General features: G+C 40.0%; 1 protein-coding gene and 1 pseudogene across 1 annotated transcript; both read left to right on the top strand.

Annotated features, from left to right (window-relative positions):
* The first annotated feature begins 19,372 nt into the window (after nt 1–19,372).
* LOC105945001 lies at nt 19,373–43,917 on the top strand (annotated as a pseudogene).
* Nucleotides 43,918–44,107: 190 nt separating this feature from the next.
* On the top strand, nt 44,108–45,052 carry LOC101601602 (vomeronasal type-1 receptor 4-like). The gene has a single exon (XM_004671537.2). The coding sequence runs from the start codon at nt 44,108–44,110 to the stop codon at nt 45,050–45,052; it is 945 nt and encodes a 314-aa protein (XP_004671594.2).
* The last annotated feature ends 27,037 nt before the right edge of the window (nt 45,053–72,089 follow it).

Genomic DNA, 72,089 nt, shown 5'->3' on the forward strand with positions numbered 1-72,089 from the left:
ACCTTTTCTTTTGCCCCCAACATGATATGATATTTTCTTCTGTATCCAATATTCAGAGTGATCAGAGGTATGTCCACTGACATGCCCTCTCTCCTTTTGAGATTCTTTCAGATCACTGTTATCCGCCCCAGGAATTCTATTTTAAAGTTTTTTTAAATTTTTTTTAAATTTATTTTTATTTGAGAGCGACAGACACAGAGAGAACGACAGATAGAGGGAGAGAGAGAGAATGGGTGTGCCAGGGCTTCCAGCCTCTGCAAACGAACTCCAGACGCGTGCGCCCCCCTTGTGCATCTGGCTAACGTGGGACCTGGGGAACCGAGCCTCGAACAGGGGTCCTTAGGCTTCACAGGCAAGCGCTTAACCGCTAAGCCATCTTTCCAGCCCAGGAATTCTATTTTGATAGAACCTAAAATCAGCAGTTCTCATCCTTATCTGGTTCTCAAACATCCTGTGGTAGGCCCTGTTGAGTTAGAATAAGTAAACAGAGTAGTAATTTAGCTGGTCATTTTTGCAATGATTATGAATGTTTCCATATATATATAATGAGCACACCAGGGCCTCTAGCCACTGCAAAGGAACTCCAGATGCATGTGCCCCCTTGTGCATCTGGCTTACATGGGTCCTGAGGTATGGAACCAGGGTGCTTAGACTTTGCAGAGAAATGCCTTAACTACTAAGCCATTTTCTCAGCCCTGGTTCCATATGTTTTCCCAATGCATCAAATATATAATTATATAACATATTTCTAGTTTATATTTTATAGTTTAATTATAGTTTAATTATGCTTAGCATATAATAATGTTTCTAAATGTAATGGCTAATAGCAGTTCCATCATTATGCCCAATAAAGAATTCAAATGTCTGTAAGAGCTAATGTTAGTACCATGCAGTCCCTGTTTCATTACTAACATCCCCTGATGTTCTTGTTTTGTAACTTATGATCTGAGCCAGTGGCTCCATGGTTTTCATCCTGTACAAACACAAAGAGAAGATCTAAGCTGCTCAGAGAGATAACATTTTTTCCCCAAATGTCCTATCAGGCTGGCTGTGTTTTCCATAATAAAAATCCCGGAGTCTATTATCTTTGGACAGCTGGAGATAGACATGACTCTGCCTATGTCAATGATACCTACAGGTTTTGGCTCTCTACAGTTAGTTGGATCTAGCAACACTCTTGAAAGTTGAATATTTTAATATATCCTATTATTTGTGTGCCTGTTTGTGTGTGTGTGTGCACGCGTGTTTATATCAGTGCAGGTGTGCGTGTGTCACAACTCAAGTGTGGTGGTGAGAGGACATCATCCGCCAGTCCTTGTCTGTCCACCTCATTTGAAACAGGATTCATCACTCTGTATTACAGCTTTGCTAGAATACGGCATAGTATTCTAACTTTGTAATAATTTTCTGAGGAGGCATTAGGATCAGATTCAGGGCCTGACACATGAGCATTATGCCACTAAAGAACATCGGTAGTTCAGTACTTCTTTATCTTCCAAGTCCCTCTGCCAACGAGGCATCAAAACTTTGCCTCCTCTAGCCATGCAGCTCCTTACCCTGATATCCTCCTATCGTGTTCTTCCCTCCCACGGTCCATCTCCCCCACCTTTCATAACCTATGTTGTCTTCTTTTTCTTTTCTTATTTTCTGTCTGCTGATTTAAGTGGTGAGTGTTGGAGTTTAAAGTTGAAATTTTAACCCGGGGGGAGGGAGGGTATTACCATGGGATACTTTTTATAATCATGGAAAATGTTAATAAAAATTGAGAAAAAAAAATTTAAAAAAAGAAACGTTAATCCATTCTGTACATGTCTCACTGGCATAGTGCTTATTCCCAGCAGGAGATTTGTTAGTCTCATGTGCTACTTGCTATACATTCTTTTCTGTTCTTCCTAAGCTGGCATGCCAGTTTTCATCCCAGTAAGGTAACACTGTACCACTCTGTATGCAGTATTGGCAAAATTCCTTTCTGACTTGACTTTAGGTTGGATGAGCCCAAAACACACACTCTTTCTCTCTCGTGTTTAAAGTCTTCTGACGATCACATTTTAGAAACAATCCCCAGATGTGCTTTAAGTTCCTTGGATACTTATTACTTGAACTTTATATCTGTAAGTTTGACAGTAAACAGATACATAAAATAATTCTTTTTTGTTGCACATGTAGTATGAGGGCATATGTGTGGTATGCATGTATATGTGCAGATGTACTCTCAGGCACACATGCCAGAGAACATTGGGTGTCCTTTCTTCATCGCTCATCCATGTAGTTCCTTGAGACAAGTCTCTCTGCCTTTCTCTCTAAAATAAAAATAAAATAAAAAAAAAAAAGTACAATGAACCAGGGACTGCACTGCTGGTGGCTAACAAGGCCAAATGCTCCCAGGTCAGCGTCTTCCCCAATGTGGCCCGCCTACATTGTGTCTGAACTTCTCCTCCTAAGTAGCCCCGCCTTTGGGATGTAGCTCCACCCCCTAGGCTTGGATTGGCTTTAGCTCGCAACCGCCCCATAACCCTGGCTCCTTGCAGACTGGGAGACTTTCTCCTCTGTCCTTCCAGCTGGGCGGGGCTTCTGCTGCAGTGCCCTGTGCGGCTCTGGCGTTCGCCCACCACCAGGCGACGCTGCGGCGCTGAGCAGCCCTGGCTCTTAGTCACCATGCCTGCAGTAAGGCTGTTAATGCATGCTAAGGCAGCATGCTAGCAGAACCATGCGCCCAGGCATTCTTTCTTTCTTTCTTTTTTTGAATTATTTATTTATTTATTTGAGAGAGGGAGATAGAGAGATAAAGAGAAAGAATGGGCGCGCCAGGGCTTCCCGCCTCTGCAAACGAACTCCAGATGCGTGCACCCCCTTGTGCATCTGGCTAACGTGGGTCCTGGGGAATCGAGGCTCGAACCAGGGTCCTTAGGCTTCACAGGCAAGTGCCTGCTAAGCCATCTCTGCAGCCCCATTCTTTCTTTTATAACAGGTGAGGCACTAGACCAAGCTAAACTTTATTATTAAAAAAAAGAATTCTTGGGCTGGAGAGATGGCTTAGCGGTTAAGTGCTTGCCAAGGTGATGCACAAGGGGGCACATGCGTCTGGAGTTCGTTTGCAGTGGCTTGGAGCCCTGGCGCGCCCATTCTCTCTCTCTCTCTCTCTCTCTCTCTCTCTCTCTCTCTCTCTCTCTGTCACACTCAAATAAATAAATAAAAATGAACAAAACTGGGCTGGAGAGATGGCTTAGCGGTTAAGCGCTTGCCTGTGAAGCCTAAGGACCCCGGTTCGAGGCACGGTTCCCCAGGTCACACGTTAGCCAGAAGTACAAGGGGGCGCACGCATCTGGAGTTCGTTTGCAGTGGCTGGAGGCCCTGGCACGCCCATTCTCTCTCTCTCCCTCTATCTGTCTTTCTCTCTATGTCTGTCGCTCTCAAATAAATAAATAAAAATTGAACAAAAAAAAATTTTAAAAAAAGAACAAAACTTAAAAAAAAAAGAATTCTTTGCAAACAGAGACACAGAAAGAATGGGCCTCCAAGCACTGCAAATGAACTCCAAATGCATATTCTCTTTTGTGCATCTGGCTTTATGTGGGCTCCTTACGCTGGCAAGCAAACGCCTTTACCAAGAGTCATCTCGCCAGCCCTTTTTGGACAGCATTACTTTTTCCTTTTTTTTTTTTGATTTTCAGGGTTGACCTGGAACTCACTATATAGTCTGGCGAGCCCTCTATCTTTGCTTCCATGTGCTAAGATTAAGGGTGTGCATACTCACACCTTGGTGTCTTTTCTCTTTTGTTTTAAAATGTTTTATTCATTTGGAAGGAGAGAGAAGGATAGAAAGAGAAAGTGAGAACAAATGAGAGAGAGAGAGAGAAATGGATGCACCACTGCCTGTTGCCATAACAAATGGACTCAAGATGCATGCACCACTGTGTGTGTGTGCCTTTACGTGGGTACTAGTGCATGAACCCAGGCTGTCAGACATTTCAAGAAGTGCCTTTAACTTCAGCCACCTCTGCAGCCCTGTGACAGGATATTTCTTTCTTTCTTTTTTCTTTTCTTTCTTTTTTTGGCTTTTCGAGATAGGGTCTCACTCTAGCCCAGGCTGACCTGGAATTCACTATGGAGTCTCAACGTGGCCTCGAACTCACGGCGATCCTCCTACCTCTGCCTCCCAAGTGCTGAGATTAAAGGCATGCACCACCACGCCCGGCAGTGACAGGATATTTCTTTATGGACGAAGATGAACTTGAATTTACACTGTGGTTCACTCTGGCTTTGATTCTTGTGGTCTCCTGTGTCAGCTTGCCATATTAAAATTTATAATGATGAAAAAAAAAGAAGGTGGCATGACTTTGGGAAGTTCTGGGAACTTTAGGAGCTGGGACCTCAGTGGAGAAGTAGATCACTGGGCATGTGACTTTGAAGGTTATACCTGATCTCATTACTTTCCTGGCTTTCTGTTTTCTGACTGCCACAAGGTAAGCATCATCCACATGTTCCTGTTGGCATTATGTTCTCCTTAAGCTCATGGAACCGAATGACCCTTTGAAGCCATAGGATAAAATAAATCCTCCCTCTGTTAAGACATAAGTCATTTATATAACATGCTTTGACACAGTGACCCAAAGCTAACGAACACGTGTACCTTGTTTACTATCATGAGTTGTGAGACTGGAAAGATGGCTGAGCAGTTAAAGGGATTCCTTAAAAGGCTGCTAGCCTGGGTTCAATTGCCAAGCCACTCACATAAGCCAGATGCAAAATGTACCAGGAATTCATTTGCAACTGCAGGAGGTCCTGGCTCATTTGCGTGCGCCCGCTCTCTCTCCCTCTCTCTCTCTCTCTCTCTCTCCCTCTCTCTCTCTCTCTCTCTGTCTCTCTGTGTCTGTCTGTCTCTCTCTCTCTCTTTCCCTCTGTGTGTGCCTTTATCCTTGCAAAAAAAAAAAAAAAAACAAAACAGTACATGCTTTAAAACCATCCACAGCAGCCTCCTTTCTTCATTGCCTGACCTTGTCCTCTGTTCCCATGCTCTTTTTCTATATTTGATAAAAGAAAGTAGTTTCCAAAGCATTTTTGCTTGTATATAAACTAAACCAACACTGGCCACCAGAGCCTATATACCACTGTATCCCAGCTTTATGCTACTGTGTCTTTCTTTTTTCATAATCCTGAAGTTGCCCCTGAAATGCTGTAGCTGCACTGGTCACAGCACCTAATGCCTTAGTTAAATCCAAAATGAAGTGGTACTAATCAATGTTTGATATGAGAGGATGGAGGTGGAACAGTTGGAGGAGAAAATAAGAGATTGAATCACTTGGGGTTTCATGGTGAGACTGATGATACTGGTCAGCAGGAGGTGGCACAGAGCTTCCCCTCTTTTATCTCCTCCCCCATGCTACAGAATTCTATAGTGTTGCATCACTCTGTGACAAGACCTGGAACTCTCCTTGGAATGTATACTCTCAGCTGCACTGGCCAGACATAAGTACGCCTCATGTAATAGTAAAGGTGTCTGTATTCTCGGGACACTTGGTGTCCACGACTGAACTCAAGCTGCTCCATGATTCTGTTGCTACCTCCTGTGTGGTCTAGAGTTTCTTTGAGTCTACTGTCTAGAGAGTAAGCATTTTTTTAACCAAGACCTGAGCAAATCAGAAACACAAGTAAGAAGGCATGAGATCTGCACCCAGAAGAGACCGTATTCCTATTCCTCTTTGTACTTAATAATGGCAGTGTAAGAGACACTCAAAATCAGACTTCCAGGAGATTATGGTGTCACCCTTGTAGAGAATAAACTTGGTCAGGGAAGAAGTCAGAGTGACAAACTGAACATTTGCCCAAAACTTTCAGTCTCTGTGTGTGGTTATGTGGCTCCAGAAATTAATCTCAGGGTACTGGAGAGAGTTACTGGGGGGTGCAGGATCCTTGAGATGGAGTACAGTGTAGCGACCTCAGAGTACAAAGGGTATAGGAAAGGAGTCCTCATCTCCAGAACAAGGGTTGAAGGATAATGGCCTGCAGTGTGCCTCACTGGTCAGCAGGGGGCGGTAAATGCCGGGGAAGGACCATAGATAGCTTGGAAGAACTCATGATTGTGGTGTGATTTCCTCAGCAACAGATTGTTGCAGTTGAATGGCTCTTGACCTGCACAATCACCGGCATGATGTAAGTCTCACATACTGTAGTTTATGAACTACAAACCACTGCCCATACTTGAGATATCCTATGATAGGCACGGACTGTTTGACTAACCTACTTCCTCATTTATAGGACTTTACAGCCACAGGACCATTCTTCTCACTTTCATGTAAGGACTCTTTGCTCTAACTTCAGCACAAGTAGTTAGGGTTCCCATATCTCACCTTGGAAAGATTGCTGAAAGGAAGGGGAAAAGAGCTCAGATAACAGGAGAAATTTTTTCTGTATAAAGATTGGGGCTGGGAGATGGTATTGTGGGCACAGCACTTGCCACAAGCATGGGAAATAAATTTGGTTCCTAAGTACCCATGTAAATGCCAAGTGGGTACTGCAGTTTGCCTGTAACCCCAGTTTTTGGGAATCAGAGACAGGATTCGCTGGAACGGATGACTAGCAAGACCAACCAAATTAATAAGCTCTGGGCTCAAGAGAGATCCTGCCTCAGTAAGTGAGGCAGAGAACAATTAGGAAGATATCTAATGAGGAAGATATCTAATGTTAACCTCTGGCCTCTCCTCTCTCTCTCTCACACACACACACACACATGACCCCTCACATGTAAACATGCATTCACACCCACACACATACAAATGCAAATAAAAAGGAGCTGATTCAATCTCTCGGTTCACTTTTCCTAGCAGGGGTGAGGCTGTTAGGGCCTCTGTTGATATGGAAGGGGAACCCACATGGAAGGTAAGTGAAAGTAGATTGGGGTATGGACACAAAGTTGAGGGAGGTTCAGGATATGAGATTGGAAGGGGAGAAATATAAAATATCTTGCCTAATGTATGGGTGACACCTATAGCAGAAAACTACCAAGAGAAGAACCTAACATTTATTATCTTTGCATTTTACATGAAATGGGATATGGGGAAGACCACTTTTATGCTTATGTTCCATGAAGAACGAGCAATAATGGTGTTGAACTAATGGTGGTAGACTGAGGAGAAAACCCAGAGGGCCCTCCTGGTCCCGTGAAATTCCTTCTTCCAAGGTACAGAGCAGGGCCCTTTCTGGATTCAGGCCCTTAGGTCACATTACCAGATGTAGTAGGTCCAAGAATTTCTGTATGAAAACTTAGATGGAAAAGGGTGGAGTTAGCAATGTTTCCAGGTTTAATGAGTATATTGTGGAGGTGAGATTCTAGTTCCTAAGAACTCTTTGGAATAAGAAGAGAAGCAGTCCACGAGATGCTTGCTGGGTATGTAAGGCATCTTGGATAGTTTCAGGTTATGTGCTGTAGATGAGCGAGACTATGTGGTGATTTTTTATGTGATTGGGTAAGTTCACTGAGAATGATCTGTTCCATGTTCAACCATTTTTCCTCAAATTTCATTGTGCCATTTTTTTCTTACTGCTGTATAGAATTCCATTGTGTAGTTATACCACATCTTAGTTATCCATTACAAATTGAGCCGCTACAAACATGGTTCAGCAAATCTCTCTGGCCTGTGGCTTGACAGTTTTAGGGTAGATGCCCAGTATGGGAATAACTGGGTTTGTTGGTATCTCTATAGTCAGCTTTTTCAGGAGTCTCCATATTGCTTTCCAAAGTGGTTGTACCATCTTACATTCCCACCAGCAGTGGATGAGTGTTCCTAGTTCTCCACATCCTTGCCAGCATTTATTTTCATTTGATTTTTTGATGTTTGCTATCCTTATTGGGGTAGGGTGGAATCTCATAGTTGTTTTAATTTGCATTTCCCTGATGATTAAGGATGATGAACATTTTCTTAAGTGTGTATTTGTCATTTGTATTTCTTCCTCTGTGAACTGCCTGTTCAGCTCTTTGCCCCATTTTGTGAGTGGGGTGTTTAACTTTTTATTGTTTATATTTTTGAGTTCTTTGTAGATTCTAGAGATTAGGCCTCTGTCAGTTGGATATCCAGAAAATATTTTCTCCCATTCTGTGGGTAAACTGTTGGCTTTGCTTATTATATGCTTGTCTGTAAAGAAACTCTTCAGCTTCATGTGATCCCATTGGTTGAGTGACTGTTTAATATTGTGAGCTACTGGGGTTTTGTTCAGGAAGTCTTTTTCCATTCCTATATCATGGAAAGTACTTCCTAAATTATCTTCCAGTAGTATTCAAGTTTCTGGTCTTATATTGAGGTCTTTGATCCATTTGGACTTGAGTGTAGCATATGGCGAAATGTGTGGGTCAAGTTTCAGTTTCCTGCATATGGCTATCCAGTTTGTCCAGCACCATTTGTTGAAGATGTTGTCTTTTTTTCTAGCCTATATTGTTAGGGCCTTTGTCAAATATCAAGTAGCTATAGTTGCTTGACCCAAAGTCCAGGTCCTTAAGTCTATTCCATTGGTCTATACTCCTATTTTTATGCCAGTACCATGCTGTTTTTATTACTATGGCTTTGTAATATAGCTTTAGATCAGGTACGGTGATGCCATCAGAGGTATTTCTTTTGCTGAGGATATGTTTGGATATGCGAGGCCTTCTGCCCTTCCATATGAAATTTGAGATCATTTTTTCTATCTCTGTGAAAAACACTGTAGAGATTTTAATTGGAATTACATTAAATCTGTCTATTGCCTTTGGTAGGATTGCCATCTTCACAGTGTTAATTCTGCCTGTCCAGGAGCATGGGAGGTCTGGGAGGTTGAAGGCAAAGGAGGGGGTGAGAAACACAAATGTAGACCCAATTAGCAATGGAACCATAAAATTCTACATCCTAAAAGACAGACCAAATGGCTAAACCTTCACCAGGCCCTTAGAGGGAACACCTGAGCCACAAGACACTGGAGAGGGTATGATGAAGATGGACCTCAATTTTCTACAGCTTCCCTCCCCCCCCACTCTTCTCTCTAACTCTTATATATTAGTTATCTTTTTCTTCCTTTTCTTAGTGGGCACTGATCTGTAACTCCCAGTACCAGCATGTGGCTATCATCCACAATGAGCTTTTGATCAGAGAGACCTACAAGGTTTCCTAAAAGAAAGATTTCTGTCAGAGTACTTGATGACACACTGAAGGTTACTGGTAAGACCCTACTGCTGAAGACACCTTATGTGGTTGACATGTAAAATGGAATGGCATGGCTGGAAGTTGGAAGAGAGTCAGTCCCCAGATAGTCAGTGTGTCTAGTGCCAGAAGGTGCTACGTGGGTGACTGGGGGAAAATGACCAATATTTGTCCAAGCAACTCATGGTCTAAACCTACTTAGCAGCAAATAACCTGGTGTGATGCCCACACAAGTGCAATAGTAGCACACAGCCATGGTGGGAAGCCAACTGCTCTTGATTTGGCTAACTGATCCCCTCAGTGGTAAGAGACCCATAGCTGGATCTGGGAAACAAGTCAGAACCATATCCAAACATAAGCCTGCTCATCAATCGTGGGATACAACAGGGTCTACGCCTATTAAATTCTCTATAAAAAAAAAAATGTAAGGGTTATCTCATTTGTCTGGTGCTAACTTACTCTGTTGGAGAATGTGCTTCTCTTTTTCAGATGGGTGTAGATCCTAAGGAGAGAGCCACCCCATCATACCTCAAAAGGGCCCCGGCTGAAACTAAACAATTGGCAAAATAAGCAAGGGTCCTGTTCTTTTGGTGAACCGGGTACCAGCACAAGGGTGAAGGAGATCAACACAGAGAAAAACAACTACCAAATCAGATATCCAGAGACCCAGAGGCCCCCAGTACCTCATCACTGAAGCAGACCAAAAATGAACCCAACATGGCTCAGGGAAATTTGGGGGTGGAAGAGGGGGCAGAAAGAATGTCAGCCACATGTTGGGTCATGATATGCAGAGACATTTCTCTTACCCATAACTGTGGGCTAACTCCACAATACACGACCCATATACCTCAACAAGGAGGGGCAGAGGGGAGGTGGTAGGTCACGGATGAGTCTAATAATGGTACCAAACTGACTGTAAGTACAAAACTAATTAATAAAAAAAAAATTAAAAAAAAAAAGAGAAGCAGGAGATACTCACTGTGGTTACTCCCGGTGCCACGTTGAGTCGGGGCCGCAGCGAAGGAGCAGCCCGGGCGTGTTTCGACAGTCCTTCTGTCCACGCCCTTGCAAGCAGGAGCGAGGCTCAGCACCCACGGCGCCGTCCTCGGCGTGCGTCCCGCGCTCCAGGGGCCTTGCCCCGCAGCGCACCGCGGCTGGCGCCCCTTCTCTCCGTGAGAAGTCCCGTCTTCCCCGGGACTGCCGCGGCCAGAGCGCCCCAGGTGGTGGAGTTCACCCAGTCCAGCTTGGCCGCCGCTGGCCAGGCGCCGGGCGCAGCGCGGCCTCCAGCCTCGCAGTCCCGCTGGCGCCCTGCGCAGGGAGGCTGGCGGTCAAGCCGGCGGCGGCGGGGCTGGGGCTCCCTGGCCGCAGGGGCCGGATCCCTCCCTGGACAGCGGGAAGAGCCGCCCATGGGGCGAGAGCAGTTGGTCCCGCCAACCTCTTCAAGGATAAGAGCGACAGCGACAGCTCGGCCGGCTGGAAGATGGTGCTTCTCACAACCCAACGTTCACCATGAAGAATTTCAAGTAAGCAGAAAAGTGCACAACACTTCTAAAGAATGGCCTGTCAATTGCTAAGAGGTGGGTGCTAAAAACACCCATTACTATTGTCCATTCAACTACAAGAAGCAATTATCTTTTAGTTGGAAAGGACAGCTTGAAATCTTTACTACCTTTCCTCAAAGCTATGGTAATTCTCCAGCCCTATGTCATTACTGAGTTCACAGATGTTTTGGCCATCTCTATCTCCTCCTCAAGGCGTCCAATTGGACCGAAACATTGATAACACCGTGCTTCTTGGAACAAGTGAGAAGGATTTGCCAACCACTCTCTGGAGCTGGTCACACAGCATATGATGGGAACTATGTACAACCAAAATTCAAGTGTCTTATACTTCAGTAAGGTTTCTAAGAATTTAGTGGTGATAAAATATTAAACCTGCTACCTTCTATGATAAAGAAAGAAGCAAAATGCCTATTGGAACTATTTACATTTTCTATAGAAGACAATCCTGAGTTGGTGTGTTCCTCTGGATAATGTACCAAACGATTCACAATGCTGACAGTTTTAAGTGGGGCCCAGAGTAGGAGAAGGTGCTTCCTGAAGTCTGGTCTGTCTTCTTTGCAGGAAGCTTTGCCACTTGGGCATATAATCCAGCAGACCCAGTGATATTTGAGGTGTTAATGGCACTTAGGATGTGTTTAGAGTCTTTGAAAATCTCCCATAGGTCAATAACTGTAGAGACCTTTGGAATTTTGGAAGAAGCTATTGCCTTCAACTGCAGTCAACATCAAACCCTTTGAGAGATAGCTCTTGGCATCCTATTGCACCTTAGTGAAAACTGAACACTTGACAATGGCCCACCAACCTACTGTGTGAACTGAGGTGCTCATGATGTGCTGAGTGTTCCTGACACATCTCGTCATAACGTTGAATGTGCACAGGAGCAGTCTATTGTCAAGTGGAAGTGGTATGCATAGGATTGAGCTTGAGTAGATCCCAAGTAAATTGCATGAAGATATTGCCCAAATGCCTGTGCCCTCTACTACTTTTACCAGGCCTTCTATCTCAACATGGCATCAAAGGGTGTGTCCTATGATCAACTAACTGAAGAGAAGACTAGAACCTGGCTTACAGATGGACCTGCATGATGCATTACAGCCCATTTCTGTGACAAACATGAAAGATAGTGGTGAAGTAAATCTTCACAATAAGCAGAACTGTGGCACTGTAGATGGATGTCCAGTTTGATTACAAGCAAAAATGGCTGGATGTGGGTTATATATGGATTGGTGGGCTATGTCCAATACTATCTGGATAGTCCTAGGTGTGGAAGGAGCACAACTGAAAAATTAAGATGCACATTTAAGGTGAGTGTATGTGGATGCATTTCTTGAAATGGACAAAGAATGTACCGATACTTGTGTTCTATGTAAATACACATCAAAAGGTGACCTCAACAGAGTGGTTTTAATAATCAATAAAATGACCCATTTGAGGGTAGCTTCAACCTCTTTCTCAGTACATGGTGGCCATTGTCCAATGAGTCCTTTAACAAAGTGGCCACGAAGGTAGGGATAGACATTATGCATTGGTTGAACAACAGGGACTTCCAGTAGCCAAGCTGACTTACTAAACTGTTGCTGTGGGGCAAATCTGCCAAAAGCAGAGACAAACACTGAGTATCCAATATGGCACAATTACCTGGGGTGGCCTGCTCGCAATCTTGTAGCAGTTTGGTTATATTGGAGTGCTACTGTCATAGAAAACGTAGTATTTTACCATTATTAGAATATATTCATTTATCCAAAAAAAAAGAAGGAAAGCAGAAAAAATAAAAGGAAAGGCAGGGGTCAGAGAAAATTTTGCTTCTGAGGCCCTTCTAATGTCTTCATTTCATTCACCATGCCAAGACCTCATTCTGTGGAATGTCATTCTCTGAACTTCAACAGGGCATTTACCTCTTGCCTGCAGGCCACATCTTACGTAGTGCATTGCAGTCAACTCTGCAAGCTTCCTTTCTGGGTTGGCATTTCACAGTGATTACAGCTTGGTGCCTTGTGACACCATTGCCCTAGGGAGTCCAAGGATGCGTGTGTCTGACCTGGGCTCTGGAGAGGCAGTGCAGGATGAGTTGTGTCCCTTTGGCTTCTACAACTCTTCTTTCTAGGTTTTCTGCAGCTTTGGCTTCTTAACATTTATGTGAGAGTGACAGACAGAGAGAGAAAGAGGCAGGTAGAGAACAGGCATGGCAGGGCCTCCAGCCTTTGCAAATGAACTCCAGACATATGCACACCCTTGTGCATCTGGCTTGCGTGGGTACTGGAGAATCGAGCTTCGAACCAAGGTCCTTAGGCTTCACAGGCAAGTGCTTAACTACTAAGCCATCTCTCCAGCCCATAAACATGGAATTTTAAAGGCAAAATACAAAAGAGTTAACGCTGAACAAATTAATTTATATGAAATGCAAAAGCAAGGGGGATGTATGATGTGACACAGGGATGGTGATATGAGCATCACAAGGAGGCATTTACAAGGCTGACAGTATTCTGATTTTTGGTATAGTAGCTGCATGCATACTTGTGTTCCATTGTTGAAGTTTTCTTGAGTAGAGTGCACATGACCTGCGTACAAAATTTTTTTTAAATTTTTATTAGCATTTTCCATGATACAAAACTTTTTAAGATACATAAGAAACAATTAAAAACTAAATTGTAAGAAAACTATCAGCTCATAAATTTGCAGGAAAATGGATGGATCTGAAAAGAATGACATTAAGGGAAGTGACAAACTCAAAAAGAGAGTGGCAAGTTTTTATGTTCTATTGCAGCAAAGAGATGCCATATTTGGTCATGGTAATATCATAGTATAGTATTGTGATATCACAGTGAATTATTGCTGTATGTATTTCACACTGGAAAAAAATATGATGCCACAGTAATGTATTGTGGCTTTGCAATCACTCAGTGGAACTTCATCATATTATAGTGTAGCATAGTTATGTCATAGTAGGGCATTGTGATGTCACTGTGTGGTATTTTGATGCCATCGTAGACCACTGTGATGGCACTGTGAATATTTGGATTTTTTTTTTTTTTTTGGTTTTTCGAGGTAGGGTCTCACTGTAGCCCAGGCTGACCTGGAATTCACTATGGAGTCTCAGGGTGGCCTCGAACTCATGGCAATCCTCCTACCTCTGCCTCCCGAGTGCTGAGATTAAAGGCGTGCGCCACCACGCCTGGCTGATTGAATATTTGGATCTAACAGTATAGAATTTTTACATCACAGTGTGCAATCATGATGTCACAGTAGGGTACTGTATTAATCAGGTTGGCATTGCTGGCAGAAAATACACAGCGAAGAGCAGCTTGTGAATAAAAGGGTTTATTTGGCTTACAGACTCAAGAGGATGCTCGATTATGGTAGGGAAAATGACTGCATGAGCAGAGGGTGGACATCACCCCCTGGCCAACATCAGAAAGACAACAGCAACAGGAGAGTGTGCCAAACACTGGCAAGGGGAAACTGGCTATAAGCCCCGTAGGCCAGCCCTACACTGCCTCCAGGAAGGTTTAATTCCCAAATTGCCATCAGCTGGGGATCTAGAATTCAGAGCACCTAAGTTTATAGGGGACACCAGAATCAAACCACCACAGGTACTATGATGTTATAGTGTGACATTGTGATGTAACAGTCATTGTACTGTCACAATATGGTCTTAAAATAGAGCAGTGGGACAATGTGATGTCACAGTGAAGCAATATGATGACACTATGAGGAATATGATGATACAATAAGGTCTTAGGATGTCACAACATGGCATTATGACATCACAGTGAGGTATTATAATATCATAGTTGGACAGTGGCAAAGAGTGATGCCTCAATATGGCATTGTGATGTCCCATTGTGGCAATGCGATGTTATAGTGAGGTACTCTATAATGACAGTGTGTCTTGTGAAAAGTAGAGCATTATGCTGGCATAGTGGACATTATGATATTGCTGCCGGAGCCTGCCGGCTGAAAGGGTTTGTGCCTGATGGGGAATGAGGATTAAGGAAAGACAGAAGAAAGACTGAAAGCAAGGACTCCAGTCCAGAGCTGAAGCAAGGACTCAAGCCAGGACTGAAGCCACGGTTTATTTCACAGCATTTCTTTTTATATCTTTTTACAAACAATTTTTTCATGGACAAAGATTTTATGAGCTTCACATAAGTTTCTATCAAAAAAAAAAAAACCCTTCCTGTTACAGAGTTTGTGTACTTCAATCACTTCTCAGTACAAAAGACTATTAAGGACAGCCAAATGGCTTCCACACTGAATATACATAATCTTGCTTACATGTAGGTGCTAATGTCTTGCTGCCAAACGGCTTCCTGACACTGAATATACATAATCTTGCTTAAATGTAGGTGCTATAGTTTTGCTAAAGCCTTGCTATAGTTTTGCTAAAGTGTTGCTGCCCAAAGCCCAGAGCCATGGATACAAGTCCAGCCAAAATGGCTCCCGACATATTACAGTGGGAACAGTATGGTGATACAATCGGGTGTTTTGAAGTTCGTGTAGAATTCTTGTGGCACCATGTGAAATGATGATGTCACACCAAGGTACTGTGATATTACAATATGGCAATGTGATATCATAGTGGGGTATTTTGATGTCACAAATGGGAATGATGATGTCAGAGGGAGCCATTGAGATGTAATAGTGGGCCATTGTGATATCACTGTCAACACTGTGATGCGATGGTGGAGCTTTGTGATTTCAAAGTGTGGCACTGGGATATCATGGGGAAATGTAATGTCAAAATATAGTATTGTGATGTGATAGTAGTGAATTATGAACTCACAGTGGGACATGGTGGTGTCACAGCATAACAATGTGAGGTCATATTGGGGCATCACTAGGTTATTGTGGGCCATTATGATGCACCAGTAGGACATGATTTAACCAACGTACAGTTGTACATTGCACCACTATTATAACCAGTTACAATAGTGTAGCATTGAAATGTGACAGTAGGCAGTTGCAATGCCACAGTAGGGACAGAATATTTGATGTCATAGTGTGTGATATGTGATATTACAATTTTATTACAATGTGATATTACAATTTTGGCATTGAAATGTTACAATGGGCCATGTGATATCATAGTTGTATATTGTAATGTCACAATGGACATTGTGAGAAATTAAATTTATAAAATATTAAAAGCTGTATGATGGGCCAATAGAATGGAATCACTGATTCTTTCTGTCTCTCTTCCATTGCTCCTTCTCTATTGCTCTCTTTCATTCTCTCTTTTTCTTTTCTCTTTTTGACATAGGGTTTCATGTGGACCCATGTGCGCTCTCCTTAGATACTGAGTGTGATCTCAAAGCTTTAAACTCTCATGCTTGAAAGAAATATGAATATGCCTGGTAGCTTGAATACCAGGTAGTATATTAATCAGATTCAGGCTATGTCCACATTAACAGGAAACATCCAAATGAGATAAAGTTTAATGGTCAGCAATGCGGGCATTGTTTGATGGAACTCTGGAGAGACTAAGTATCACAGTTTTCCTGATAAACAGTATCCATGAGTGCTGCCCCATATTGTGTGGGCAAAGTAGTGTATCTGAAACATCAATGATGACACTGAGCCTAGCATCAGGGGCTTTTCAGGGTATCTGCTCTTAACTTCTTCTTCCTTTGGCTAATTTTAACCCTACCATTGTTCTTATGGTTACAGTTTCCTGCAGCAGAGTCCAGGAGCTCATACCCCTAAATCTATCCCTTAACAAATATTCAAATACTATCCAGAGCCAAAAGTTCCTTACCATTTTTTGCTCAGATAATCTACTACTTATTGATGTATTACTGTTTTTTTGTTGTTCAATAAAAATGCCACTGAGTATCAGAGCAGTAGTGACAGCAGATGTAGCAGGTTTACTGATGGTTTAAACTCAACTCCTCTTTAGTTTCTATTTTCCTTAGGATGCTGCTAGAGGCAGCTAGCCCCCTCCAGAGCTTATACCATGAGTTAGCTCTCGTACTTCTCTGGCTCTGCTCTTAGAAGCAGTTTTGTCACTTCTGGATAGGAAAGCTCCAGAGGTAGTCTTCCATAAATTCAGGGCTCTGCCTCCCAAATAGGGTACAAACCTAAGTGACTGATCCCCGAGGCAGGTTAGGTCTTCCTGAAGCCATATCTCTTCAGAGTTTGGTGTATCATTACACTAAGGAACTAAGGTTATATAAACATGGGTGAGAGCTGATTGGTGCATGGAAACAAGATGCCTGCAAATAAGATACATGCAAATAAAGTGAAATTATGGGGAGCAGTCAAAAAAGCCAGTGAACCCACCAAATTTTAAAAATTCATAGCAAGGACTCCATTTAGGAGAAATGGTCATGGCAACCGCCAAGTAGCTGGATGAAACTGAAAAGAGTTCATAGCAGTGGGATGCACCAGAAATTCCCTTTTCACTGCATTTCCCAGGAAAGGTACTTTTATCCCAGACTGTACAAGCAACCAATGACCAGTAGTGACCCTCGAGTGTCACAATGGGTGAAAGAACAGTCATGCAGTTTGCACTGAAGGTTTTTCTTTTGAACACAGCCAGCTGGGAGAACCCTTCATTTCAGCCACACTGAATATACATAATCTTGCTTACATGTAGGTGCTGACACCATGTTCTTCCTTTTATTCATATTTCATTAGTTATCTTTCTTGGACACTGCACTGATTCTATTCTCTTGCCACACACTGTAAGTTGAGTCTGGATAAAGACATGACAACTAAAAATTTACTTGAATCTGCATAGAACAACTCAGGGAAGCCTGGAACCCCATGAGACACACAACCTTCTTTACACCTATATGAAAAATCAGACTTCAGTCTTTCCTGCACCTTCCACAGAAGACCCTGTCATATTTCAGGGATCACAGAAAAGGAAGGTCCTCTACCAAACACTTTGTTTCTCTGAAGACAACAACTCATAATTGATTGGTAATTAGCAAGTCGAAAAAAGTTTAAGCAAAGTTCTTGACTCCCAAAGCCATTGCTTTCATTGCTACTGAAGGAGAAACGCAAATTCCAATCTGAAGGGAGGTGAGATCATAATCACAAATCTTCATCTCAGGTTTAAGCCACCTCCCTTTTCCACAGCGCTGGCTGTCATGATGTCAGGATCTTCACACTCAGCCCAAGTTCTGCACAGAGAAGGAGCCAGGTAAATAGTTTGTATTTCAGTCTGAGAGGCAGGTAAAGCAAGAAATCAAAGGGCAAGTAAGTTCTCATGTCTGGAAAAGCTTTTCTGGGGTAGAAACAGATCTGCTCCACAGGCAGGTACAGAAAAGGAAGAATTTTGTGGCTAAGAGCTGTGCTAGTAAAAAAACAAAAAGAAAGATAGAAAAATAAAACAAATGTCTCTGATTTTATTGACTGTTGGTGAATATGCAGAGTGATATTGGAATCAGATTTTAAAGTTGTTTAGGGATTGGAGGAGTGAAGTCGGTGAAATATTCATATTACTTTTTATTAGTAACAGACTAATTTTTCAGCATTATTATTGGACTTGTGTTTAGAATGATTTCACAGGTATAATAAGCATTCAAACTGAACTACACGAGTCATCAAATCCTGACACAAAACTAGGATTTGAATCTGTGGAATAAAGGTGTTGTTCTGCCACACAGCATTTAGAACCCACTTGAGACTGTAGCTGTGTCTGGGGTGAAAAGAGTACCAGGAAGGACAGTGGTGAGCACACTTTTTCCTTTGAACTTGCATAAGAATCATATCCTCTGCACTTTATTTACATGTGTTTTACATCTAAGGGTCTTTCATAAATCTCCCTTCACTTCCAAAAGTTTCATTTTACCTATGTGTTAGTAACCTATAAACATTTATCTTGAAATCAGTAAAATCTTGATTTCTATTTTATGCTAATCCATAGTAGCATTTCATGTTTCATAGCTCAGGAAGAAAGCTATATTTTCCAATAATTCATTTCATAGTTACTACTATGTTTTTTTTGTTCTGTGAAGGATAATAAATGAATATTTCTGATGCCACAATTAGTATATTTTTCTTTCTTGCACATATTATATCTAGGTTGGCCCAGGGTAACAATAGCTTTCAGAAGCACATTTTTGTCTTTTACACAAATTTAGTTCTGAGTGATTTCTGGGAGGTGATTGTTGAAACATCTACACCAACCATTGAGAGTTTTGACCAGTTTTAACTTGTTTTGTACCTCAAATGAAAAGGAAGTATATGGGAAGAACTATTTCACATTTGGCTATTTCCCATTTAATATATTTGTGAATGTATTATTTGTTTTCATTAGCATTGCTGTATATGACCCTATTGTGTGGATAACAAACAATTAATTGGTGGTGTTACTCCATTGTGTGAACAGCAAACAGTTAACTAGTTGGTAGTGTTAACAGTTATGGAAACACATTGCCACAGTACTATTAACTATTACTGACACATAAATGCTGGGATTTGTCTTTGGTGAGATAAATAGAAAATTGTCATGAGAGTGGGATGATGGTCATGTAGGTTTAGATATGTTTCTCTAATGTAAGTTTTAACCAAACAGTTTTCCTTAATGTTTGTAGCTGGACGAACACTGGACTATTCATGAGATTTCTCATGAAGATAATACCTTGCTCAAATATATTTCTTTGTGCTTTCCCACTATCTAACCATTTACTATAATGAATGCACATTAAACCCATGGATTTGATTCCTACACACTTGGCTATAGCAAACTTCTTCATCATCCTCTTTAATGGAGTGCCCCACACAATGGCAGCTTTAGGGTTGAAAAAATTTTTTAATGATTTCAGCTGCAGACTATGTTTGTATGTTTACAGAGTGGGCAGGAGCATGTCCATTGGCTCCATCTGCCTCTTGAGTGTCTTCCAGGCCATCACCATTAGCCCTAGGAACTGCTTTTTGAAGAACAGAAAAGTCAAAGACCTCAAACACATTGGCTTCTCCCTTTTCCTCTCCTGGATTCAGTATGTGGTAGTAAGTTTAATTTTTCCTATATATATGTATTCCAAAAGGAATATCAAAAACATAACAAAGACAAGTGATGTTGAATACTGCTCTAGTGTAGGGTGGGATGAAATCACTGAATCACTATACATAGCATTATTTGTATTTCCTGAAGTTTTATTTTCTGTGATCATCATCTGGTCCAGTGGCTTCATGGTTGCTATTCTGTATAGACACAAAAAGCTGGTTCAATATATCCACAGCACTAAAGTTGCCTCCAGAGTCTCCCGAGTCCAAAGCCACCAAAAGCATCCTCAAACTGGTGTCCACCTTTGTAGCTTTTTATACCCTTTCCTCAATCTTACATGGTTGCATTGCTCTTTTGAATAATCCCACTTGGTGGCTGATAAAGCTCACTGCCCTCATTTCAATGTCATTTCCCATGTTCTGCCCCTTTGTTATGAGTTGTGACTTCAACATACCTACGTTCTGCTTTATCTGGATAAAAAATAATCAAAATCTTGGGCTGGAGAGATGGCTTAGCGGTTAAGTGCTTGCCTGTGAAGCCTGAGGACCATGGTTCAAGGCTCAATTCCCCAGGTCCCACGTTAGCCAGATGCACAAGGGGGCACATGCGTCTGGAGTTCATTTGCAGTGGCTGGAGGCCCTGGCGTGCCCATTCTCTATCTATCTATCTGCTTCTTTCTCTCTCTCTCTGTTACTCTCAAATAAATAAATAACAAAAAAAATTTTAAAAATAATCAAAATCTTGCATTATTGTAAGTATGTAAATTGTATGTTTTTGCACAGTATCTGATTTGTTTAATCAGATTTGTTTGACTTCAAAATATCAATTCACAATTTTATAATGGTAGTCATTTGTCTTTGTAAGGTAAACCCTAATAGGTACTTCAGTTTTCATCTCATTTAATATGACATCAATATGAACATAGCAGAGTTGGACAGTACAAGTAGTAACCTAGGTAAATATGAAACTATTATGAGACCTTGTCTTATAAAAATAAGCTGGGAAAGTGAGAGGGGAGGGTACCAAGTATCAACTTCATGCATCCACACACATGTGGACACCTGTGCCTATATGTTCTCTCAACACATGCACATACGTGTACATAAATATGCATATACCCACCTACATACATAAAAGGCATTGGTGATTTTTTTAGACTTAAAATTGTTTATTGAAACATTTTATAAATATTCAATTATAACATGATTCTCTGTATTATGTAAAATTTCATGATCATATAAAAACATGAAATTCATCAATATGTATATAATTTTTTTCTTCATTTTAATTTTAGATTGTTCACTGTTAATGAAATGGTAAAATATTTTTAATATTTGTTTTCATTTCCTTTGATTGTGCTGAACATTTATCATTTTTTTCAATTTTTTAAGTTTTTTTTATTAACAACTTCCATGATTATAAAAAATACCCCATGGTGATACCCTCCCTCCCCAGACTTACCCCATTGAAACTCTACTCTCCATCACACCCCCTCCCCATCTCAATCAGTCTCTCTTTTAGTTTTGATTTCCTGATCTTTTCCTCCTCTTATAATGGTCTTATGTGGGTAGTATCAGGCACTGTGAAGCCATGGATATTCAGGTCATTTTGTTCTGGAAGGAGCATGTTGTATGGAGTCCTGCCTTTACTTTGGCTCTTACATTCTTTATGCCACCTCTTCCACAATAGACCCTGAGCCTTGAAAGGTGAGATAGAGATATTGCAGTACTGAGCACTCCTGTCACTTCTTTCCAGCACCATGATACCTTCTGAGTCATCCCAAGGTCACTGCCATCTGAAAAAACAAGATTCTCTACCAAAAGTGAGAGTAGCATTAATATAAGGGTGTGAACATTAACAGAAGTACTTACTGGGCAGTTTGATAAGCAGAGTATATACATTTGGCCAGACAACAGCAGACATTACACTCCTAGGGCTCATAAGTAGCCCTGTTTTAAGTTTTCAGTATGAGGGATGAATTCCCTTCCCATGGAGCAGGCCTCCAGTCCAATTAGAGGGCAGTTGATTTCCCTCTTAATAGATGTGCCACTGTTGCACCCGATGGCTCATTTGGCCTGGCTGGCCAATTATAAGGTTTGCAGTGTCCACCGATGAGTATCTTCAATGGTGATTTCTCTTTCTCCCATTGAACTGCATGCAGAATGGCTTCTTCCAGCTTTCTGTCAGCTGGTCTACATGGAGGAGGTTATTAGCTGAGTTCCAGCAAGATTTCTCAGTGGCCTTGCAGCCCAAGTATATGGAGTCTGCAGCAATAGGGTCTTACCATTTATTCCTAGTGGGAAACTAAGGGCCTCAGCAATGGCCTATAACATTTTTGGGGCATCAGGGATCTCCCTGGCCAACAACTAACTGGAAGATATCCCATCCCTGGCACTGAAAATTTTCTAGCAACAATCTATGGCTCCTGAGTGTTCCATTGTCCAAAAAAGTAGGATTACATATGTTTTATTACATCCTCTTAGATTTTGATTAGCTGTCCCTCCACCTGTCCTTTACTCAATCTCTTTCCCAGACCTCATTTTGGGCCTTTTCACTCCCATTAATCTATTCTTCTACTAGTTACATATATGCAATCCAATCCTATTAAGTATCCCCCTTGATTCCTTTCTCTTCCCTTTCTATCGCTTTTCTAGCTTACTGGCCTCTGCTACTGAGTTTTTTCCTTCTCACACAGAAGACCAGTCATCTGTAGCTAGGATCCACATATGAGGGAGAACATGTGGTGCTTGGCTTTCTGGGCCTGGGTTACCTCACTTAGTATAATCCTTTCCAGATCCATCCATTTTCCTACAAATTTCATACCTTCATTTTTCTTTACCACTGAGCAGAACTCCATTGTATAAATGTGCCATATCTTCATTATCCACTCATCAGTTGAGGGACATCTAGGCTGGTTCCATTTCCCAGCTATTGTGAGTTAAGCAGCAATAAACATGATAGAGCATGTACGTCTAAGGAAATGAGATGAGTCCTTAGGATATATGCCTAGGAGTGCCATAGGTGGGTCATATGGTAGATCAATCTTTAGCTGTCTTAGGAACCTCCACAGTGATTTCCACAATGGCTGGACCAGATTGCATTCCCACCAACAGTGTAGAAGGGTTCTTCTTTTTCCACATCCTCACCAGCATTTATGGTCATTTGTTTTCATGATGGTAGCCAGTCTGACAGGAGTGAGATGGAATCTCAACGTAGTTTTAATCTGCATTTCCCAGATGACTAGTGATGTAGAACATTTTTTTAGATGCTTATATGACATTCATATTTCTTCTTTTGAGAACTCTCTATTTAGTTCCATAGCCCATTTTTTAGTTGGCTTGTTTTATTTCTTATTATTTAGTTTTTGGAGTACATTGTATATCCTAGATATTATCCTATATCAGATATATAGCTGGCAAAGATTGTTTCCCATTCTCTAGGATATCGCTTTGCTTTATTCACAGTGTCCTTTGCTATATAAAATCTTTGTAATTTCAAGAGGTGCTAGGAGTCAATATTTGGTGAATGCTGTTGGAATTTTGATGGGGATTGCATTAAATGTGTAGATTGCTTTTGGTAAGATTGCCATTTTCACAATATTGATTCTTCCAATCCAGGAACAAGGGATGTTTTTCCATTGCGTAGCGTCCTCTGCAATTTCTCACTTGAGTGTATTATAATTTTCATTGTAGAGATCCTTTACTTCCTTGGTTAGGTTTATTCCAAGGTACTTTATTTTCTTTGATGCAATTGTGAATAGGAGTGATTCTCTGATTTTGTCCTCTCTGTGTTTGTTGTTAGCTTTTAGGAATGTTACTGATTTCTGTGTATTTATTTTGTATCCTGCTACATGGCTGTAGGTTTTGATCAGCTCTAACAGTTTGCTGGTAGATTCTCTAGGGTCCTTTATATATAGAATCATGTCATCTGCAAATAATGATAACTTGATCTCTTCCTTTCCAATTTGTACCCCTTTTATGTATGTCTCTTGCCTTATTGATATGGCTAAAACTTCCAGTACTATATATTAAATAAAAGTGGGGACAGTGGAAACCCTTGTATTGTTCCTGATTTTAGTGGAAAAGCTTCCAGTTTTTCCCCATTTAGTAATATGTTGGCTGTAGGTTTGTCATAAATAGCCTTTATTATACTGACATATGATCCTTCTATTCCTAGTCTCTGTAGGACTTTTATCATGAAGGGATGTTGGACTTTGTCAAATGCTTTTTCTGCGTCCAATGAAATGATCATATGTTTTTTGTCCTCCAGTCCATTTATATAAAGTATTACATTTATTGATTTGCATTTGTTGAACCATCCCTGCATCTCTGGTATAAAGCCTACCTGTTCTGGGTGAATGATCTTTCTGATAATCTTGTGTTCTGTTTGCTAATATTTTGTTGAAAATTTTTGCATCTATGTTCATGAGGGAGATTGGTCTGTAATTTTCTTTTTTTGTTCTATCTTTGCCTAGTTTTGGTATCAGGGTGATGCTGGCTTCATAGAAGGAGTTTGGTAGAATTCCTTTTCTTTTTATTTCCTGGAAAAGCTTAAGAAGCAATGGTGTTAGCTCTTCCTTAAAGGTCTGGTAAAATTCAGCAGTGAATCTATCTGGGCCTGGGTTTTTTGTAGTTGGGAGATAATTGATAACTGTTCAGATCTCCATGTTTGTTATAGGTCTATTTAAGTGATTAATCTCATTTTGATTTAATTTAGGTAGGTCATATAAATCAAGGAAATCATCCATTTATTTCATATTTTCATACTTTGTGGAGTATATGCTTTTATAGTATGTCCCTATGACTTTTTGAATTTCTCTGGAATTTATTATGATGTTACCTTTTTCATCTCTGATTTTATTAATTTGTGTCTCTTCTCGCTTTCTTTTGGTCAGATTTGCTAAGGGTTTATCATCTTGTTTATCCTTTCAAAGAACCAACTCTTTGTTTCATTAATTCTTTGGATTGTGTTTTTTGTTTCTATTTCATTAATTTCTTCCCATCTACTGATTTTTAATTTGCCTTGTTCTTCTTTTTCCAAGGCTTTAAGATGAAGCATTAGGTCATTTACTTGCGACCTTTCTAGTTTCTTAATATAGGCACTTAAGGCTATAAATTTACCTCTTAAAACTGCCTTCATTGTGTCCCAGAGGTTTTGGTATATTGTGTTCTCATAATCATTTGACTCTATAAATTTTTTGATTTCCTTCTTGATTTATTCATTGACCCATTCATCATTTAGTAGTGTATTGTTTAGTTTCCATGCTTTTGTGGCTTCCTGTATCTGCATTGGCCCCTCTTTCCCAATTTGGGGGATGTTTTCTTCTATGATTTGGTTGAAGATGCCTACTATGCCTTTGGAGTGAAATTCTTCTCCTTCTACTATGCCCTGAATTCTTATATTTGATCTTTTCATAGTGTCCCAAATATCCTGAAATTCCCACTCATACTTTTCTATAAGTTTGTCCTTCTCTTTGTTGGACTGTATTAGATCTGCCACCTGGTTTTCTAGCTTAGAATTCTGTCCTCTCCATCCATTCTACTGGTGAGATTTTCTACAGAGTTTTTTATTTCATTAACTGTGTTCTTCATTGCTAGTAATTTTGACTGGTTTTTCTTTATTATTTCTATTTCCTTATTTATGTCTTGTATTGACTTCTTTATTTAATGAAATTGGTGTCCTGCATCCTCTTGATTCCTTTGAGGTCCTGTTTGACTCCTTTGATTTGTTCTCTGACTTCTTTGAACATATTTACAGTCATTCTTTTGAAATCTTTCTCAGGAATTTTCTAACTCATTCTCACTGGAGGTCATTTCTGATGCATTAATACTGTTAGGTCGATTTATATTGTCTTGTTTTTTAGTGTTTCTTGTGTTATAATGTATATATTTTTGCATCTTGGATTAAGTTAATGCTTGGATTTTCTAGCTAGCTAGGTATTCTTAGCTGGATCAATTGATTTGATGTTATTTATCTTCAGGATAGGAGCTTAAGGTGTTAGGTGTGGCTCTTAAGGCTCTCAGAGTATCTACAAAAGTGTTCCTAGTGGTTGAGTTTCCCCTGAGTATTCAAGTAGGCTGAGTGGAATAATATACAGGTAGATTCTAAAATTGAATTAAACACTGTACACATTCAATCAAAATCAGCACCAAATATTTATGCAATAGTAGTTATTATAACAACCAGATCCTCTACCAACAAAGAGGTTAAGATTTCTGGTCTGTTGAGGGATCCAAGTCAGCTTGTGACCAAGTGAGACCCTTCCCTGGTGTAATCAATCTTTGGTCTCAGTCAAGTTGCTGGCTGGGTCGTTGGGCTGCTGTCCTGATTTCTGGAGCTAGGCACTGGCTTTTCCTGCAGTGCAAACCGAGGCTGGCAACTGTGATCCTGCAGATCGGTGCCCCCACTGCTGGAATTGCTACTGCTGCTGAAGCTGCCGCTGCTTGATCTGTTGCTGCTGCTGCTAAAGCTGCCGTTGCTGGGTTTGTCACCACTGTTTCTGAAGCTGCTGCTGCTGCTGCTGCTGCTGTAGCTGCCACTGCTGGTTCTGCCAGTGCTACCTCTGAAGCTGCTGCTGCTGGATCTGCTGCTGCTGCTTCTGAAGGTGCTGCTACTGGATCTGCCACTTCTGGGGCCGCTATTGCCAGTGCCAGAGCTGCTGATGTTGCTGCCAGACCCTGCTCCTGCTTGGGTCCTGCTGTTGGCTCAAGTTTGCATGGCCGCTCCGGGACCATTGCCCTGTTCGTTGGAGCTGGGCTCAGGCAGTGGGGGAGGGGAGGGAGCCACAGCTGCTCTAGTTCTCTCGCTGTTCCTCTTGGTCTGCTGCTCTGTTGTTCACTGCTGCTCTCCCTTCACGTTTCTTGAGTTGTGGAGAGTGCCGGTGTGAGTGGAAGCTCCCTTCACCTGACCTTTCCTGTGGCTCCAGCCGAGCCTGGTGGCTTTCTGGTGCGCTGCCACCACCGTAGTCAGCGGACCTGCCTAGGCCACCTTTGCCAGCCTGTGTGGGCTCTGGATCTCTTCTACTTCTCCCCTGCCATTTCAATTTCCTATACACCTCACTTTTTAGTAAAAGTGTGTATTTTGCTCAGTTTTTTTGGTCTTTCCCCCACCTAGGCTGCTTGGGCATGGTACCTACGCCACCATCTTAACTGGAAGTCTACAGCTCTGTTTTTTGACTTTTGTGTTTTTTACATTGTGGTCTACCCATCTCAGGACAAAAGTCTTATTTTATTAAGGAGGAAGAAAGTATTTGTCCTTGTAGTATCTTAAGTTAGCATTGTGTTTTAGGTTTTCACTGATTGGAGTATGATGGGGTTATAACCACAAATGGGCAGATTTTGGAGGTTCAAATACAATAAGGTTACTGGGAACTGGGAGTTAGAGAACTGGGAGCTAAGGCCTACTTACTCCACTTGTGTATACCATCTGATGCTGGGAAACAGGAGTTGGGGAACCTTTGAGCCAGGAAGCCAGTGAATGAGAAGCAAAAGGCCTGTTTCTGCTTCACACATGCACCAGTCAGCACAGGGGAATGAGTAGTTGGGGAATGAGGAACAAAGAATCAGAGGCCAGGAGCAAAAGGCTTACTCCTGCAACAAGCATGCAGTGTCCAGGCAGTCTCACACCAGAAGTAGGAATAATGAGGGACAAGCAACTGGGTTATATATATTTTATGTTAAAAATAATGAGTAATCATTTAGTAAATTACTGCAGAAACATAAATTTTAGTATTCAAAAGATCAATCATTTGGCACTTGAAAAATTGGATTGTTTCTATTGTCTATTGTCTTGTTAGTGTTTTAAGCCAAAGCTTGTGCACATGAGACCACCATAAATTTTGAGCTTTCTGCAAATCTTCCACAACTTCATCAGTTCAATAGAAGAATGTGCATTGAACAATCTCATAAATATGTTCTTATAGTTACAATTTATTAGAGGGAAAGAATAAGGCTAAAATACCCAGTGGAAAAAGATCCTACATTGACTATCCCTAATTACTATGGATACTGCTACCCATAAGGAACAGCATTTGTAAAGTTCTACCTTATGCAGGGCACACCTTCTCTGAAGGTATCTGTCTAACTTACTCTTTGACACACCCATGACTGCACTCCATCTTCATTTCCAGATTGGAGTTCTGGATGTCTGTCATATCTCCACATTAGCTATCATGAGCTCAGCTGATGCTCCCTCTCTCCAGATAATCTTTTCCTGTTGCTATGGAAGGTCTTTACAGGGATTTTGCTGGCTTACAGAGAAACAAAGAAAATTTCAGTTGAGGAAATGAGTTATACAGCATCACATTCAATTTACCTGAAGTTAAAGTGTTTTAGTATTTTCAACAGCATATTATTTATTTAGGATAAAATAACTTGCTTTATTAACTTATGATATACTTATATTGACAGCACATGCAATACAATTAAAACACAAACATCCACTAAGTAGGTTTGCCTTGGGATGATGAATGGGTTACTACAAAAGTTTGTTTATTGATACTTTGAAGGACATGAGGTAATCAACATATACTGTGCAAAATCCATACAATTTATATACTTACAATAATATGGGATGTTTTTATTTCTCATCCAGAAAAAAAGTAGAACCTGGGTATTGTTGAGCCACAATTCATAACAAAAAGGTCAACAGTGGAAAAAGATACAGAAATGAGTTCAGTGATCTTCACGAGCCATGAACTGCAGTTATTTAAAAGAGCTATGCAACTGTGTAAGATGGATGAGAGTATAAAAAACTAAAAATGTCAACACTAGTGTAATAATTCTCCATTTGTCTCTGGATGCAGGGAAGGTTCTGAAATAAACTTTATAGCTATGGATATATTGAACCTGCTGCTTGTTTATATAAAGAATGAGAGCCATGGAACCACTAGATTAGATGATAAGCCCAGAAAATAAAACTTCAGTGTATACCAACTGTGCCACATACAATAAGTCATTAATTTCATTACAACCTATGGTCGAACAGTATTCAAAATCTCTTTTCCTTGTCATGTTTTTGATATTCCATGTGGTATGCAAATAGATAGGGATAATGAAATTTACCAGGACATATAGGAACCAGCAGAGGGGAATGGAGAAGCCAACATATGTGATAGTCTTGACTTTAAGATCCTTCCAACTGGAGTTTTTGAGGCTAGCTTGGTGATGGCTTGGAAGACACTCAGGCAGGTGGAGATAAATTACACTCCTCTTCCCACTTTGTATATATGTATATAAAAGATTACAGCATATACCATTGAAGAAATGCTTCATGCCAAAATATTCCACTATGTGAGGCACTACATTAAAGAGAATGATCATAGAATTTGTTATATTCATTTATGTGGGAATCAAATCTGTGGGCTTTACTGTTCATTTCTTTTAGTAAAGGCATAGATAGTAGGAGAGAAGACAGAAATATCCCAGAATTCCACATTATTCTTCAAATCTTTGGAGTCCATTCTTTCATTCAGCCTGTTTTCTTTTAAGTTCAAGCAGTAATCCTTCTTGTGAACAAAGCAAGCTGTTGAGAACCATTAGAGCCACCCACTGTGAGGCACATGTGTAGTCCTAGTAGTTCCTCAGGTATCGACTAAAGAGAATGGCTTGAACTGAGGAGTTCAAGGAATACCTGTGAAATGTGGCAGGAGAAGGTCTCAAAATACCTTTTGACTTTCAGCAGGACACAGTAGATTTCCTTGAAAATTCAGCACTAGGGCTGAGGTCATGTTAGCCTTGGAGGTGAGGAAGAAGTGAGGTCAAGCACAAAGACTTACCTTAGCTTAGCATTTCCAGCATATCTGACATTTGACCCTCATATTGTTCAAAAAGCACAATTCAATCATTTCACACACCATAAGTAAAGTCACTTCTGAATTGATTCCTGCTCAAAATTTTAAAGCAGGAAAAGGGTTACAATAACAAAAATATAATCTACAATCTCAAACAAGCAAACTACTTATCAATTATTACAGAATGCATTAACATGTGGTTGAAATTCCAAATCAAAATTATCAATTTCCAAATACACACAAATATTAATGGATAAAAGAGGTCATTAGTTTTAAATTTTTGCTCATTTATTTCCGTATGTGTGTGCATGCACACACACACATACATGCACATGTGCACGTGCCAGGGTCTCTTGAAAGTACAAATAAATGCCCATCCTGCTTTTCTTTGATGGCTAGCACATTGAGTCTAAGACAGTAGGATTTTCAAGCAGCCATCCCTAACCACTGAGTCATCTAACTCGATTCATGAGTAGGCCATATGATGAGATCTATTATTCTCCTATATTAATATGTTTTATTAATTGAAGCTATCACATATATTGGTTAAGCTGTCCTCCTAGGCAGCAGTGCTACCTATGAGGGGTCAGCAGTGGAATCCCTGACACAGAGATCCAGACTCCCCAACCTACCACTGTTGAGACACACAGTAGCAGCTGTGGAGACCCATAATATATCTGTACATTCACTATATATTTTAGTAGTAGTGGCTTTTTGAGATTAATATAGTCATGCCCAGATAGTTTTCTTTTCCCATTATTTAAAAGGAAACTTCCAAGGCTTTCCTTCACCTTGCCAACACTGGACGGGGCGTTTGGTAACAGAATTTCTGCAGCACTATTGAACTACATATCATCACAGGTCTTGAGGCTATAGTGCCATTTTTCTTGTTTTTGTTTTTGTTTGGGAACAACCACCAGAATGGAAAACATGTTTATAAGTAGTCTTAATCTGGTTAGTAAGGTTCCTATTTAAAATTTTTGCACAGAGAGTTTCTGTTATGTATGAATAGATGTGGAATTCTTTTTATTGATCTATTGATATAAAGCTCTCATTTATTTTCATTTAGTACTTCTATATTGGGAATTGTATAGTTCTTATTCCAAATATTGAAAGTGTCTTGTAAAATAAGAATATAATACATCTTAGTTCAATGTAATATCCTAATAAAAAAAAATTTACTCAGTGCAAATCTGAGATCCTTGCATGGTCAGTGTGTGAAGGGCACAGTGGTCTCAAGTGAGTAGACCAGACCCATTTCTGCCCCCTCCCACTGGACATTAAGTACCAACATCCTGTTCACCTGAGTCAGAGGGTGAAAAGACCAAAGGACAAAACCTTGCTTCTTCCTCAATAAAATAGTCTGTTTAAAATGGGTGGAAAACAATGGAAAAAAGCCAACAAAAATAAGAAAACTGAGAGATCTACACATAAGATGCCTTGTCTTACTATGGGAACCTCCAATGAAATCACAGAGAAATCAACAGAAATTCATTCTTAAAGTGAAAACATGATAACCAATGAGACCCCGATTAAAAAAAAAAAATTGCCAAACTTGAAGCAAACTATCAAAGAACCAACAATCTTATCAATGAAACTGAAAAGAATCATCTCCTAGAGTGTTCAGCTTTTGAAAGTAGGTTCATCTTGATAGAAAAGAAAAATATTAGAACCTTCCAAAGAAATATGGATAAATTGAAGGTAAATCAAGAAATGGAAAATCTCAACAACCACTTGATTAAGCCTAATGAAGATGATCAAATGCAAGAATGAACCACAAGAAGCATCAAGAAAATCAGAATTTGAATTGAAAGCATACCTCAAAGAAGAGATGGACATTATACAAAACAACACACAGAAAACAATTTTGCAGATGACATGATTCTATATATAAGTGACCCAAAAGTCTACATTCCACAATTTCTGAAAGTGATAAATACCTTCAGCAAAGTGTCAGGATACAAAATCAATGCACAAAATCAGTAGCTTTCCTATATGAAAATGACAAATATGCAGAAAAAGAAGTCTGTAAGAGTGTCCCATTTTCAATAACAAGAAAAATTAAATACTTGGAATAACCCTAACAAAGGATTTGGATGAACTATATGATAAAAACATTAAAACACTCAAGAGAGAAATAGAGGAGTACTTAAGAAGATGGAAGGACCTCCCATGTTCCTGAATAGGTAGAATTAATATTGAAAATGGCAATTCTACCAAAAGCAATATACAGATTTAACACAATACCAATAAAAATACCAGCATCATTCTTCACTAATACTGAGAAAATGATCTCAAATTCATATGGAATGGCAGAAGGCTTCAGATATCCAAACATATCCTCAGCAAAAGAAACACCTCTGGTGGTATCACCATACCTGACCTAAAGCTACATTATAAAGCCATAGTGACTAAAACAGCATGGTACTGGAATATAAACAGAAATATAGAACAATGGAAAAGAATTGAAGGCCCAGACTTTAGGGCAAGCAACTACAGCTGCTTAATCTTTACCAAGTGGCCAATCATTTTAGACTGGAGAAAAGACAACATCTTCAACAAATGGTGTTAGATAAATTGGATGAACAGATGTAGAAAAATGAAATTAGACCCACTCATTTCACCATACAAAAAATGAGGTCCAAAGGGATTAAAGACCTCAATATAAGATCTGTAGCCCTTCAACTACTACATAATTTTTCTAAATTAGGAAACATGCTTCACAATATAGGACTGGGAAAAGACTTCCTGAACAAAACCCTAGTAGTCAAGGAAACTTAACAAGCACTCAACCAATGGGATCTCATGAAGTGAAAATCTTTTGCACAGACAAACATATGATAAGCTGATCCAATAGATTATCCACTGCATGGGAGAAAATGTTTGCCAGCTATGACACTGACAGAAGCCTAATATCTAGAATCTACAAAGAACAAAAAACAAAAAAACCTAAACAATAAAAAAAAAAAAACAAACCAAACAATCCACTCCATAAGTGGGGCAAAGAACTAAAGAGGGAGTTCTCCAAGGAAGAATTACAAATGGCTAACACACACTTAAGAAAATGTTCAACATCCCTAACCAATAAGGATATGCAAATTAAAACAACTATAAGATTCCCCCTTACTCCAATAAGGATAGGAAATATTAAAAAAATTCAAATGAAAACAAATGTTGATGATGCTGTGAAGAAACAGGAACCCCCATTCACTGTTGGTGGGAATGTAAACTGGTACAACCACTATGGAAATCAACTTGGAGACTCCCGAAAAGGATGAATACAGAGTTTCCAGCAGACCTTTGTATTCCCTTACTGGACATTTACCCTAAAAGCTCCACATCTCAGTTCAGAAATATTTGCTCAACAATGTTTATAGCTGCTCAATTCATAATAGCTAAAAACTGGAATAAACCCAGGCTCTCATCATTGGATGAATGGAAAACCAAGATGTGGATGTCTACTGGTTGAAATTCTACTCAGTAGTAAGAAAAAAAGACACAATGAAATTTGTAGAAAACTGGTCAAACTTCATTGGAATAGATATTTTTAAGTGAACTCACACAATCACAAAAACACAATTGTCACATGATGTCATTCATATGCAGTTCCTAACCTGGGTCAGCCCAAATTGCTGACATAACTGAATAGCATCTTGAGGCTTTGGCAACAGAGAGGGTAGGGCTTGGGGGAAGGGAGGGAAGACACAAAATCTGAACCCAAATTGAACTGGTACCATAGAATCCTATATCCTGAAAATTAATCTAATAGGTGGAACCCTCAAGCAAACAGGGAGCATCTGAATCAAAGGAACCTAGAGAGAGTGAGACAAAACCTAACCTCAAATTTCTCCTATTTCTCGTCTTCTCTGGCTTTTTCTTTTTACTTTTCCATTGGGCTGGCCTATAATTCCCTATACCAGGATGTATTCTACATCCACAATGAGCTGTTGATCATAGGGACCTACTAGATCTCCCAAAACAAACAAGACAGACTTCTGTCAGAGCACTTGATTATAAGACCCTACTGCTGAAGACACCAATTGCTGTAGGCATGGAACATGGAGAGACCTGATTGGCTTGCAGAGGAAAGCCAGTCCTCAGATAATTAGCCCATCTAGTGCTGGAATGTGCTACATGAGCTATCATGAGAATTTGGCCAACATTTGTCCAAACAATTTAAAGTCTAAGCAACTCAGAAGTAAACAACCTGATGTGATGCTCACACAAGTGCAATAGTGGCACACAGCCATGATGGGTAACCAACTGCTCATTGATTGGCTAACAGATCCACTCAGTGGTAAGGAAACTATATCTGGAACAGGGAAACAAGTCAGAATCATATCCAGATAAGGATTCTGCTTTCTATTGTCAAGTTCCCACTAAATTTACACTATAAAAGTATCTAAACCATTATAATTCTCTCTAAATTAATATGGTTATCCTATTTAACTGGTGCTGACTTCACTTTCCATTGGAGAATCTGCTTCTCTTTTTCAGATGGGAAATGGACTTGAGGAGGTAAATGACCCAGTGTACTCCACCCCAGCCCTGGCTGAAACCACCAAGGAATTGGGGAAATGAGCAAGAATGCTGCTGTCTTAGCTAAGCTGATATCAGCACAAGGATGATGGAGAAAGATACTGAGGACACTCAACACCTACCAAACCAGACATCTAGATGCTCCTAAGTTCCCATCACTGAAACAGACTTACATGCTCTCAGAATGACTCAGGGAATTTTGTGGAAGAGGGGGCAGAAACATTTTTAGAGAAACAAGCTGGGACATTTTCCACAGAGACATTGACTCTCCCCCATAACTGACTGCTGCCCCCATAATGCATGACCTGCAACCCCCCTGGGGTTGACCTGCATCCCCAATGAGACAGTCCTCTTCAGAAAAGGGGCAGGGAGGAGGTAAAGTATTGTACCAACATGTGATGTTCAGATTCAAAATATGTCCATATGTAATAATAAAAAAATGAAAAAATTGCATAAAAATAAGTAAAATTAAATGCAAGGAAAAACTTTTACTTGTTAGTAGCAATCTATATTTACAGAGGAAATAGTGTAGAATTCTCTTATATCACTTCTCCGAACACAGTCTCTCATAACAGCAAAATCAATAAGAATCATTTTGACATTTTTTATAAGTAAATTAATACTGTTATTGACAAAAAGGTTATACTTTACATTTGATTTTATCCTTTTCTATATTATGATGTATGCAAAATAAAATGCAGACATCATTACTCTATACTTCTGTGAAGGCTCCGCACCTAAGCATCTCCTGATATTCAGTTCAGTTCTATGCAAAGCCTCCCTGCACAACTTCTCAGGACATGGGCATAAGCTTTTCATACAAACTGCCTCTAGCCCAGTCCTAAGCAAAGCTCTTTCTCACCCTCACAAGCCAAACCTCACAGACCTTAGTTCTTACTGCATTTAGGTCTTTCAACACTGACCAGAATAGTCCATCAAGCTGTGCTTAAAGCACTGCAGGTCATCTCTTAGGCCAAGGTTTCAAATCTTTCCACATTCCTGTTGAAAATCAGCTCCAAAAGGCCAAAGCCAAGGTCAGGTGTCTAGCAGAAATCCCACTCCTCAGTACCACTTTACTACTGGAATCAGGTTCACATTGCTGGTAGAAATAACCCAACCAAGAGAAGCTTGTGGGAAAAAAGGATTATTTTGGCTTATAGGCTTGAGGAGAAGCTTCATGATGGCAGGGGAAAACAATGACATGAGCATAGGGTGGATATCACCCTGTGGCCAACATAAGGTGGACCATAGCAACAGAAGAGTGTGCCAAACACTGGCAAGGGGAAACTGGCTGTAATACCCATAAGCCCACCACCAACCCCACACTGCTTCCAGGATGCATTAATTCCCAAATCTCCACCAGCTGGGAACCTAGCATTGCAAGAGCACCTGTTTATGGGAGACACGTGAATCAAGCCACCACACACAGTGAAGTCATTGTCTGGATACATGATAAGCTTATTTATCTTTGATAATGTGTCCAACTGGCTTCCAACATATTGTACCACCTTTGCATACCCACCAGCTATGTATGAGCATCCTTGCTGTCCCACATCCCCTCTTGCACACAGTGTCACTCAGGTTGGGTTTTGGCCACTCTAACACTACGTGGTCATACACCATTGCTTTAATTTTCCATTATTACGAGACCTGCTGAGCTTCTTGTGCTCATTTACCTCACAGAGGCCTTCCTTGCTGAGGTGTTTCTTCAGATGAAGTGCCCATTTCCAAGTAGGTTGTCCGTTTCCTTAGTATTGATTTTTATAAGGTAATTATAAGAAATTTTGAATAAAGGCCTGGAGCAGTTACCGTTTCATTGCTGGGACAAAATACCTGACAAGAAGGAGCTCATGAAAGGAAATCATGTATATGCAGCTATTTTCAGTTTCAAGCTAAAGTTTCTATCGTGGTTGCAAGGCACTGCAGGGGCAGGAAGCCAAGAAACACGTCTTCCTATAGGTGAAAGGAAGTAGCAAGAGTGAGAAGAGCGCAGCAAGTGGGAGCGGCATCAGGCTATAATACACTAAGACCCATCCCAGTGACACAGCTGTAGCAAGACTCCATCGCCCAAACCTGGCTGGGTGATGTCTTTTGGAGAAATACATATGTACAGCTTCTGCATTTACTCTATTTCATTGTCACTATAATCTGTCTGTCTTTCTAACTAAAGCATCTTTACTTGGGATATTGTTCAGGGATAGACCACTTGCCTAGCATGGACAAGGCTCTGGGGTTCCATCCACTGTATTGTAAAGAAAATAATCCTTAATCATAAACACAAATACCTTCTGGATTCTTTGATCCCTTGTGACATGTGTTGTCCTGGACCTTTAGACAGCCTACACTCCTCCAACGTCAGCACTTTGTCTCCATTATTTCCATACTTCCCATGACTAATGTACACATTAGTCCCCCAATCACAAAAGACGTTTCTATATTTGTGAGACTTTGAGTATATGTTCCCCATATCCTTAGGTATTCTGTTATTAAGGTTAAACTTCCCAATTAATTCTTGAGCATCCTGCTGGAGAGGGAGTGGTACTGGGGGCAGATCTGAATTCCAGCCCAAATGTATGGACAGCAGTCTGAGATTTGGGGGCCTGTTAGCTGCTGGTAAATAAATGCTTGCTGCTTTTTAATGTTTACTGGCTGCTGGTGATTTTTCTCTCTTCTTTGACTTATGAATGGAAGCCAATGTCTTTCACTATTGATGGAACTTCTCCTGGGTCAGTAAACTTGAAACAAATCCCTTCCCCGATAAAAGTGCTTGGTTGCATGTTCATCCCAGCATTGTGAAGCTGTCCACTACAATATTCTTGTACAATTACATAAACTGTACTTTTATACTCTTCCATGTACTCTAAATACCCCACAGCCTTTAACCGCATATGCAGTTTACTCTGCTGCTGAATCTCTCATTCTCTGTTGCTCATTATCTCCAGACATGCACCTGAATCCCATGACCTCTAGGCTTATACACTGCCTTACCTCACTCTATCACAGCATGCTCATCCACACCCCACACACCCAATTGTCTCATCATCTCCCCAGTTAGGTAGTAATGATTAGAATATAATATAAATGCTACATCTGCAAAATCTTCTCCTATTGTGATACAGTGGGTTTGAAAGGATTTATAGGGTATGCAAAACATTTGTTCTGGCCTTCCTAGATTCAGAGATATTTGCAACATTCAATCTATGTGTCAATTACTGAAATACACTGCACATTGGGTCATCATGTTGAGTGGTGGTATAAACTTCAGTGGAATTGTGATATTTTCTATCTTGTGTTTATGAAAATGAGTGTGAGATTATGAAAATGGCTGTGTACACAGGTATATTTAAGTGTGCTTGCATATGCAAGTATCCAAAATCTGTGCATGCACATGTGTGCGTGTGTAAATGTGTCTGTATGTGTATGTGGAATAGGGGAACAAACCTTGTTAATATTGTGCAGTGACAAAATAGACTTACACAAAGTTGGCCTCTGGAAGAACAAGAGGCTCATGGTTAGCAGGGCCAACAGTGTGTGTTGGAGCTATGGGAGAAGTTAGGTGCTAACATTTGGTGGGCACCCCAAGAGTGCAATATACATGGCGACCTTCTCATAATATATGGGGGATATAGTGCCTATGTGACCTCTCTTGGAGTACAATACCTGAGTGTCTGGTCCTTTCTCTGGATTCTCCCCTTTGTTTCTACACTTGGTAGATCTTAACCTTTATCCTTGCCCTGTACTAAGCTGTAACCATGAGCTAACAGTTTTCTGTGAATTTCTTCTAGTGAATCATTGGTGTTCAGGGTGGTCTGGGGGTTCTAGATTTGCAGATATTTGAGACATAGTGATGGTTCTATGCATCAGTTGGCTCAAACTCCCAGAGGGAAATAAATATGGACATATGTCTATCCAGTTAACAATAAGGAAAGGAATTATTTTGACTATTTTTGTGTCTTCATTAATTACATTAACAACATGGTCTTCATATAGTCACAAAAAAAAATTTGTTGCAAACTCTGTTATTCATTTAATGCTGCTATATTGAGGAGAAGGAAGCTTTTTTTTTTTTTTTTTTTTTTTTGAGGCAGGGACTTAATCTGACCCTAAACTGACCTGAAATTCACTCTGTAGCCCAGACTGGCCCTGAATTCATGGTAATACTCCTTCCTAGGCTCTGAGTATTGTTGTGAAAGTTGTGCACCACCATGGCCTGCTTGTGTGGTTATTTATTTTAAAAAAAGCACAAATTTTTCAGTTGGCATGTCTAACAAGGCACATTTATTTGTAATATGTGTATGTTATAAACTTTTTCTTGGAGACATGGTGCTCTGGAAAGATTTCTTATCACTGTTGAAGTCAGTATTAATATTATTTCCTGAACAATTCCTTATCATCATGTGCAAATTACTTTGGATGTAGTTGTACAATCAGTACACCATCTTCATGTGTAGATTATGGCAATTTATGGTAAGTTATGTTGGTCCTCTCACTGATTTCTAATTTGATATATTTCTCATATATCAGCCGATTTGATTATCCTGCTTAGTATTTTGAGATACGGCAGATTAGAGATTTAAAATTAAGAATTAACTGTATTTGTTTAGGAATGACACAAGGAGGCCTGGAATACAGCAACACACAAACACCTCTTTGCATATGAGAATTCATAAATCAGACTTAAAACTTCCTACAACTTGCACGAGAAATTCTGCCATGCCATGCTTTGGGAATTATGACAAAGTAAGAACCTCTTAAACTCATTGTGCCTTTGGAGATACTCACAATTGTTTTGTTAACTACCAGCTGAAAAAAAAATTGGTAATTTTTTAATTCCCAAACCCAGGACTGTCATTGCCACTTCAGGCATAATGAGAATTGTAGTCTGAAGGGAGGTGAGGTCACAGAGTCACAGACCTTTATCAGGTATTGAGTTGCCTCGTTCTAACAATGCTATCAGGTTCTACACAAGGAACTCACCTCACCACTGCACAGAAACACAGGGTCAGGTGAGTATTTTTGTTTTTTTTTTTTTTTTTACTCTGAGAGGTAGAGCAACCAAACAGAAGAAGTCTGCATGAGTGTACTCATGTCTGGAAATGGAATTGTGAAGCTGAAACAGATCTAATGAGAGGGAAGGAAAGGAGGAATAATTCCTTGACTAACAGCATAATTAGCAAAAGATGTGCCTTTGTCCTTACATTCCATGGTGGCTCCTTATGTAGTCAATAAATTCCTTGCTGATGGTGACTGTGGGCAAATAATCCCAGTGTAAAAACATCTTCTGACTTTGAAGATACTTGATGGTTGTAGTCCTAAGGCAATTTGGTGTTCACATCACCTCACATGAAATATAGACTAATTAACAGTGTTTTATTCACCATGATGTCAAACCTATAATATAGGTCACCTTTTCTTAGAAGCAGATTATGAATTGCTTTGTGAAATATTTATAAATATATTTTGTAACATTATATTTAGATTCACTTAGTGGGGTATTATTATATCTGTATTAAACCGTCAGTGGCATAATAGCTGCAGTGGGAGTGCTCTTCCTTATGAGTGTGTAACACTATCAAAGGGAAAGTACTACTAAAATTATTAATATTGGGCGAGGAGTATTAAAAAAGACAGCTTGTATTATTTGCTCTGGTTTAATAATCTAATATTGAACCAATCCTGATGATGTGATGTCCTATATTGTTTATTGGTGATGTTAACTTAATATAAAGCCTTGTGTACTATTGAAACCCCAAATTTTTTCTCTTTATTTTAAATTGAATAATGAATACTATTTAAGGTATCAAGAATCTAATACAGGTATTCTTAAATTTTGTTTATTTTTATTTATTTATTTGAAAGTGATAGGCAGAGAAAGAAAGAAGAATATATACATATATATGGAGAGAGAGAGAGAGAGAGAAAGAAAGGGTGCGCCAGGGTCTCCAGCCACTGCAAAAGAACTCCAGACGCGTGCACCCCCTTGTGCATCTGGCTAACGTGGGTCCTGGGGAATCGAGCCTCGAACCAGGGTCCTTAGGCTTCACAGGCAAGTGCTTAACCACTAAGGCATCTCTCCAGCCCCAGGTATTCTTTATTTAAGGTCATTTCATACATTGTGCTTCATAGTAGTTTCATTAACAGAGGAATTAATAAATATCAGTTTTTAACATGAAATGTAATTTTCCTATTATAGCACATAGGGAAATATTTTGTGGTTCATTTTTTCAGACAAAGTAATAATGTTCAATAACTTATTTGATGTACAACACTATGGCGCCCCCCACTGGAAACATAAAAAGTGAGTATTTCTGGATCTATGATGTCTTAGGTACATCTTTAACTCATGAAATACAGTGGGTACTGGCCAGTTCTTCATAGAGATTAAGTATAACTACAGAATGGTATTTTTTAGAATCTCTGAAGCTTTATTTGCATTTGATGTTTACATATAAGATAAATCTATACATCAAAATAAAAACTTGTTAGAACCAAAATCATGTGACTATATTAGCAATTGGAATAAGACTGTGAAAACAAACTGCATGTAAGTGTGGAGTATTTGGAACATGGCTGTGAAAGCTTTGTGAGCACAGACATTGGTGACCATGTTTGCACACAGCTTAGTCCTGGTCCAGCCTCTCAGGTCTTCAGGTACCTCTATGCAGTTTTTGAATTGAGCCAGTCACTTACCCTGCGTGTATCTGAGATCTTGTCTTGACAATGATGATGATGTCATTGTCCAACTAACATAGGCATTAAAATCAAAGAAAACATTAAAACATTAGGTAAGTAGGATCATAACAGTGATTCCTAAATTGTTACTGATATGTGCCATTTAATGCTTAACTTCTGGTTGACTTATAGTAAATAAACTGCATGTAGGTATTTATCAGAGGGGATATTGGATTTCTGTTCATATGATAAATGTGTCATGCTGTGTGTCTCTGCTCACAATCCATAGTCTGAGAAGAACCATGACAAGTTATACAAATGGACATAATGACTTCCAGGGCTTGGACCTAGGTATTCATCTCAGAGTGTAGATGGAAAAATGGTCATTTTTTCTCTTCTTTCATATCTCTTTCTTCACTATAGTGAATGCAGTTGTAGATCAAATACTTGATTCCCATGCACATGACTATGTCCTGCTTCCAGTCACCATCTTCTAGGTTGTCTCCAACACCACTGAAGCTCTTAGAGGGAGGCTTATGTCAGTGACCACATGCAAGTTTATTTTAATCCTCAAGGAAATGCCAAGTGAGTCTATTAGAATCTCCTTTCTGTGTGTCCACCCATCACAATATGCCCCAAGAAAGCAATACAGGTAGAAGAAGTAGAGCTTTCAAAGTCTCACACATATTAGATTTTCACATGTTCTAAGTTGGACACTATATTTTGGGAAATTACAGTTTTACTATGCATTTTATTGTCAAATGGGGCAGAAAAGTATCATTAAATTAAAAAAAACATCAGGATACTGTTCTGATGGTTATTGTCATGAAATCACAGCTCACAGTGGGCATCATTCCTGTTATTCTTGAGTGATTTGTCATGATCTGGGCCTGAGCCTCTATATATTTCTTCCTGGAGAGCCATGAGCTGGACCAGGCATCTCCAAGAAACAACCTTTTCATTAATGTACTTTGTTCTTTTGGTGATATATTCTCTATTGGCCAATGACATACACAGAAGTCATAAGTGTACATCTCAGTAGAATTTCACATGAGAAACACAGCTCAGCACACAGATGTAGAAGAGGGTGCTAGACGGGCGTGGTGGTGCACACCTTTAATCCCAGCACTTGGGAGGCAGAGGTAGGAGGATAGCCATGAATTCAAGACCACGCTGAGACTCCATAGTGAATTCCAGGTCAGCCTGGACCAAAGTGAGGCCCTACCTTGAAAAACCAAAAATGAAAAACAAAAACAAAAAAAGAAGAGGGTGCTGCTTCTTGGAAGCTTCTCAGAAGTCATCTTGTTTGTTTCAGCTCAGTCACCAAAACAGACCTCCTTGGCTTTGTTGGAGAGAATACAATTTATTGATATTCCATTGCATATACTGTAACATTTAAGATAGTAGATCACTTTATAAACTGTGCTTTATATAAATGAAATCATAGACCAAATATTCTTGTAAATTTTGTTATTATTGCCCATATGAATTTTTTGTTTTCAACATTATGATTGGAAATTTTCATACATGTGACTAATGCATCTGATCATAATCTGAATTATTTTTTTATTTGACTTTCTCCCTTGCCCCTCCACTGAACTCCATTTCTGTTGCCTCTTGTACATCTTATATTTTTCTATCTTCTTTGTGCTTTTCCATGATTCATGGTGACGTGGGCACAGCATCAGGCAGGTCTTGAATAGGTAACAATGGCATCTTTGAGCTCATGAGTACAATGGCCTCACTGACTCCAGAAGATAGGGTTTGAAGGCACTCCTTCCCACCTTTTCACTCTTATACTCTTTCTTCCACCTCTTTCACAGAATTCCCAGAGCTTTTCAGAATGTGACAGAGATGTCTCATTTGTATTTCAGTAGACAATTCAACTGTCACATCTTCTCAAAACTTTGATGTTTTAGTGTTCCCAGTAGTTACCAACCATTTGCCAAAAGAAACTTCTTTGACTAAGAGTGAGGGAAGTACTAATCTATGGCAAAGAAATTTTGAATTTATTGCTGGCCTTCATTAGCATTGTTGTGTAGAATTCTATGGTGTGAATGTGGAACAATTGAGTCATTCCATCAATGCTCTTGTGTAGTGGTCATTAAATTCAAATTAGTTAAGTATTCCTGGAATATAAATTCTAGAATTTGTTTTTGGTGAGGTAAATGTAAAATTGTCTGGAGGATTATTCATAGGTGTGAAAGTGTGTGCATGTAGGTATACATGTGTTCCAATTCAATAGATACTATTAATCTTCCACAATTGTACCAATTTTAGCTCCCATTCCTAGTGCATGCGACCTGTGGCTTAATCACATTCTGCCACAAGCTTTGTATTCCCACCATTTCATGTTGATGTCTGCTGTAGTATGATGAAACCTGATAATTGTTCCTGTAACATTGTGTCTATCCTTATTATTCATTGAACATTGTGGGAGAAGTGCAACTTGTTGGGATGTTTTGTTTACTGTTTCTGCTTTTGTTTTTCCTGCTGCAGTTCTTTTTCCTGGGAGACAACATGTGCCTTTCTGCCACCTCAACTCTTGTGTGCAGGAATACATGCATATTTTGTGTGTGATATTTGAGGAGGTGACATCTTAATTTAAGCTGATGTAATGAGTCATTTATTTAACATGGTTGAGATGCTATATACTGATTAAGATACATTTTTTTCATCTACGACAACAGATAAATACATATTTTATTATATTTTCATTGTGTATTTTCTTTCTTTTTAAAATTTTATTCAATTGTTGTTTATTCATTTGAGAGTGACAGAGGCAGAGAGAGAGAGAGAGAGAGAGAATGGGCACGCCAGGGCCTCCAGCCACTGCAAACGAACTCCAGATACCTGCGCCCCCTTGTGCATCTGGCTAACATGGGTCCTGGGGAATCGAGCCTCGAACTGGGGTCCTTAGGCTTCACAGGCAAGTGATTAACTGCTAAGCCATCTCTCCAGCCCCTCATTATGTATTTTCAAAAGTTAGATTGGAAATATATTTTATGTTGCGGGCAGTAACTATATTTCTCATTTTTTTCCAAGGTGAATTGTAAATATCACTTTGTCCTGCAAATTCTGGATGCTGCTATTTTTGCATTCACCCTCACTTTTCACATCTTCTCCCTGGCAACATCACCTCATCTTAATGATGACTTTTCAATGAAACATGCGGAGCATTCTCCCCATCAATACACACATCTTCATGGCTTTGTCTATCGCACTGAAAGTTGACATTGGTACAAATAAACAGGCCTTGTAATTTATTCAGGATGAGTTCATACTGCTGAATTCAAAGGATTCTCCTGTCCACCCTTACATGCTACTGTTTGGACAATAGGTGGTGGAGAATGTTTTAGTGAACAACTTTTCTAGGGGCAATGACTGCTGCTATAAGTTAGCAGAAAATACAGTAAATGTAAGAATGGGCTTCAGGAACTTGATAATTGGAATAATGTTCTTATCACAGACCACAGCTGGACTTCTAGGAAATCTCTTTTTCCTTTCCCACTATCTAGTCGTTTATTATCATGAACATTCACTGAAGACCACTGATTTGATCCTCAAACACTTGATTATGGCCAATACCTTGATCATTCTATATAAAGGTGTGCCCCACACCATGACAGCTTTTGGCCTGAAACAGTTCTTCAATGTTTTGGGATGTAGATTTCTTTTCTATTTTGACAGAGTGGGCAGAAGTATGTCCATAGTCTCTACCTGCATGTTGAGTGTCTTTCAGGCCATCACTATCAGCCCCAGAAACTCCTGTTGTAAGGACCTTAAAGTAAAAGCTCCAAAGTCTATTGGCCTCTTCATTTCCCTCTGCTGGATACTATATATGGTAATAAACTCAATATTCCCTATGTATATTTTATCTACTAAATTTCACAGCAAAAACAGGACAGAAAAAAGAGATTTTGAATATTGTTCTAGTAAAGGTCGTGATGCTGTCATGGACTTGCTGTATACAGCCCTATTGGTATTCCCAGAAGTTTTGCTTTCTGTGCTCATCATCTGCTCCAGTGGTTCCATGGTTGTCATCCTGTACAAACACAGGCAGCGAGTTCAACATATCCGCAGCACGAATACTTCCTCCAGAGCCTCCCCTGAGTCCAGAGCCACCCAGAGCATCCTCATCCTGGTTTCTACATTTTTGACATTTTACACCCTCTCCTCTATAGTACATGCATATGCGGCTGTTCTGAGTAATCCTTCTCCATTGCTGTTGAGCATCAACGGTATCATTTATATGTGTTTTCCCTCCACCGTACCCTTTACTCTCATGAGTCATTACTCCAGCCTGTCCAGGCTCTGCTGTGTCTGGATAAAAAAGAAAAAATTCTCTAATCTTATCAGAAATACGTAAATTATATATTACACAATTTTTAATTGTCCACTCACCTCCCAAACACAAATACAGAAACCCACAAAGGAAGCACACTGTATTTCTAATGTTAACAGAATTCACATAGGGATTTCTTCAGCTAATTGAATGTGTAGCCTACATGAGTAATACAATCTGGAAAACCCTACCTTCTACTCTGCTGATATGAGAAGGGTCTGGTATACTAACTGGCAAGAAAGGAATTCCATATTTCTTTTTTTGGCCATACTTTCATCATAGCATTGTGCCTCATTTATACATGTTAGAAACATGTTGATGAAATTACAGTCATATGTTCAAGGCACACTACTACCATGGCTGGTGTTGGAGTCACAAACTTCTCTTTCAGAATTACTTGCCCAAATCACAACTGCTCCAGCCTGTACCAGAGAGAGAAGACTTCAGTTCAACAAAGTCCTTCCAGATGTCCTTTCTGGAGCTGATCATCAGAAATGTGCATCTGGCAACTATGAACCTTACAGAAGTTTCAACACAGTCTTATAGGAGAAATAGCACTGCCTCAGTGACTTAAAAGCAAAAAAAAAAAAAAAAAAAAAAAAAAAAAGATTCAATGAACATAGACCATATCTATGTGAGAAATGTGATTGGTTCTTGGTTCTTATGTAAACTTTGTGTTGAGTATGGATGTGAGACTTATGGTTAGTAAAACTTGGAGCCAAGTACATATCTTCAATGATTGGAAGAATTAATGTTTGAATGCAAGCATGCTATATTCCTGTTCTGAACATATATATGACATCCATACATACATATATGCACATGTATCTATATATGTGTGTGTGTGTTTTGCATTCCTCCCCACTCTCTCATCTGGGGCCAGAGGATGCTGGGTGGGTTGTGAAGAAGGTGGAAAAGACCCTTCAGCTTCAACAGCAGCAACAACACCAGCAGCACAAAGGAGGCAGCTGAAGAATGACCATGAGCAGAAAGAGCAAATTGCTGAGACTGTGGGGAACAGGAGACCACAAAGCGGTGAATCTGTGGTTACAATTAACAAAATACCCCCATGTGGCTGCCAAGGTTTAAGACCCAGTTGTCCTGCCAGAAAGACCCACAGTTGTGAACTCTTTTTTTTCCATTAAGTTTAAAATGCTAACACTTCCCTACATAGTCTCATACTGGGGTCAGTGCTACAAAGTGTTTTACGTTAAAGCCACATATATAAAATAAATGGTTTCTGTGGACAGATAACAGACATGGAGAAGGGAGGAAAAGAAGTACGCGAAACATGAATGTGGGCTGGAGAGATGGTCAACATTTAAGTCACTGGCCTGGAAAGCCTAATGATCTGGGTTTGCTTCCCCAATATCCATGTAAAAGCCAGGTGCACAAAGTGGCGCATGCATTTGGAGTTCATTTGCAGTGGCTAGAAACTCTGGCATACCATTGTCTGTTTGTCTCTCTCTCTCTCTCTCTCCTTGGAATTAAATAAATAAATATGCTATTAAAAAAATAAAATGTAGGGATGGGGTTTACAGTGAACATAGGGGAATTAAATGGAATCAAGAAGGTTTTAGGGATGCAGAAGGAACCTATCAGAGAGTAATTGAAGAGAGTAAGATCAAATTTGTTTCTATACATGTACAAAATGTCAAAAGTCAAATAATAGTTTAAAAAGAGATCCACAGGGCTGGACAGATGGCTTAGTAGTTAAGGTACTTTCCTGCAAAGCTAAAGGACTCAGGTCAATTCCTCAGGACCCACATAAGCGAGATGCACAAGGTGACACATGCATGTGGATTTCATTTGTAGTGCCTGGAGGCTCTAATGGAGTACCCATTCTCTTTTTATTTATCTTCAACCCCTCACTCACATAAATAAATAAATAAATAAATAAATAAATAAATAAATAAAATGTTTTATATTTTTTCACAATAAAAATTATTATTTATTTAATCATTTTATTCATACAAAATTACTGTTCTTCTATATATTCATTTTTATATTTTTATGTTTTTTTACCTTTAGTATTTTATTTTATTATTATTATTCTTTTTAAAATTTAATTTATTAGTTTTCTTTTCAGCAAATACAGGCAGTTTGGCACCATTGTTTAGGCTCATCTATGACCTACCCCCTCCCAAATGGCCCCTCCTTGTTGATGTAAATGGGTCATGCACTGTGGAGTTAGCCCACAGTTATTGGTACGATAAATGTCTCTGCATATCATGACCCAACATGTGAGTCTGACATTCTTTCTGCCCCCTCTTCTGCAAAATTTCCCTGAGCCATGTTGGGTTCATTTTTGGTCTGCTTCAGTACTGAGGTGTTGGGGGCCTCTGAGGCTCTGGCTCTCTGATTTGGTAGGAGTTGATTTTTCTCTACTTTGGTCTCCTTCCCCTTTGTGCTGGTATCCGGTTCATCAGGAAAACAGCACCCTTGCTTGTTTCACCAATTTTCCTTAGTTTCAGTCGGGCCCCTTTTGAGGTATGATGGGGCAGCTCTCTCCTTAGGATCTGCATTTATCTGAAAAAGAGAAGCAGATTCTCCAACAGAGAGTAAGTTAGCACCTGGAAAATTGAGATAACACTTTTTTGATAGAGAGTTTAATAGGTGTAGGCCCTCTTGTACCCCGTGATTGATGGTAGCTTGATATTGGAGAGTGGGCTTATGTTTGGATATGGTTCTGACTTGTTTCCCAGATCCAGCTATGGGTCCCATAACACTGAGAGAATCAGTTAGCCAAATCAAGAGCAGTTGGTTCCCCACCATGGTTGTGTGCCTCTATTGCACTTGTGTGGGCATCACACCAGGTTATTTGTTGCTAAGTAGGTTAGACCATGAGTTGCTTGAACAGATATTGGTCATTTACCCCAGTTGCCCATGTAGCAACTTCTGGCACTAGACACGCTGACTGTCTGGGGACTGACTCTCCTGGCTTCCAACCATGCCATTCCATTTTATGTGTCAGCTGCCTATGGAGTCTTCAGTAATAGGGTCTTACCACTGACCTTTGGTGGGTCATCAAGTACTCTGACAGAAGTCTGTCATTCTTTTAGGAAACTTTGTAGGTTTCTCTGATCAAAAGCTCATTGTGGATGATAGCCCCATGCTGGTAGTAGGGGTTACAGGTCAGTGCCCACTAAGAAAATGAGGAAAAAAATAACTAATATACAAGAGTTAGAGAGGCGAGAGAGAGAGGGGTGAGTGGGAGAGGGAGTGAGGGAAGATGTAGAGGATTTAGGTTAGACTTGATCCTACCCTCTCCAGGGTCTTGTGATTCAGGTGTTTCTTCCAATCCAAATGGATCAAAGACCTCAATATAAGACCAGATACTCAAATACTACTGGAAGAAAATTTAGGAAGTACTTTCCATGATATAGGAATGGAAAAAGACTTCCTGAACAAAACCCCAGTAGCTCACAATATTAAACAGTCACTCAACCAATAGGATCATATGAAGCTGAAGAGTTTCTGTATAGACAAGCATATAATAAACAAAGCCAATAGATTTTTCACAGAATGGGAGAAAATATTTGCAGGTTATCCAACTGATAGAGGCCTAATCTCTAGAATCTACAAAGAACGCAAAAATCTGAACAATAAGAAGACAAACACCCCACTCACAAAATGGGGCAAAGAGATGAACAGGCAGTTCACAGAAGAAGATATACAAATGGCAAACACACACATAAGAAAATGTTCATCATCCCTAATTATCAGAGAAATGCAAATTAAAACAACTATGAGATTCCACCTTATCCCAATACGGATAGCAAACATCAAAAAATCAAATGAAAATAAATGCTGGTGAGGATGTGGAGAAGCAGGAACACTCATTCACTGTTGGTAGGAATGTAGAATGGTACAACCACTTTGGAAAGCAATATGGAGACTCCTGAAAAAGCTGATTATAGAGATAGCAACAGATCCAGTTATACCATTACTGGGCATCTACCCTAAAACCTTCAAACCACAGGCCAGAGAGATTTGTTCAACCATGTTTATAGTGGCTCAATTCATAATAGCTAAAAGCTGGAATCAACCCAGATGTCCATCACTAGAAGAATGGATAACTAAGATGTGGTATATCTACACAATGGAATTATATACAGCAGTAAAAAATGACACAATGAAATTTGAGGAAGAATGGTTGAACCTGGAACAGATCATTCTCAGTGAACTTACCCAATCACAGAAAAAAAAATCGACACGTAGTCTCACTCATCTACAACACCTAACCTGAATCCACCCAAGATACCTTACATACCCAGCAAGCACCTCATGGATTAGACACTAGGATGGATGGGGAGAGAGAGGAGGGTATCGAAGGGGTGGGAAACACTAATCTGGACCCAAACGGCAATGGTACCATAAAATTCTACTTCCTAAAAGACAGATCAAATGGCTGAACCTTCACTATATTCTTATTTTTACTTTTGTTTTTCAAGGTAAGGTCTCACTCTGGCCCAGGCTGACCTAGAATTCACTATGTAATCTCAGGGTGGAATCGAAATCATGGTGATCCTCCTACCTCTGCATCCCGAGTACTGGGATTAAAGATGTGCGCCACCACGCCTGGCATAAAATGTTTTTTAAAAAGACAACAACAGAAAAAGGCAAGGAGTAGTAAGTCTTAGGTCAAGGGTTAAAGTATGCATTATGTATGTGGAAGAGTTGAAAATGCCTGAATCTTGAGCACCATAGCATTTGAGGGTGTTTCACCTGGAGGACACAGGGAATGGACCAAGATGTTGGAAGTCATAGGAAAACACACATGGTGGGTGATGGAGTTGTAATATGGAAGGTTATAGGTGAGGGCCTTGGAATAAAGGAAAGAAAGATACAGAATAGAGTGTTCACAGAATGGTGTGGGGCACAATGGAGGTTAGATGGGTTGGAAAAAAGTGAAGGATGGTAGAGAGTTTTGGTATGATTTTGGTAACAGAAAGCTGGAGAGTGTAGAAGGGTGTTTTCTCTGTGACTCTCAGGAGCCCACAGAACACTCATGAGACTCTAAGAGTAGAGCCTGACTCTTCTGGACAGGCCTCTCACCACACCACAGATATCATGTTAGCACAGGTTAGCACCACCTTTCTGATGAAAGCACCCCTCTATGCTCAGGTTTAGATGCAGATATGTGGATGTTGGATTTTCAAGCTTTGTTCCAAGGCTGCGCTTGTGGATGGAATAGGCTATTAACAAAAGAACCATATGATAATGTCTTTAATTTTATCCATTTAATATGCTGTAGTAAAAGGATTTAAAGAATTCAAAGCTGTCCCATACATTGTTTCAATTCTCCTTCTGGGCAACAGTGTAGGACTGTCCAGATGAGCAGAGTCCATAGACCCTTGACCATCATCTCAGTCTCACAACACCACAACTACAGCCACGACTGCACATGGTCACCTCACATAGGGATTACTTCAGTTTGTAAGCATCACTAAATGAATGAATCCACTACAGGAACAAAAGAGTCTCCAAACTGACCCAATGATGGATTACCATAAGCCTTCATTTGTCTTTGAAAATGTGCACAGAAACTCACATCACTGAAACACATTGACACGGACAAATAATGATCCTCACAGGATGCCATCCAAGAGTTTGGAATTCTAAAAAATTCTAAAATTGACCCTTCATAACCTTTAGGCAGTTCTCTGGGGTTCTCTGACCCAGAGATTCAGACCCTCTTATCTGCCCCTGTTGAGACACACATGAAGCAGCAGTTGAATAGACCCATGATGCATTTTATTTTCAGCCACTGGTTCATGAACTGTAAGTGGATTTGCAGGTCAATGTAGCTTGTACATAATGCAGCTCCCCCCAGCAGAAGTGATCATTATTACAAAGGAATCATGTAATGTGGGGTCAAACGGCTATTTATTATGCGTGTACATGGCTAACCTTGATGGGCAGAAAAGAGTCTAACACACTAGGGGTCTCCTTTTCTTGTTTCTCTTATGAGTGTGTTGTGGACATCCGTCACCAGAGATACTGCACATGCCAAGCATCACCTCAGAAGGCCTTTTCTATCCTGCCAACACTGACTGGACCTTTGGCCTTTGATAACAGAAGTTTTGCAACATGGCTGTGTCACTAGCCATCATAGAGTATGACCGGGGGACATTGTATTGTTTTGCTTTTTTGTGGTTTTATTGTTTTGGGTTTGAGAATTGTGCCAAGATTGGAGGCTTGGTTGTATGTAGTCTTCATCAGGTTACAGTGGTTACTATCAAAAGATTTGAGATTTTCCTGCTTATTTAAAAAATAAATATTTAAGAGAGAAGAGAGAGAGAGAGAGAGAGAGAGAGAGAATGGCAAGGCAGGGTTTCCTGCCACAGAAAACAAACTCTAGATGCATGTGCCACTTAGTGCATCTGGATTTATGTAGGTTTTTAATGACAGTTTATAAACATATGCATAAAGTAATTTGTTCATGATAGTCTTGCAATACTTTCTTTTTCTTTCTTTTATTCAGTTCCTTTTTTTATTAGTTAATTTTGTACTCAGCAAATACAGTCAATTTGGTACTTTCTCTTAACCTCGTTCTCTCTCCTTTGCTGAATCCTTCTACTTTCATCTAGTTCATCTACTTTTATTTCTCTTTTAATTTACTATGTGTGGGTATGACCCACTGAATTAAAGTTTTGCCTAGAAAGGTTTTGTCATGCATGGATGGATGCTGAATGTGCTTTTAATTAATCTCTTCATACAGTGGTATGGTTTTGTCTCTTAGTCACTTCGTATTGAAATTTTTAGTTTGTTTTCAAATATTGAACAAAAATTGTGTATCAGGATGAAATCAACTTTAATGTGTTACCTTTTTTCAAAAGATATTATGTGATGCCAAAGCATCTTAGATCTGTGCCATTTTATCTTTCCACCAAAAAAAAAAAAAAGAGCATTCTTGACATTCCATATCCTCACAGAATGCAGTGTTAATATGGATAGGTTTTAAGTTTTAAAAGCTGCATGGTGATACATCACTGCTGTGATTTTTTAAATTTGATTCCCAATTGGCATTTGCTGAGATGCTTAGGCTCATTTGCCATCTGAATATCTTCTTTGGTGGTGTGTTTCTTCAGACCTGCTGTCATTTGTTTTGGCTTTTTTATTTTCTTTATTATGTATTTAATTGATAGTTACTATCCCTGTCCCCTCACATCAGTTTCTCTTGTTCTCTCGTCCCAATCTCTTCCATGGAATCCCTTCCTTCCTCCAACTAGTCCATCTACTATTTGATGACATTTTGCCTTCCTTTATGATCAAAAGAGATGATATGTTGATGGAGCTAGATTTTTTTTTTTTTGAGGTAGGGTCTCAGTCTGGCCCAGGCTAACCTGGAATTCACTATGTAGTCTCAGGGTGGCCTCAAACTCATGGCAATTCTTCTACCTCTGCCTCCTGAGTGCTGAGATTAAAGGTGTGCACCACCACACCCAACTCAGTGCTAGATATTTTAAAGGTAACACCAGCTGCTCTAAGGTCATGAATGCAATGGCCACCACTTCTCTGAAATATAATGTACCAAAGAGATATGAGAGAGAAAAAGAGAGAGATAGAGAGAGAAGAAGGGGGAGAGAGAGAAAGAATGGGCAGATCAGGGCCACTGCAGATGAACTCCAGACACATGTGCCACCTTGTGCAACTGGCTTATGTGTATGTGGGTACTGGGGAATCCAACATTGGTCCTTAACTGCTAAGCCATATCTCCAGCTCATGATGTATTTTATAAGTTTTTTTTTTTTTACAATTTATTTGCAAACAAAGTGAAATAGATGAGTCGCAAAGAGAATGGGTGCCCCAGGATCTCCAGCTGCTGTAAATGAACTCCAGATGCAAATGTGGAATAAAACCTGGGTAAGCTTTGCCAGCCAGTGCCTTAACCACTGAGAAATTTCCATGTTATGAGTTCCTCCAGTAGTAATAGCCATCTATGAAAACAAAATTCTCCCATTAAATGTGAGAGCAGCACTACAGCATGGATATAAACAAATATCTGAGTGATGAAAAGATCTAGGATGTGACTGACACTGGTGTGGTAGAGGAAGGTAAGAGACAGTGCACAAACATAGAGACCAGAAGGGCATATGGATGTACAGAGGGCCTGAGGCTTTGGGGAAAAGGAATGAAAAAGGACAAATCAGGCAGTGAAGTCAAACGCACATGGGGAAAGCTATGGTTTGTGGGAAGTGCATGGGAGAGTCCAAGAGCACAATGCACAAATGTGTGAAGTGAAATGGAGAAACTCACCTTGGTGATTGGGGCAAGAGTGGTGTAATAATCACGGGAATAAAAATATATAATGGGCCAGGCCTGGTGGTGCAGACCTGTAATCCCAACCCTCAGGTGGCAGAGGAAGGAGGATCACTGTTAGTCTGAGGCCAGCTTGGAACTACAAAGTGGGTTCCAGACACACACACACACACACACACACACACACACACACACACACACACACACACGGTGGTTTGCAAATACAAAGCATGAAGGGCTGAGGCCTTCTGATATATTTGTCTCATAACACAAAAGAGTTTGAACACTATGCATTTTCTTACTTGCTTTAAACATACCACAAATTTTCTTATTTTTGAGTAGTGTAATACAGTTATAGATATATTCTATATTTTAAATACATGATTGAGAAATTGGCCAGTTTCACTATCTAAGTTATAGAGGACTTCAACAATTACATTTAGGGAGCACAGAAAGTCACATGGACATTGAAGTGTGGAGACAACCCAGTAGAGCTGTCAAGAAGTCCACTGGACATTAGACGTCATGGAGAAGTCTCTGTGGACGCAGGGAAGGGAGACATATAGGTGTTTTCAATGCTATGAGATAACTGGATAATGAAAGAAAGTGGGTGTGGACAGGAGTATAATTTCAGGGTCTCAGCCATGGCAACTCCACCTTCAGAAACACCAGCAAAAGTTTGTTAAGTTTTAGTATCTTTAGAATTTGTAATATTTAATGCAATGTAAATGCTATTTATGGGTATTATTGAGGAGATAATGACAAGGGACTGTCCATGTTCAGTGAAGATGCTATCCACCCCTCACCACTCCTCTTCCCATATCCCTAGACTCCTTTACTTACTGTATCTTTCCACTTGCCTAATTCCCACTTCACATTCATTATCTTATGTGTTCTATTAAATTCCATATGCTTAAAGGCCTCTTCCTCACCTCTTTTGCACCTTTCTAGTTTCCTAGCTTCTAGACATGCTTACACTTAAATACACATATTTACTATGTAGGGCCTAGATACTGGAGAGGATGTGTGAGTTTCCTTCAGGGTCTAGTTACCTTACTTAATATAATATTTTCTAGGTACATCCATTTCCTGTAGATTCTGTAACTGAATAGGTTTTTATGACTAAATAGAATTCTACTCTGTCTTTCCATAAATATTATATCTCTACTTTCTCAAACAAGTATTTAAATCATAATATATGTTACATATTTCCACTTTAAAAAATAATTTTTTTTAATTTATCTGAGAGTGACAGAGAGAGAGAGAGAGAGAGAGAGAGAGAGAAGGGGTGCACCAGGGCCTCTAGCCACTGCAAATGAACTCCAGATGCATGCACCCCCTTGTGCATCTGACTAATGTGGGTCCTGGGGAATCGAGCCTTGAACTGGGGTTCTTAGGCTACACAGGCAAGCACTTAACCACCAAGCCATCTCTCCAGCCCCTATTTCCATTTTCTTAATCATGAATTTAAATCATTACATACACATATATGAAATGATATTTTTCATTATTCATTTATCAGTTGGTCAACATTTACCTTGATTCCACTTCATAGCTATTGTTACTAAACCAGCCATAAATGCAGATGTACAAGTATCTTTGTGGTCAATAAACAGCCTTTAGGGAATATGGCCAGGAGTGGTATAAGGCAGTTCTGTTTTTAGCTTCTGAGAGAAACTACACACTGATTTAAGAAATTATACAAAAATTTTCAGTTGACCTATCTAATAGGCACTTTTTCTTGTGAGGGCTGCTTATAATCCTCCTTCACACTGTTCTAGAAAATATTGCTATCATTCCTGAGTTCAATATTTGTAACTCTTCATAGGAAAATTCCATATCATGATGTCCAAATTAATTTGAAATCAGCTGTTCACATAGGCCAGTGATTTCTAAGGTAAATTATATCATGTTTATTTCTTTTCTCTCTTTTTTTAAAATTTTTATTAACATTTTCCATGATTATAAAATATATCCCATGGTAATTCCCTCCATCCCCATCCCCACACTTTCCCATTTGAAATTCCATTCTCCATCATATTACCTCCCCATTACAATCATTGTAATTACATATATACAATATCAACCTATTAAGTATCCTCCTCCCTTCTTTCTCTACCCTTTATGTCTCCTTTTTACCTTACTGGCCTCTGCTACTAAGTATTTTCATTCTCACGCAGAAGCCCAGTCATCTGTAGCTAGGATCCACATATGAGAGAGAACATGTGGCGCTTGGCTTTCTGGGCCTGGGTTACCTCACTTAGTATAATACTTTCCAGGTCCATCCATTTTTCTGCAAATTTCATAACTTCATTTTTCTTTACCACTCAGTAGAACTCCATTGTATAAATGTGCCACATCTTCATTATCCACTCATCTGTTGAGGGACATCTAGGCTGGTTCCATTTCCCAGCTATTATAAATTGAGCAGCAATAAACATGGTTGAGCACGTACTTCTAAGGAAATGAGATGAGTCCTTTGGATATATGCCTAGGAGTGCTATAGCTGGGTCATATGGTAGATCAATCTCTAGCTGTTTTAGGAACCTCCACACTGTTTTCCACAATGGCTGGAGCAGATTGCATTCCCACCAGCAGTGCAGAAGGGTTCCTTTTTTTCCACATCCCCGCCAACATTTATGATCATTTGTTTTCATGATGGTGGCCAATTTGACAGCAGTGAGATGGAATCTCAATGTAGTTTTAATCTGCATTTCCCTGATGACTAGTGACGTAGGACATTTTTTTAGATGCTTATATGCCATTCGTATTTCTTCCTTTGAGAACTCTCTATTTAGCTCCATAGCCCATTTTTTGGTTGGCTTGTTTGATTCCTTATTATTTAACTTTTTGAGTTCTTTGTATATCCTAGATATTAATCCTCTATCAGATATATAGCTGGCGAAGATTTTTTCCCATTCTGTAGGTTGCCTCTTTGCTTTTTTCACTGTGTCCTTTGCGGTGCAAAATCTTTGTAATTTCATTAGGTCCCAGTGGTTAATCTGTGGTTTTATTGCCTGAGCAATTGGGGTTGTATTCAGAAATGCTTTGCCAAGACCAATATATTGAAGGGTTTCCCCTACTTTTTCCTCTAGCAGTTTCAGAGTTTCCAGTCTGATGTTAAGGTCTTTAATCCATTTGGACTTAATTCTTGTGCATGGCGAGAGAGAAGAATCTATTTTCATCCTTCTGCAGATATATATCCAGTTTTCAAAACACCATTTGCTGAAGAGGCTGTCTCTTCTCCAATGAGTATTTTTGGCATTTTTATCGAATATCAGGTGGCTATAGCTACTTGGGCTTACATCTGGGTCCTCTATTCTGTTCCACTGATCTACTTGTCTGTTTTTGTGCCAGTACCATGCTGTTTTTGTTACTATGGCTCTGTAGTATAGGTTAAAATCAGGTATGGTGATACCACCAGCCTCTTTTTTTGTTGCTCAGTATTATTTTAGATATTCGAGGTTTTTTGTGATTCCAAATGAATTTTTGGATTGTTTTTTCTATTTCCATGAAGAAAGCCTTTGGAATTTTGATAGGGATTGCATTAAATGTGTAGATTGCTTTAGGTAAGAGTGCCATTTTCATGATATTGATTCTTCCAATCCAGGAACAAGGGATGTTTCTCCACTTTCTAGTGTCTTCTGCAATTTCTCGCTTGAGTGTTTTAAAGTTCTCATTGTAGAGATTCTTTACTTCCTTGGTTAGGTTTATTCCAAGGTATTTTATTTTTTTTTGATGCAATTGTGAATGGGAGTGATTCTCTGATTTCATCCTCTGTGTGTTTGTTGTTAGCATATATGAAGGCTACTGATTTCTGTGTATTTATTTTGTATCCTGCTATATTGCTGTAGGTTTTGATCAGCTCTAACAGCTTGCTAGTAGAGTCTTTAGGGTCCTTTATGTATAGAATCATGTCATCTGCAAATAATGATAACTTGATCTCTTCCTTTCCAATTTGTATCCCTTTTATGTGTGTCTCTTGCCTTATTGCTATGGCTAAGACTTCCAAAACTATATTAAATAAAAGTGGGGACAGTGGACACCCTTGTCTTGTTCCTGATTTTAGTGGGAAAGCTTCCAGTTTTTCCCCATTTAGTAAGATGTTGGCTGTAGGCTTGTCATAAATAGCCTTTATTATATTGAGATATGTTCCTTCTCTTCCCAGTCTCTGTAGAACTTTTATCTTGAAGTGATGTTGGATTTTGTCAAATGCTTTCTCTGTGTCTAATGAGATGATCATGTGATTTTTGTCCTTCAACCCGTTTATGTAATGTATTACATTTATAGATTTGCGTATGTTGAACCATCCCTGCATCTCTGGGATAAAGCCTACTTGGTCAGGGTGAATGATCTTTTTGATATATTCTTGTATTCTGTTTGCCAATATTTTGTTGAGAACTTTTGCATCTATGTTCATGAGGGAGATTGGTCTGTAATTTTCTTTTTTTGTTCTATCTTTGCCTGGTTTTGGTATCAGAGTGATGCTGGCCTCATAGAAGGAGTTTGGTAGGATTCCTTCTTTTTCTATTTCCTGGAAAAGCTTAAGAAGCAATGGTGTTAGCTCTTCCTTAAAAGTCTGGTAAAATTCAGCAGTGAATCCATCTGGGCCTGGGCTTTTTTTAGTTGGGAGATTATTGATAACTGTTCGGATCTCCATGTTTGTTATAGGTCTATTTAAGTGATGAGTCTCATTTTGGTTTAATTTAGGTAGGTCATATAGATCAAGGAAATCATACATTTCTTTCAGATTTTCATACTTTGTGGAGTATATGCTTTTATAGTATGTCCCTATGATTTTTTGAATTTCTCTGGAATCTGTTGTGATGTTACCTTGTTCATCTCTGATTTTATTAATTTGTGTCTCTTCTCTCTTTCTTTTGGTCAGATTTGCTAAGGGTTTATCAATCTTGTTTATCCTTTCACAGAACCAACTCTTTGTTTCATTAATTCTTTGGATTGTTCTTTTTGTTTCTATTAAATTAATTTCTGCCCAATCTTTATTATTTCTTCCCTTCTACTGATTTTTGGTTTGCCTTGTTCTTCTTTTTCCAAGGCTTTAAGGCGAAGCATTAGGTCGTTTACTTGCGACCTCTCTAATTTCTTAATATAGGCACTTAAGGCTATAAATTTCCCTCTTAGTACTGCCTTCATTGTGTCCCAGAGATTTTGGTTTGTTGTGTTCTCATTATTATTTGACTCTATAAATTTTTGATTTCCTTTTTGATTACTTCATTGACCCATTCATCATTTAGTAGTGTATTGTTTAGTTTCCATGATTTTGTGTATGCTCTATAGCCTTTCTTGCTACTAATTTGTAGTTTAATTCCATTGTGGTCAGAAAGAATGCAAGGAATTATTTCAATTTTCCTGAATTTGTTAAGATTTGTTTTGTGTCCTAATATATGGTCTATTTTAGAGAATGTTCCATGTGCTGCTGAAAAGAATGTATATTCTGCAGCCTTTGGATGAAATGTCCTGTATATATCTGTTAAGTCCATTCCTTCTATGACCTCATTTAGACCAGATGCCTCTCTGTTTATTTTTTCCTGGGATGACCTGTCAATTGTTGAGAATGGGGTGTTAAACTCACCCACCACCACTGTGTTTGTTGTTATCTGTGACCTTAGTTCTAATAGTGTTTGTTTGACGAATTTGGGAGCCCCCATGTTAGGTGCATATATGTTCAGGATTGTAATGTCCTCCTGTTGGAGTGTGCCTTAATCAATATAAAGTGACCTTCCTTATCTTTCTTGACTAACATTGGACTAAAGTCTACCGTGTCCGATATTAGGATAGCAACCCCTGCTTGTTTTCTAGGCCCATTTGCTTGAAACACCGTCTTCCAACCTTTCACCCTAAGGTAATGTCTATCCTTTGTAGAAAGTTGAGTTTCTTGGAGACAACAATTTGTAGGATCCTGCTTTTTAACCCAGTCTGCGAATCTATGTCTTTTCGTTGGGGCATTGAGGCCATTGATATTAAGAGAGATTATTGAAAGGTGTGTATTTATGTTTGCCATTTTTTTTTTTTTTTTGTGGTTCTGGTTCTACCTGTGCTCTCTTCTGTTAACTAGTATTTGAGTATTGCTTGTTTTTTCTAGGTTCCTTATATGTGTGCTTTTCCTTTTCTTCAACATGGAGGATTCTATCAAGTATTTTCTGTAGAGCTGGTATTGTCTTCAAATATTCCTTTAACCTGCTTTTGTCATGGAATGTCCTTATTTCTCCGTCTATTTGAATGGATAACTTTGCAGGATAAAGTAACCTTTGTTGACAGTTGTTATCTTTCAGAACTTGGAATATATCACCCCAAGCCCTTCTGGCTTTAAAAGTTTGTGTTGAATAATCTGCTGTAATCCTGATGGGCTTACTTTTGTAGGTAACTTGATTTTTCTCTCTAACTGCTTTCAATATTTTTTCTTTGGTGTGTGTGTTTGAAAGTTTGATTATAATATGGCGAGGAGAGGTTCTTTCCAGGTTTTGTCTGGCTGGGGCTTTAAAGGCTTCCTGTATCTGTATTGGCACCTCTTTCCCAATTTGGGGTAATTTTCTTCTATGATTTTGTTGAAGACACCTACTATGCCTTTTGAGTGAAATTCTTCTCCTTCTACTATGCCCTGAATTCTAATATTTGATCTTTTCATAGTGTCCCGAATATCTTGAAATTCCCACTCATACTTTTTTATAAGTTAGTCTTTCTCTTTGTTGGCCTGTATTAGATCTGCCACCTGGTCTTCTAGCTTAGATATTCTGTCCTCTCCTTCATCCATTCTACTGGTGAGATTTTCTACAGAGTTTTTTATTTCATTAACTGTGTTCTTCATTGCTAGTAATTCTGACTGTTTTTTCTTTATTATTTCTATTTCCTTATTTATATCTTGTATTGCCTTCTTTATTTCATGAAATTGGTGTCCTGCATCTTCTTTGATTCCTTTGATTTCCTCTTTAAGTTCCTCTTTGACTCCTTTGATTTGTTCTCTGACTTCTTTGAACATATTTACAATCATTCTTTTGAAATCTTTTTCATGCATTTCCTCTAACTTGTTCTCACTGGAGGTCATTTCTGATGCATTAATACTTTTAGGTGAATTTATATCGTCCTGCTTTTTAGTGTTTCTTGTGTTATAATGTATATATTTTTGCATCTTGGATTAAGTATATGTTTGGATTTTCTAGCTAGCTGGGTATTCTTAGCTGTATCAAGTGATTTTATGTTATATATTTTAAGGGTAGGAGCTTAAGGTGTTAGATCTGGCTTTTAAGACTCTGAGAGTATCTACAAAGGTGCTCCTAGGGGTTGAGTTTCCCTGCTATGGGAGTATTCAAGTAGGCTGAGTGGAATAAAACACCGGTAGATTCTAAAAGTTAACTAAACACTGTACCCATTCAGTCAAAAACAGCCCCAAGTATGTATGCCAGAGTAGTTATTATAACAGCCAGATCCTCTATCAACACAGAGGTTAAGATTTCTGGTCTCTTGAGGGGTCTCAGTCAGCTTGTGACCAAGTGAGACCCTTCCCGGGTGAAAACCCAGTTACCTTGGATGAGTTTGGTCTCAGTCAAGTTGCTGCCTCGGTCATCAGGCTGCTGTTCTGATTTCTGGAGCTGGGCACTGGCTTTTCCTGTGGGACAAACCAAGTCTGGCAACTGTGACCCTGCAGATCAGCACCCCTGCTGCTGGAACTGCTGCTGCTTCTGGGTCTGCTGTTTTTGCATCTCCTGGGTCTGCCATTGCTGCCACTCCTGGGTCTGCTGCTGCTGGGGCCGCTGTTACCGGTGCCAGAGCCCCTGATGTTGCTGTCGAACTCTGCTCCTGCTTGGGTCCTGCTGTCAGCTCAAGCTGGTGTGGCCGGGTCCCGGGCCGCTGCTCTGTTCACTGGAGCTGGGCTCAGGTGGTTGGGGAGGGGAGGGAGCTGCAGCTGCTCTGGTTCTCTCGCTGTTCCACGTGTTCTTCTACCTCGTGGTCTTCTCCTCCAATGCTCACTGCCGCTCTCCCTTCATGTTTCCTAAGTTGCAGAGAGCGCGGTGTGAGGGGAAAATCCCGCACCTGGCTTTTCTGTGGCTCAAGTTGAGCCCGGTGGCTTTCTGGTACCCTGCCGCCGCCGCGGTTGGCGGAGCTGCTGGGGCCGCTTTTGCCCGCCTGTGTGGGCTCTGGATGCTCTGGATCTCTCCTACTTCTCTGCTGCTGCTTCAGTTTTCTATACACCTCACTTTTTAGTAAAAGTGTGTATTTTGCTGAGGTTTTCTGGTCTTTTTTCCCCCCAGGCTGCTTTGGCGTGGTACCTACGCCGCCATCTTAGCCAGAAGTCTGAAACTTTTTTTTTCAATTTACAATTACCAAAAACAATTTTGAGATATTTTTGTCTCTATAGAAACAAAGTTTTGGAGGGACTCTAACTTTTTAATGATCCAGGGCAATCTTACACTGCTCTACTGTAGAAGGTACAAAAAACATTGAAGTCGATTTCTAAAAAAATGTGCAGCTAATCTTGTGTGTCGCATTCGTTCCAGGCTTCTGTGAGTTCTTGTATACAAAGTCAAGTGATTTGTTTCCTTCCACATGCCTTTCCTATCCCATCTTAGAGTACTTGGGAAAAGAAAGAATCAGTCCAGTAAGAATGATATCATCTGGTAAGAAGGCCCTGGAGATGGTGGGATGAATTCTAACCCTAAAACATTTAGCTTTGGTTTGATACTCCTAGAACCAGAAATTAGTTATAATCCACATTGAGCTGTCGATCAGAGACCTATGAAGTCCCCAAAACAAGACAGTCTTTTGTCAAAGCCTATGATTATTCACCTGAGCTGAAAGGCAAGACCCTATTGCTTAGAGACACAACATGCTGCTGATGCAGAACATTGGGAGATGAGCTAAATCTGGAAGGAAGCCAGTTCCCAAATGGTTAGTACATATAGAGCTGAAAAGTGCTTCATGAGCTGCTGAGGAAAGATGGCCAACAATGTTGTGAGCAAGCACGGGACCCTACTATGTAAAAACAACCAACCTAGTAAGATGTACACACCTGCCAATAGTGACACACAGCTTAGGTGGATAACCAAGGGCTCATTGATTGGCTATGAGATCTGTTCAGTGGAAAAGAACAAATATTTGGAACTAGGAATGGTGGTGGTTTGGTTCAGGTGTTCCCCATAAACTTAGGTGTTCTGAATGCTAGGTTCCCAGTTGATAGAGATTTGGGAATTGGTACCTCCTGGAGACAGTGTATTGTCAGTGGCAGGCTTATGGGTATTATAGTCAATTTCCCCTTGCCAGTGCTTGGTATATTCTCCTGTTGCTACTGTCCACTTACTGTTGGCCAGGGGGTGATGTCCACCCTCTGTTCATGCCATTGTTTTCCCCTGATATCGCAGAGCATCCCCTTGAGTCTATAAGCTAAAATAAACCCTTTTCCCCCCAAAGCTGCTCTTGGTCAGGTAATTTCTGCCAGCGATATGAACCTGAATGCAACAGTAAAGTGGTATCAAGGAGTAGGATTTCTACTAGACACCTTAGACACCTGACTGTGTAACTTTGGCTTTTTGGAACTGATTTTCAAGAACAAAGTGGAATGATTTGGAACCTTTGTCTAAGAGATACCTTGCAGTGCTGTAAGTACAGCTTGATGGACTATTCTGGTCAGAGTTAAAAGACCTGAATGCAGTAAGAACTATGAGGTTTGTCTTATGAGGGTGATAAGGAGCTTTGTCTGGACTGTGTTAGAAGCAGTTTGTGTGAGAGACTTGCTTTTATACTCATGTCCTAAGAACTTGTGCATGGTTGCAGTGTGTAGAAATGGACTGGTATGAACAGAGGGATGGGCCCAAACAGCTGCCCATTCAGCTGCAATTGTGTGAGAGAATGCAGTGTGTTCCTAGGTCCTTCCTCCAGGGCCAGCCACAGTCCTCCCACCGCAAAGGCACCCAGGCAACTGGGGTGGTGAGAGTGTAAAAGTAAAGACTTTCAGGGGATAGTTTCAGTGAATAGCTCTTGGTTTATTGTCAGGGAAATGAGTTTATAAGCAGTTGATGGAGGGAAGAGGATCCTAAGAGGTTTGGTGGGTTTAAAAGTTGCTAGCCTATGCCTAGGGATGTTCATTCCAGCACATAGGGAGTCAGGTGATCTACAGAAGGTTGCAGGGCTGTGTGAAGACTGCTGGCTGATAAGGAGTTTCCTAGGCAACTGGCCAAAGGCCACAGGGTTATGGGCAAAGACTAAGTCTTATCTGGATGTCCAGGAATCCTGTGCTTGGAGAGGGAATGGCCTTACTTCCTGCCATCCTCAGGGTTTGAGATTTTGTCCTGGGGTCCAGGTTCACTGTGGCCCCCAAGAATGGGGGGAGAATCCTGGCTCACTGCAACTCCCAAGAATGGGGGGAGGAGCTCCCCTGCTGGTCTGGTTCCCAAAATATTATCAGTGGTTCAGGCTTCTGCAACCCCTTCATAGCCTGGGGCCTTTGTGTCAGACAACTTAGGTTTACCTAAACCTAGGGCCCTCCCTCTATCTGAAAGAATACAACCTTTGAGATTGGGCCAACTGACCTGAATTGGGGCAACAGGAAGAATGTAGACTCTTTTGAAGGGCTCTGAGTGCTCAAGGAGTGTCCTGTTCTTCAAAGTCTGCTTTATTCCTCCATGGATTAGCAAATTGGTACCCTTCCTGGTATTGTGGACTATAAGAAATGCAGGAAAGAGAGGGTCATTGAGTTTGCCACATGGTCTTGTGTTTTGGAAATGGCCATGGGCAGTGTGAAGCAGGTTAGCTGGATGCCTGCATGGAGACCCAATGGAGTCGTGAGGATTAACCAGGGGCTGCAGTGGAGACCCAGTGGAGATGCCAGGACCATAAGATGGCTGCCAAGGAGAGCTGCTGGCCCCAGATGAAGTTTTCCAGGACTGTGAGTAGCCTAGCTGGAGGGGTGGAATTGGAATTATTGAATTTAGATTTGTCACTGACTAAAGTTGTTGGACTTGGAACTACAGAGTTTGATGTTTGCTCTGTTTAAATATTGTATTGGTTGAATATATCTTTGCTATGCCCAATGCCATCTTTTGCAGTGTGAACATTGATTTTGTGCCATTATGGGTTTTTTTTTTTTTTTTGGCTCAGTTAAAAGACCTTGGATTATGGGGATATTTGAACATCATTAGGATAAATATAAACTATGGGGACTTTTAAAGTTGGACTGAATGCATTGTCTTTTATATCATGTGTGATTATCAGTTTATGTGAGCCAGGGCAGAATGTGGTGGTTTGATTCATGTGTCCCCCATAAACTTAGGTGTTCTGAGTGCTAGGTTCCCAGCTGATGGATATTTGGGAATTGCCACCTCCTGGAAGCAGTGTATTGTTGGGGGCAGGCTTATGGATGTTATAGCTAGTTTCCTCTTGCCAGTGTTTGGCACACTCTCCTGTTGCCATTGTCCACCTGATGTTGGGCAGGGGGTGATGTTCACCCTCTGCTCATGCCATTGTTTTCCCCTGCCATCATGGAGCATCCTCTCAAGTTTCTAAGCCAAAATAAACCTTTTCCCCCCAAAAGTTGCTCTTGGCCAGGTGATTTCTGTCAGCAATGCAAAACCCAAATGCAACAAGGAACTAAATCTGAACTTTGTGGAGACCAAGATAACAGACTCCAATGAGAAGTTCCCACCAGCTATCTTTCACAAGTTAGGCTACACTCATCAAAACATCTCTAAATTAACAATGTTTATCTCCTTAATCTATACTTATCTCACTCTCTGTGGGAGAATATGATTTAATTTTTCAGAAAACAGTGAAAACCAAGGACACCCATGTTCAACCAACAAGACAAAAATAGATAAGTGACTGCATGGCAGGAGATAAACCACCACTCATACAGCAATCAGGGCCTAGGTGAAACCACAGAGCAACTGGCAAGATGAGCAAGTATGCTACTTCCCCAGCAAGCCTGACACACAGCCTGCTGCACTGCCTGCCACTGAATGAAGTGTAGGGATGTTCACGTGATAGCATTGCTTTGTGTTTCTAAGATCTATGCAAAACAAACAGATCCACACAAATATGCTCACACTTCTTTAAGTGAGTTTCACATCGAAACTACCAGGACTGGGCTGGAGAGATGGCTTAGCAGTTAAGCGCTCGCCTGTGAAGCCTAAGGACCCCGGTTCGAGGCTCGGTTCCCCAGGTCCCACGTTAGCCAGATGCACAAGGGGGCACACGCGTCTGGAGTTCGTTTGCAGAGGCTGGAAGCCCTGGCATGCCCATTCTCTCTCTCTCTCCCTCTATCTAGCTTTCTCTCTGTCTCTGTCACTCTCAAATAAATAAATAAAATATTTAAAAAAAAATGTTAAAAAAAAAAAAAAAAAGAAACTACCAGGACTGTGGCATAGGCCACAATCACCTCGTAGAAGAGATAACTTTGAAAAAGTTAGCAGACTACTAAGCTGCAGTGGAAGCTCTTGATCACACTCCAACCATCGCCCACAAAGGGGCCTTGTCTCCCTGACTGTCTTGAAGCCAGAAATGCAGAGCAGCACTCCAGGATCAGAATGTGCCCAAGCAGATCTTCATGCAGATAGAAAGTTGCACTTGTGGCTTCTCTGAGGAGCTGTTGCCCTGATTACAGATTGTGCAGGGGCAACCCCCATTTTCCATCTCATTGTCACACCATCGTATTCCTTTTCTTCATATTTCATTACATACCATTCCTTTTTTAGTAAGCAGAAATTTCGTATGGACACATCATATGTTAGTACCATCATTTCCCTCCACCCCTCCCCTATTCCACTGAGGGCCCTCCTTAGTGGGGTTGCTGGTATTCACTGTGTACTTGTGGGTTATGAGTTGAGAGGGCAGCAGTCAGTCATTGTGGGGAGGGCTATGTCTTTGGATATTCCCTTCCACCCTGTGGCTCTAACATTCTTTCTGTCCCCTCTTCTACAAAGTACTATGAGCCTTGCTGGGTGTGCTTTAATTCTACTTTAGTGTTGAGCTCTCAACAGCTTATGGGCTTCTGTTTTGGTGCATTTTGAGTATCCTCAGTGTTTGCATAACTCTGACCCAGTTATCAGACATAGCACCGTTGGCAGTAACCTTAATCATCTCATTGGCACATTAAGATAGATGGGTAAATCAATCCTTTGGTTTGTGTTTGGTGCCTTTACCTCAGTGAGTAGATGTGTTTTCGTGGCTACACAGTCACACAATAAGAAATTCTGAGATAAATTACCAACTTCGCGAATCATAAATATGGGTGAGTCATTCATGTACTTATAAAAACTGCTATTTGGTCTCATCATACTTAAACTAGAAATATAATAAAGAATTGGTAGAAAATAACACATTTGGACACAGAATTAGCTCCAGTATGAATCATGGGCACTGGGAATATGTGTTCACTGAGGTACACATGCTCAGTAAAACCATTAAATACAATGTGAAATGTATGTAAACCTGTGTGACAATTCTAATTTCCAAATGCACCAAGACATAGTTCTATATATCTCACTAAAGGAAAAATCTAGCTTCTATGTGCCATAAATATTTATGGTCACACATGACCATTAAGATGACTATTGACTGTGAATCCCAGAATGAAATCCTCACCTGTAGTGTTAATGAAGACCGGTGACAATCGCATATATATTAAATTTAAAAAGTAGCTAGCTGTGCAATAGTTTATTTCATATCTTCATATGCAAGGTACAAAATAGTTTAAACTGATAAAATCTCTTAACTGGTGAAATAGATATATTTGTTTCTCCTCCATTCTCCTCCTGCAATAGCCCAAAATAAAGCTATTTGTGGAACAGCAAAAGTGAATTCATGATAACTTGATGACATCCTGTGTTCATCTTCATGTTTTCATGGATCTAGTTAGATTTAATATTTGTAATAAAACCCTATAGTTACTCTGGCTTCAAAAATATTTGTTATCGTTTCAGAAATAGAAAACACAGTAGTATCTGTCAAAATAAATCCTGAAACAATATTATTTTCTCCCTTAATTATGATACATGAAATACTACTACATGTTAGGCACAATAGAAATTATAATTTTATTAATTTAAAGGTAAAGGCTTATGTTTGCTAATACATAAAATTAAATGAAATTATTGGAAATAAAGCAGGATTTATAAGACTCCCAAATGAAAGACAAATGTAAATGAAGTCCAGAGGATATGCATCTTATACAAGTTCAAAGGAGAAAGTGTGCTCACCACCATCACTCACTCCTGTTTTTTCTTTCACTGTATGCACAGCTACAGTCTCCTGTAAGTGTGTTCTATATGCAGCATAGCAGAACAACAATTTTAGTCCTCAAAAGTCACAGATCCAAGTGTCTTTTAGGAATTTTATGATTCTTATAGCTCTATTCAAATTTTCCCTAGATACAAAAAGACATTTTAAACATACCTGCAAATTATATTGAAAATTATCTTTGATTGGTAGAAGATAATGTGAATATCATACTGACTTCATTCCTACCATTCCCACCATTCATAAGCACCTTCAGAGTTAAATTCAATGTCCCTGATAATATCTACCAACAATGAACAAGATCAAAGACACTTCTATTTTTTACAAGTAATAGTTTTTGGCCAAAGAATCCTTTCTTTCATTGTCTGCTTTTGTACTGAATCATTTTCTATCCCAGAACAGCTTTCCAGACAGGAGCATTTACTGGCACATTGATACCTTTCATCTTCTGCCTGTCAGACTCATACACAAAATACTTGATTCCTTCACCGGGAAGAACCTGGGTGAGTGTACAGATCCTGACCTCATGAAACCAGTATTGTGGGAGGGGGAACAGCTCAAACCCAAGGTGAAGGTCCGTGACCCTGTCATCTCACCTCCTTTCTCTCCCTTTAGACTGCAATTTTCATGTCACCGACAGCGGCAATGACAGCAATGTCCTCAGAGTCAGGCACTTCTCTGAAACAAATTTTCCAGTTGCTAGTTACCAAACCAATTATGAGATTCTTAAGTCTCCAAAGAAAAAAAATCTGTTTGGGGGAGACACTCTCTTATGATCACTGAAATCTGACAGGGGTCTCCTGTGGAAGATACAGGAAATAGCTTGTTTGGATTTCTGAAAGATGTGCATAGTGGCTTGTGAGTTTCACTGCATTCCAGGTCTCCCCAGAATTCTTGTTTACAAAATCAGGTAGTTTGTTCATTTATACACCCTTTACCTGTCCTGTCTTAGAGTACTTTCCCAAAGACCAGAATCTGTCCAATTTGTGAGATGGGAATCCAATGAGATATTAATAAAAGATAGAATACAAAGTTATAATGGGATGAAAATGAGGGGTCCTCTATGCTAGCTGTAATCACAACAGGCAGTTAGTTCCAGGGAGAAATCACAAGGGCAAACTGCAAACTACACGGCTGTCTGCTTGTGCCCATCTGGAAACCCAAATGCTTCTCTGTGTCACTGACTTCCTGAGCAGTCTGAGAGTGAATGTTCCATTCTTTGGTAGTGGTTGAAGTGTGATCAGGTGCTTTCACTGCATCTCAGCACTCTGCAATTCTATATAAAAATTTCACATGAGAACTCTGTTTATTTGGTTCATAGCAATGTATATACATTTACTGTATTTCTCTAGACAACTTCCATGTATCTTTTAAAAATATTTTTATTAATTAGGAACTTTAATGTATAAACAAATCAAACCCTTGTCACATTTTTCTCATGTTATAATCTCATATTCCCTCTCCCCAGCTCCCATTAGACTGAAGACCCTTCTCAGTTGGGTTATTAGTTATTCACTATGGGGTCATGAATGCATCAATCTCTCCCTATGTGTGTAGGGAACCAAAGATTCAGGATACTCCTTTTGCAATATTTCTCCTCCCTCTTCTGCAATGTTCCCTGAGCCTTGGTGGGTAGAGTATAAGTGTACTTCAGGGTTGAGCTTTTGCAAGCTCTTGGTTTCTGTTTTGATGTATTTTGAGTGCCCTCAATGTACATCTCCATCTCTCTGGATCTGGTTGTCAGGTGAGCAGTGAGAGCAGCACCCATGATTAGATTGCTACTTCCTCTGTAGTATTTTTGGGGTCCTGGAAGATGTATTAGAAGTTGCTCATTATTATACTAGACACTTGGTTATATTCTCTTGTCATATCAATAGATCTTGGTTACCCAGTTTTTTTGTGACATTGTAAAAAAAAAGTCATCTAAGAGCATATAAGCATAGTTATTTAAGAGATGTTTTGATAGGTATGGACACTATTCTCTGCTCAAGATCTGTGGGAGTTTCTCTCTGTTGACTATGACCTTCATATCAATAGGATTATGGCTTGATTCTCAGTACCAGGAATGAGTTCTTTCCTACTGTGCAGGCATACCCAATCAGAGAGCCATTCATTATCCACATAGGCTGTGTGTCACTATTGCCCAGGTGTGCATAACTTGTCCATCTGTTTGATTTTGTTGCTTGAAGGATACCCTGCTTGTTCATGTGATTGGTGGTCATTATCCCTAGGCAACTTGCATAGAAGTTTCTAGCACGATGAAGGGCTAACCATCAGGGAGCTGGTTTCCTTTTAAGTTCCAACATGACTTCTCAATGCATATGGCTTGTTGTATCTTCAGTAAGAGGGTCTTACAATTTAGCCCTGGCAGATAACCAATTGTTCTGGCAATAGTCTGCATTGTTTTGGGGCTCATGGGTCTCTCCAACCTACAGCTCACTATGGGGTGTAACCCAGTTCTGACACTGAAGTTTATAAGCCAGAGCACATGGTTTTAGGATTAAGCTCTCTCCCCATTCACTAGTGTCATTCTGCTCAGGCAGTCCCCCTACTGCTCTTTTTATTAAAGTTTTTTTTTTCAAGGTAGGGTCTCACTATAGCCCAGGCTGACCTGAATCTCATGCTGGAGTCTCAGGGAGTTCGTGACAATTCTTCTACCTTTGCCTCCTGAGTGCTGTGATTAAAGGCATGGGCCACCACACCCAGCTCCCCATTTCACTTATTAAGACTTATACCTTTTAGTTAGCTATCCAGGAGGAAGCTTTACCCAGTATTGATTCATGCTCTCATTAATTTTGTACATTGTCCCCTTCCCTTCCCCTTATTTCCCCTAACACATTTTCATCCCCTGTGTCCTCTCCCTTGAGTTGTATGACAAGTGTCTCAATCTCTCCTTACTCCCCCCATTTCCATATTCTCCTAGATTCATTCTAGTGTCTTGTCCATATTCCTCGTGCTTACTACCATTTGCATGCAACTCAAGAATGACCTGCCACCAAGTTAGGAACCATATGAGGGAGAATATTTGACATTTGTCTTTCTGAGCTTGTGTGATGGCCACTTATAATATTTTTCCAAGTCCATCCTTAGAAATTTCATTATTTCTGCAAATTTCCTTATTTCATTTTTCCTTACTGTTCAGTAAACTTTTGTTGTATACAAGTATCACATCTTCATTAATCATATGTCTGTTGATGGGCATCTGGGCTGATTCTAGTTCCTAGTTATTGTGAATAGAGCAGGGACCAACATGCCTGAGCAAGTATTTCTGTAATAAGAGTAGAGTTTGTTAGTATATGGCCAGGACTGAAATAGCTGAATCAAATGATAGATTTTCAACTTTTTGAGAAGTCTTCATACTGCTTTCCTTAGTGCTAGGTTGGGTATTTGGTGGTTGCCATGGCACCAAGGAAAACAGATTGCTTACTTTGGAATTTGGGCAGGCTTCCTGGCTGTTTTGATTGGTCCTTTTGTTATGACTTTATTTGCATGTACCAATTAGGGTAAAAATGGGCCTATGTCACCTCCTGTCCTCAGTTCCTCAACACACAAATCCACCAGACTCTGAAGAGAGATGACTCCAACAACAAATACCTGTCCTGTCTCTGGAGATATCAAGTTGGGTTGGTCCCATCAGGCTGGTTGGGTGTGAGCTGCCAGACCCAATGTCCTTGGTGCTGTTTGCACAGATGTCAGCTCATGGAATTGTGTGATCCTGGAGTACTGAACTGCAAAGCCAAACAGGTGTTTTTGCTCTAGGCACTAAACTTGTCCTAACACTTCTTATAACAACACGTGCATCCTGGATGTCTGTCTGAACTCTCTCCTGCCTTGAAAAGTGACCCAAGGGGATGTGGGGCCTTGGCAGCCCCTGGATCCTGCAACAGAGTAGAGCTGCTGCTGATGTTTCAGCCTCAGCATCCTGATCATTTCAGACCTGCTCCTGCTCTGGTGGGTCAGCGCCTGATTCAGTGTCTCTTGGCTGGAATCTTGCGATGTGCCAAGCTTTCAGGTCCGGAACAACTTTGTGACCTCTCAGTTGACAAACCTTGAGTCACTGAGGCCCCATATTTATTCAATTGTTATGCTCCTGTGTAAATAAATTCTTGTCCATTCACCCTTCCTTTTTTTGTTTATTCCATTATTTGGGTGAGTTGACAAGGACTGAGGAAGGATAAGAGAACCTTGAAAACATTTACAGTAGAAAATATGAGTCAATGTCACACTTGGAGTCAAATTAACTTGAATTTTTTTAAGCTTACAGTAAATAACTTTATTCATGGTTAAAGTGCTTTGCCAAATGATGTATGATAAACATGATTGCAGTAGGAGTTTAACTAGCTATTAGAAAATGCCAAGTTTATTTGCTGTATAACAAAATGTAATTATGGTTCATTTCTGCACAATGTCACTTGTTTGTACTGTAAGAGGCCAAGTCTTGCAGGTTGAAGTATTCAGTACTCATATTACACAGCATACACTGTGAAGCTTTAATACAAATAGTATAAGAGAGCACTTAAATGTTTGCTGGAAGTAGGCATCAAATGACAGT

This window comes from Jaculus jaculus, chromosome 14 (assembly GCF_020740685.1).
Source record: "Jaculus jaculus isolate mJacJac1 chromosome 14, mJacJac1.mat.Y.cur, whole genome shotgun sequence".
Lineage (NCBI taxonomy): Eukaryota > Metazoa > Chordata > Mammalia > Rodentia > Dipodidae > Jaculus > Jaculus jaculus.

Coding starts and splice junctions, on each gene's coding strand:
- LOC101601602 (XM_004671537.2), top strand. CDS start 44,108: ATGGGCTTCAGGAACTTGATAATTGGAATAATGTTCTTATCACAGACC.